Genomic DNA, 72,089 nt, shown 5'->3' with positions numbered 1-72,089 from the left:
TGTAACCTATATTTCCCAGGCTCTTGCCCTTCAGCCTGAGCATCTGCCTGGTGGCGAAGACCTTCCAGAGTTGGACATTCTCTCTGTCCCTTACTGAAGTCTGCCCTGTTAGGTCCACCTTCTGCCAGTAAAGACTGCAGCTCATGATGGTCAACGGGATCCAGATCTCCAATGAGTTCCTAGCCTTCTACTAGCTCTTCTTCAGAGTCTAGTACAACCACACAGGGTTTTACCTCCCTCTCAGCCTCAGCTGGAGGGGGAGTTACTGGTGTAACTTTGGACAACCTAGGGGAAGTCCTTGTTGGCTGCACTGGAGTGCTGGCTGTGAGGTTCTTTTTAGAAGTCTTAGGTTTCCCTTTTTCTTCTATTTTCTTAGAGACAGCAGCTGACATCCCCAGTGGAACAGGAGTGATCTCTTTCTTCATCATCTCCTTGGGAGTACCTCTCATGGTTCTCTCCCTTGCAGGTCTGCTGAGCTCCTGTAACCTTTTACTAGGAGGTCTGGGGGTATGTGACACTACTCCAAGAGTTTTCAAGTCATTATCCAGCAGAACCCTTCCTGGCACCTCACTGTGTATGCTGACAGGTATCTTCACAGTCATGTCATTACACTGGATGAGAACTGGTAATTGGGGAAGCATCTGTGCAGGCCTTCCAGCTAACTTGGTGAGGCATTTGGGTGCCTTAGCAACATCCTCATCCTGAAAAAAAACGATTTGTCCACCACAGTTATGCTGGCCCCAATGTCCCTAATGGCAGGAGTCTCCTGCCCATTCACCTGGACACTGTCCTTATAATACTCTTTAGTATTATCTGGGATAGAATTATAGACATCTAAGTTCTGTTGTTCCCACAGACCCAGAGACACTAAAGAAACACTAGCTGAGACTCCAATGGGTTCATCAGACAGCAATAGAAAGTTTCCATTTGGACTCCCTCCTCTGGAACGAAGGCTAAGGAGACAAGCTGGACCCCTGAAGGTTTACCCTTACATCTGGGATCTCCTTTCACATGGTCAGTAAAGCCACAAACAAAACATTTACCAAATGCTTTCTGGAATGGTGGCTTGTTCTGACCTCCTTCTGGTTTGGCACCAGGAGGTACACTAGCCTGATTTGGTTTCCCTGGTGGCTTACCCTTTTGGTTCTGTTTGGGGCCCTCTTTGGAATTGGAATTATTAAAATTCTCTTTGGAGTCCTTTTTTGGCTGTTTTCCCTCATCCTTTTTCTGAGTAGCCCCAGAATCCTTGTGAGTGGCCCTGTTGGCAACCCACAATTCAGCAGCCTTAGCTAACTTCCTGGAATCTAATTCCTTTGAATCAGCCAAGTGCTGTCTGAGCTCAGGAGAGCAGGCATCATAAATTGACTCCAACATTACAAGATTTGTCATTCCTTCATAAGTGTTAACTCTGTAACCCTTAATCCATCCCTTTAAGTTTTTCAAACTTTCACTCACCCAGGTAGCCCAAGGGGTACCATCATGCTTTTTGAGGGTCCTAAACCTCTTAAGGTACTGGGAAGGGGTCTTCCCAAATCTGGCTATCAAAGCTAGCTTCACACATTCATAATCCTTCTTATCCACTCCCCCAACTCCATTACCACATCAGTTGTAACAGGGGGAAGCCTAGAGAACAACCAGGGAAGTAACTCATTCCCTGTGATGTACTGGAGCCCATGATTATACTCAAACATTTTCAACCAATCCAACACATCCAATCTAGGTTCATACATACCCACTAATTCTTTAGGCATCCGGGGACTTTTGGGACTGGAACTCCTAGAAGAACCTGAGGAGAGAGAAGCATTTTCCACAGACAACTTTTTAATTTCTAATTCATGGTTAAGCTCTATTTCTCTGAGTCTTAACTCAGTTTGCTTCTGCTCGGCCTGGGCATTCATTCTTATGAACTCTAGCTCTTGGTTTCTTTCAGATTGAGCTAAAAAACGTTTGTACTCTAATTCAAGCTTCATTTTTTTGAAGTTCAAAATAAGCAGGGTTAAATGTGGGACCTGGTATATGCCCAGTAGGTACACTAGGTAAGGCAGGCAGAGGCTCAGAGTGGCTAACTTAATTAGGTTCACTTTCCTCTTCTGACTCATTCTCAAGACTTTGATTCAGATCAATACCATCACTGTTTTCTACATTTGCTGGGGGGTGAGGGGGGTAGATTCCTCTGTACCACCCAGACTTTGGTTTTCTGACAATCTTTCTATAAGTTCCATGTTCTTGCCCTTCTCAGAGAGATTCTTATGTCTAGACAATACTTTTAAGCAATCAGCAGTTTTGGCAGACAATGGGGGTCATTCCGAGGTTGGAGGTAAGGAATTACCGACACTGGTAAGGGTGCCAATGCCGGTAATCCCTTACCTCCGTATTCCGAGGTCCCTTTGCGGGTCCTTCCTTACCTCCTGCTTTTAACAGGAGTTAAGTACGGGACCCGCAAAGGTACTTCGGAGGTAATTACGGTACCGTAATTTACGGTGCTGTAATTACCTCCTTCCCCATTCCCATTGAGCCCTATGGGGCAGAAATGGGGAAGGGTAAAAGGTGAATGGGGAATTACCGGTCCCTCCAACCCTGGAATGGACCGGTAATTACTCCATTTACCATGCCGGATTTGGGACGGTTTCGGAGGCAACCATGGAGCTTATTACTCCATGGTTAGCTCCAAACCTGCAATGAGGACCAATGATTCTAGGGTATAACTCTCCATAGCAGACATAGTTAGAAAATCAGCTTTTTAGTACTAAGCTCTGTGGTTAGTTGTCCTAAAGTGTTCAACAAGCACTCTAAAGTGTATACTCAATACAAATCCCTCCGCTGTACACCAGTGTTAGGCAGAAACCTGTGCAGTTCCCTCTGGGACCACTGCAAAAGATTTAGGACTACAGGTGTTTGGCAGTAAACCTACTTGGTAGCAGTCTGTAAAACAAAGATTCACTTGGTAGCTGTGGCTGAGCAGTCAGACTTCCCTCAAGAAGAGTTAGGCAGTATACAGAGTATTCACAGTAGGTCAAGAGAACACAATAGAACAAGTAAACACTGACCAGGGCTTGGTGTAAAAGAGATATAATTATTTATTTAAAACCACATCTAGAAAAACACACAGGCACTAATAGTAAGCAATTCAAAAACACGGTCACTAAAAGATATACACTCCCTTAAAAGAATATTAGACAAGTCTTAAGTAAAGCCCCACTTATTTTCAGACAGCAGTGAGCACTTAACGTAGATGGCACTCTAATAGATCGTTTTAAAATGGAAAGAAAAGCAGAGAACACGTTGAAACAGATCCCAACACTGTTACAAGAACATTACAAGAGAGGAAGGCAAGGTAAAACCGTGAATTCAGAGTCAGTAGGCTGGATCCGCTTTAAGGGGATCGAAACGAAATGTGTCCAAGGTCACATGGTTGCAGTGCACAAAAGTCTTGTAATGGTTCAAAAAGGAGTTGGATCAAAGAAAGGGACCAGTTAGAGGGTCAAGGCGGCCAGCCCACTCCAGAAGTTTAAGGAGTTATTATTAACTTGTAGCAATCTTTAGAAAGGGAGGCCTTGTGGACACAGTACCTTAAGGTGGTGAGAACACTCCAGCGGGGGCAGTTGTTACTGGCAGCGGATGCAAGTCGGTGCTTCGTCCGGGAGAAGAGAGGATCTCGTCGTGGAGGAAGACAGGAGTCCGTTGCACTGCCAGGGAAGAGACCAGCCGCGGAGTTTCTCAGGTACAAGGAGCGGTCCGTTGATTCGCGATTCATTGGTGAGTGGCTATCCGGCCGCCGGGGTGCTTGGCACCGGCAGTTCGACCACAAACCAGTCTGGGGTGCGAAGAAAAGAAGGTAAACTGGTTGTGCACACCAGTCAGGGGAAGAAGCCTCTCCAGCCGGCAGATCTTCTCTGTCATCGGGAAGTGGTGAGTCGGTTCTGCAGGGCTCCACCGGTGGTGTCATCATGGTAGGTTGGCCTAGCTTCTCCCTCATCGGATTCTCAGGTCCTGTGGTGACTTCTGAAGTTCCAGTCCCCAAAGCCCTGCTTTTATGCAGAAAACCCCCATTCACTCAGCCTAGCTGTCACTCAAACATGCTAAGTGGTGAGCCGGCCGGCTCACCACTTGGGCCAATCACACAAGAGTGTGACTTGAGTTACCAAGGTAACTCAGTCCAGGGTGCCTAAATCCCCTCCAACACCCCCTGTGTTACCCAGACAGAGTGACGCCACTTTTGGAGGCTTCTGTGGAGAAGCCCAGCAAAAAGTGGAACAAAGGGCTCGACGTGGGGTGGAGTCACAGAAGAGAACACAAACGCCATTTTGGAATCGAGTCTTGGCAAAAAATACCAACCGGAGAATTAATATTAATTAAATAAACCAGCAGTATGTTTGAGGCTATGAGAATTAAATAATTAAAGTAGGTAGCCTCGAACAATGAGAAAATCCCATAGGAAAATACTCGTGGTTTAATATAAAAAGTAGTTTCCACTGCCACCAGCCAAAACTAGATCAGGGGGGACGGAGACGTGCCCCCTCGACTAACAGACCACGGGGCAATCGAATTGCCCCGACCAGTATGTCCACAATATGATGGTTTGTACTGGCTTCTGTTAATAATTTGGGACTAGTAAAGCCAATGGTGACTTTACATGCCCTGAGAGACAGTAGTCAGTCCCAGGGTATGGAGTCTATGGTGGGGTGTCGCTATGACACCTCTGTGTTACTGCACGGAGGGTGCTGTGTAACACACATAGTAAAACACATGAGACCCTATGGAGTAAAGGACCCCATAGCCCATAATACACATAAGCAGTCAAAGGAACACCATAAATCATGTCCATGTGTGGGAGAAAAAGAGTCTCACTCTTGGCAGGAGGAAAAAAAACAAACTCCAGAAATCCAGCAAAGCTGCTGGGGGACTCACTAGGTTAGGAAATTCAGCCTAAAGAGAGAATTCTCCCTAACAGTTTGGACCATTAACTGATTCACTTGTACATGACCAATTAGTACGTTGTACAAATAACATGAAGATACAGGAAATATTGCTGACTAAAGATGTGTCTTAAGAGGTGGCAGTGCAGACTGCCAGAGGCATGGAGCAGACTCACAAGTACATGTCCACCATGAAGGGCAATAGACAAGAAGGTGAAGTGGCAGCAGTAAGGGGATTAAAAAAATTAATGTAAATAAAGAGGTTAAATGCTTTAAATATGGTAGCAATCGCCATATTTCCACAAGTGTATTTTGTCCTTTAAGGAACATTTTTTGTTTGAAATGCAAGAAAAAGGGGCATTTTGCAAGGGTGTGTAGAGAATCAGGCCAACTACAAAGTATTGAGTCTGGAGCAAGAATTCCAGAACAAGAAGAGAGCTCAGTAGTTGTCCAGGGTCCTCAGAACAAGCATGTACTGGAAATATCAGAGATATCCAACAAGGGAAGTGCGCCAACCGATGTGTTTTTGATGAATGGCAAGGTCGTGATATTAAAGGTAGACAGTGGTTCGCCCTGGACTCTGATGTCAAGGAGAACATATGAAGGCTGTTTGCAAGGCGAACGCGGCGAATTGAAGGAGCACACAATAGAACTGTATTCATATGGCAATGTAAGGATCAAGATATTAGGGAAATTTCAATCTGCTATCAAATACAAAGGTAGGAGTTATGATTCAGAAGTATATGTGACACAAGAAGGCTCATCCCTTTTGGGGTGGGGTGAACAAGCAAACTAGGAATTAGGATACAATCAAATGCGGAAGAACCAGTCTCAGTTGCAGAGATTAAAGACAAATGGGAGAAATAATTTCCGATGGTGTTTCAAGGAGACTTGGGGATGCTTAAAGGTTTTGAACATGAGATTGGTTTGAAAGCAGGGGCAATTCCAAAGGTGCATAAACTGAGACCAATACCTCATGACTTGAGGCGAAGCAAAAACAGAAATTGAAACATTGTGCAGAAAGGGACCATAGAAGAAAGTGAGAGCTCTGAATGGTTGTTGCCAGTAGTGGTGGCAGAAAAACCAAATGGAGACATAAGTCTTTGTGTGGACATGAGGGACATCAATAGGAACATCCTCGTAGACAGACATCCCTTGCCGATAATTGGTGACAAGTTGTCAACGCTTAAGGATGCCAAGGTGTTCTCCCTAATTGACCTTTCTCAAGCCTATTACCAGATTCCGTTGAAGGAGGATTGCCAGCATCTCACAGCATTTATAACATCTTTTGGTACTTTTAAGGATTGTAGAATGCCGTTCGGCCTTGCCTCGGCGGCGGCTGTTTTCCAGAGGGTGATGGACACTGTTATGGAGGGAGTGGAAAATATTGTGGTATTCCAAGATGACTTGCTTATTTATGCGAGTTCTTTAGCTGAACATGATGTGATTTTGACCCAAGTGTTGAGCAGCTTGTCTGAGGCTGGATTGACAGTCAGAAGAGATGAATGTAAGATTGCGGTTGGATGAGTGGAGTATTTGGGACATTGTGGTGTGAGACCAAAGAGGAGTTTAGTGGAGGCAGTAAACGATGCAACAGTACCGACAGATAAAGACCAAGTGAGGTCTTTCTTGGGTCTTGCCGAATACTACCATAGATTTGTAAAAGACTTTGCTATAGTGTCCTCTCCTATACGAATGATGCTCAAAAAAGGGTCCAAGTTTGAGTGGACTCCGGAGTGTGGTGTGGATTTTGAAAGTATTAAAGAAGCTATAAGTAAAGCGCCCTCTATTGGAAGATTTGATCCCATGGATAAAACAGTTTTGGTAGTGGATGCTAGCATGTTGGGACTGGGAGCAGCCTTAATGCAATATGACAAAGAGAACAAGGACAGAATTATTGCATTTGCTTTAAGGGCTCTAAGAGGGGCGGAGTCTAAGTACTCAGTTATTGAGAGGGAAACCTTAGCCATGTTCTGGACCACAATGAACTTTGAGTATTTTTTGTGGGGCAGGTGTTTTGTTATTCGCTCAGATCATAAACACCTATTGCAGTTGTTTGAGAGCGGGAGATGGGCCTTGTGCTCACCTAGGATAAGTCGGTGGTGTCTAGGCCTTCAAGGATATAACTTTGATTTGATTTTTCTGCCTGGAAAAAGAATGTAGTGGCAGATTGCCTTTCTAGGATGCCTATCAGTGAAACTGTGAACGTCAAGGGTATGGAAGTGGATGAATCAGTAGTAGTGGAAGTGGAAGGTGCTTTGAGTCAGGAGAAGTGGTTGCAAGAAGAAGGTGCTGACAAAGAACTAAAGTTAATAAAAAAATGGACAGTGAAGGGATGGCCCCAAAAGAAGAACTTGGATAGAAAGTTTGATATATGGTGGGAAGTCAAGGAGGATTTAAACATATACAAGGACGGAGTGAGGAGGGGGTGGTGTGTAATTCCTCCAGAGTCAATCAGACCATGTTTAATTGAACTGGCCAATTAGGGACAACAAGGGGAAGGGGCAATGAAAAGAAAACTTTGTCAGTGCTATTGGTGGCCATGCATTGACAAGATGGCTGAGAGAAGGGTGAAAGACTGCATGGTTTGTCAAACAAGTGACAAAACAAAAGTAGTACGAGAGACCCCTTTAGTTCCCAATGTAGTTCCAGATCAGTCATAGTCCAAAGTTGCAGGGGACATCATGGGTTCTATTATGGGTTCGGGAAGTGGTTTGAGATTTCTATTTGTGCTGGTTGATTTCCATTCAAAATGGATTGAATGGGAAGCGGTCAAGAAAGTCACAGCTAGAGAACTAATTGCATTTTTGGAAAAATATTACTTTGAGAAGGCGAGCCCACTGAGTTTGTCTCGGATAATGGGGTTCAATTTGTTTCAGAAGCAATGAGGAGGTTTCTTAGCAGTTATGGTATAACATATCAAAACGGCGTTGTGTCACCCTAGGGCCAATGGCCTTGTGAAGAGGGTCAACCGATGTTTGAAAGAGGGTTTGCAATTGGCTATGAGAGTGAAGCAGCAATGGAGAGAGATATTAAACATGTTGACCTGGTATTACGTCACTACCCCGCATTCGGTGACCAGAGTTCACATCCCTGAAGGGAAGGGAATCTGGGACCAAATTGTGTTTGAAATTGTATTCCAACGACAAGGAAGATGCTGTTTGCTTGTAGCAGGTCATTCAGAACACTCCAATATGATTGTCCGTCCAGTATCCATGGTTACATCAACATTCATAATTCTCACGTTTCAGGAGGCACCAAGGTCCTTTGTGCGGTGATTAAAAAGTATTGAAGCCCGCTGTGAGGCCCTGTTGAGGCGCCGGGCTTGCGTCTCATGTATAAGACTCTGCGCATCCTAATGCTGGTTCTGTAAATCTCCTTGTGAGGCGCCACTCAATGTCAGTTCCTGCTGTGCACAGCTTGATGCCAGTTAGTACTGCCATTTGCAGGGTTGCCTCGTGTGCTGGCACCAGCTTAGCATCAGTTCCTACTGCCAATTTCCAGCAAATTAGACCCGCACACACTCTAGAAATCTTCCTTCCGGATCAGTGTGAGTGAGACAATACACAGCGCTGGTCCCGGCTAACACTATGGGAGTGCTCTCACTTCTGCGCTGTCCCTGGTGCTCTATAAGCCATTCCTCACCTGATGTTTTTTTGGACGACAAGGATGACCCTCTGTGAACACGGACACAGACCACAGGCACGGCTGACAACTCTCTCTCTTCTGCTTTGTTCCTGAATGGGTTGTGGTCAGCTTTGTTTCTACATTGGTTCAATGCACTGCTGCCTATTTCTACTGCAACCCATGCGGAAGTTCAGCTCATCACCAAATGTATGTAGCACAACACCAGATTCAGGCAAGTGAACACTGTTTATTCAGATCAATATAAGAAGGCTGCAGCCACCCTCATCCTTGAACAGCTTCCAACTGAGACTGTTCTTCACATACCATTCCATACCATCATAGGGTTCTCTGGTGTCACCAGCTGCTGCATGATTACACTAATACCAAAGATGCAACTATGTACATTATGGGACCTTTAACTATATACACTATAAAACACAATGATGTTCTTGCTATACAAAATATTGTTTTGTGGAAAGACATGCAAAAGCACTAAATAGACCAGCACCATAATACTGCTATTTTTGTTTACCGAAGTAGTACTTTTTTCAGGTATGTTGTTTAGTAGCACAGTAAGTGATCCTATAAACAGCAATTATACACCAAAATATAAACCCCAGCTCACAAACACAGATATTTGAAACAAGTGCTTAACTCACAGAGCTATCTTCTTCATTATGATGGAAGCAAAACGTATCACTATTAATTACCACTTTATTTATTGCGTTTTATTAATATATTCCCTAATGCAAGATGGAATTTCCACAAAGGTTGTGCTGTAATGAATGCACAGACTGGGCATTTGATCTGATATGAACTTGTTGCAATACCTCATCAGCACACTATGTATTGTCGTGATGTGTTTACATCTTTAAACAAAGTGTAACAAATCCCACAGGGCAACACCTCTGTGAACGCAGACAAATAAATAACACTTGTCCTGCACGTTATCACTCTCCTTTTGTTGTTTGTGGATGCCATCCTTGCACCAAAGATGCACTGTAACAGCCGTGCTTCAAAGTACATGCTTGCAGTGAAGTATGCATGTCAGTTTGTTTTATTATTTTCAAATTGATTGCCAACATTAAGCTTCATGGACTAAGGCGAGATTGCAACCTGTCTAGTTTGTACAGCTCTTCCTATAACGGTTTGACACTCATATCATTGCCAGAGAAAATATTATCAATAAAAGCATTCACGCACCAAAACATATTTACAGGGTAATTCATAGAATTTCGCAGAAAAGTGTCGCAAGCGGCTGGCGCAGAGTGTCCGCGTGCGATTGTCTGCGCCAGGTTCGTGCGCTAAGCGCGAACAGCGTATTCATGGATTTTAGGCTCCCAAACCAGCCGTGGCGCAGAGTATCGCAGCGAACCTGCAGCAGTGCCAGTAACACCCCCAAGAACGCCCTCGCGCAAGGAAAAGCCATCAAAATCGCTAAATCATCGCAAAGGGCAGCGCTAACCCTGGACCAGTCCACAGGGCTGCCAATCAAGGAACGCAAAGCGGGTAACGTGCATATCAGGGGTACGCGTGAAGTTATACACGCGATTAGCCAGGGTACATGTATTACAGGGGTACGCGTGAAGTTTTACACGCGATTAGCCAGGGCATGTGTATCACAGGGGTACGCAGGAATTATCACACGCGATTTGGCTGGGTACGTGTATTACAGGGGTGCACGGGAATTATCACACGCGATTTGGCTTGGTAGGTGTATTACAGGGGTACACGGGAAGTTCTACACGCGATTCGGCTGGGTACGTGTATTACAGGGGTGCGCGGGAATTCTCACATGCGATTTGGCCAGGTACGTGTATTACAGGGGTGCGCGGGAATTATCAGATGCGATTTGGCTTGGTACGTGTATTACAGGGGTGCGTGGGAAGTTGTACACGCGATTGGCCAGGGTACGTGTATTACAGGGGTACGTGGGAATTATCACACGCGATTTGGCCAGGTACATGTATTACAGGGGTGTGCGGGAATTATCACATGCAATTAGGCTGGGTGGGTCCTCACAGGTGTTCCCTGTACACCCTCCACGGCCCCTGCAGGCAGCCCACAAAACAGGGGACTACCCTGCACACCTGCTCATGTCCCCCTGCACCCCCACCCCCCAGTAGTGCAGGGGCACCCTCCACCAGGCCCCCACTCATGTCTCCCACCACCCCCACACCCCCAGCAGTGCAGGGGCAGCCTCCACCAGGCCCCCACTCATGTCTCCCACCACCCCCACCCCTCTGCCACCATGGGCAGCCCCCACCAGGCCCCCACTCATGTCTCCCACCACCCCCACCCCCCAGCAGTGCAGGGGCACCCTCCACCAGGCACCCACCCATGTCTCCCACCACCCCCACCCCCAGCAGTGCAGGGGCACCCTCCACCAGGCCCCCACTCATGTCCCCTATCACCCCCACCCCCCAGCAGTGCAGGGGCAGCCTCCACCAGGCCCCCACTCATGTCCCCTATCACCCCCACCCCCCAGCCACCAGGGGCACCCTCCACCAGGCCCCCACTCATGTCTCCCACCACCCCCACACCCCAGCAGTGCAGGGGCACCCTCCACCAGGCCCCCACTCATGTCCCCTATCACCCCCACCCCCCCGCCACCAGGGGCACCCTCCACCAGGCCCCCATCCATGTCTCCCACCACCACCACCCCCCAGCAGTGCAGGGGCAGCCTCCACCAGGCCCCCAGCCATGTCCACTATCACCCCCACCCCCCCGCCACCAGGGGCACCCTCCACCAGGCCCCCATCCATGTCTCCCACCACCCCCACCCCCCAGCAATGCAGGGGCAGCCTCCACTAGGCCCCCACTCATGTCTCCCACCACCCCCACCCCCCAGCCACCATGGTCACCCTCCACCAGGCCCCCACTCATGTCTCCCACCACCCCCACACCCCAGCAGTGCAGGGGCACCCTCCACCAGGCCCCCACTCATGTCTCCCACCACCCCCACACCCCCAGCAGTGCAGGGGCAGCCTCCACCAGGCCCCCACTCATGTCTCCCACCACCCCCACCCCTCTGCCACCACGGGCAGCCCCCACCAGGCCCCCACTCATGTCTCCCACCACCCCCACCCCGCAGCAGTACAGGGGCACCCGCCACCAGGCCCCCACTCATGTCCCCTATCACCCCCACCCCCCCCCGCCACCAGGGGCACCCTCCACCAGGCCCCCATCCATGTCTCCCACCACCACCACCCCCCAGCAGTGCAGGGGCAGCCTCCACCAGGCCCCCACTCATGTCTCCCACCACCCCCACCCCCCAGCAGTGCAGGGGCACCCTCCACCAGGCCCCCACTCATGTCCCCTATCACCCCCACCCCCCCGCCACCAGGGGCACCCTCCACCAGGCCCCCATCCATGTCTCCCACCACCCCCACCCCCCAGCAGTGCAGGGGCAGCCTCCACCAGGTCCCCACTCATGTCTTCCACCACCCCCACCCCCCAGCCACCAGGGTCACCCTCCACCAGGCGCCCACTCATGTCTCCCACCACCCCCACACCCCAGCAGTGCAGAGGCACCCTCCACCAGGCCCCCACTCATGTCTCCCACCACCCCCACACCCCCAGCAGTGCAGGGGCAGCCTCCACCAGGCCCCCACTCATGTCTCCCACCACCCCCACCCCTCTGCCACCATGGGCAGCCCCCACCAGGCCCCCACTCATGTCTCCCACCACCCCCACCCCCCAGCAGTGCAGGGGCACCCTCCACCAGGCACCCACCCATGTCTCCCACCACCCCCACCCCCCAGCAGTGCAGGGGCACCCTCCACCAGGCCCCCACTCATGTCCCCTATCACCCCCACCCCCCAGCAGTGCAGGGGCAGCCTCCACCAGGCCCCCACTCATGTCCCCTATCACCCCCACCCCCCGCCACCAGGGGCACCCTCCACCAGGCCCCCACTCATGTCTCCCACCACCCCCACACCCCAGCAGTGCAGGGGCACCCTCCACCAGGCCCCCACTCATGTCCCCTATCACCCCCACCCCCCCGCCACCAGGGGCACCCTCCACCAGGCCCCCATCCATGTCTCCCACCACCACCACCCCCCAGCAGTGCAGGGGCAGCCTCCACCAGGCCCCCACCCATGTCTCCCACCACCCCCACCCCCCAGCAGTGCAGGGGCAGCCTCCACCAGGCCCCCACTCATGTCTCCCACCACCCCCACCCCCCTGCCACCATGTGCAGCCCCCACCAGGTCCTCACAATCCCCAATCATGTGCGTAATGGTCAGCCTCCACAGCCAAAAAGCCCTACCAAGTAACCCATTCACCCACATGGAAATGAAAACACATGTTACACCCCCAATGTTCATGAAGCAAATGAACCCATGTCCGTCACACACATATTTTCCAATTGAATGGGAAAACACACAACATGACATGCATGAAAGCAATGAGATGAAACCACACAGTGAACAATGGAAAAAAATGTATTGGACAAAAATATGAATGCTAAAGAAAGAAAACTAACTACAATGTAAATGTGAAAAAATAAGCCTCATGTCCGCATAAAAACACAAAAGTAGAAAATCCAATCCAAAGTGAAATGTAAAAACTCTCCATGCAACAAAGAACTATGTACAAAAATAACAAGGGTCCATCATCACAACTGAACTAAGGAAACCTCCTAAAAAACCTACCTAAATATCAACTATATACAAAAAGTGGAGCAGTGTCGGTCGACTCCAAATCATAAGAAAAAACAAAGGAAACCTAAAACTAAAGAACTATATACAAAGGCGGCGGGCAAGTCCAGCGGCTCACTCCGTGGTGTTCCGGGCCAGGGCATCATCGAACTCCTGTTCGATGTCCCGGAGGCGGTCCAGTTCCATGGCCCCGAGGGTCCGCAGGGACGACGCTGTGTCCTCCTCCAACCCCCTGCGGATTGCCTCGAGGCACTCGGCCCGCCTCAGGGCCCTCCGCATGGATTTCTCCGCCCTGACCATTGTGAGCCACGCCTCTTCCGCCCGCCGCCGCTCCGCACCTATGGCGTGGCCCAACCGCTGCCACACGGAAGACACTCTCTGTCCTGGGTCCTCCTGCCCTCCGGCCGATGACTGCCCCTCCGATGTGGAAGGCCCTGAGCCTTCATGGCTCCCACCATGTTGCTGCTGCTGCTCTGCCTCTGCCCGTGCACTGCCTCCTGCTGCCTGCACATCCTCCGCCGGCTGGGGTGCAGTTGTTGATGTAGCCACCCCTGCTGGACGTCCGACTCCCGACTGTGGCAGGGATGCCTCCTCCACCAGCCTGGCCGCACTGTCAGAGGCAGCTCCACAGGGCACCCAGGTGACTGATGGGTGGGAAGATGGCACAGAGGACGACTGGCGTGTAGGGGGTCCAGTTGAGGAGGGGGTCGGAACAAGCCCCATCAGACGGAGGAATCTGGTCTGGGTGACCTGTCCCAGCAGGCTGACGTGGTCAACGAGCCATTCGAGATGACGTGCAGTCTCTCCATGAAAAGACTGCAGGTCACCTCGCATGGCCCGTTGACGCAACGCCACACCAGCCAGGACAGGCTCAACCCTGACCCGGATAGCCACGTCCGCAGGCAGAGGAAGGCCAGTTGACGTCAGCTCATCCCCTGCCTGGAAACGGGTCTGGACGTAGGCATCCCTGCTGGTGCAAGATGATGCAGGGACAGGATCGGGGACAGGATTGCACACAGGCACCTCCGCGGCGGCCTGTGCTGCCTCCTGTCCCTGGTCCTGGACTGCACCACTAGCACCAGTGGGATCCCCACCTCCAGACCACGTCTCTGGTGCTTGCACGGCCTCCTCCTCCACCAGACCCCCCACCAACCTGGATGACTCCGTGCCATCTTCCCCTGTTGGGCCCTGTGGGGTCCCAGCTGCCCCTTCTGCTGCCGAGGAGTCCAACTCCAACCTCCGCCTCTTGGACCTCCCCCCGGCAGCTGCGGCCTGGGACGCGGCACTGGACTCCTCACTCCCCGACGAGATGACAACACGGGAGGGGAGCCGGGCCTTGCGTCTCCGGCTGGCGGTCGGATCCCCGCCGCTGTGCTCCACAGCACCTTCTCCGCCCTCTTCATCAGTTGATGCTGCAGACAGGGAGAAACAAAACACAGGCAAAACACAGGCATCAGGGCACTGTACAATGGACACATACACACATGACAGTTGCACATGAGTGGCATTGGAAAACCTCAGACATGTCATCACAATCCCCAACACACATGTCATTGCAACTCGCACACATGAGCCATACCACAGCCATATCGCAACTGCCACCACCATCCATACACATACAACAGCATGAGCAGCCAAAGGTGACCCAGACATCACATGCAACACAGGAAGTGCACCACACATGTACACACACCACCACACTTGCATGCATGTGTACACCTCTGCCAAGTGTCGCACTGTTCAGACGGGCATCCATGTCACATCTGCCAATCAGGCTTACACATACGGCAGTCACATGCATCCATGTTGCATCACTGAAGTAAATCGCGTGTGAAACGACAAGAAGTACAGAATTCACCCACTCGCTCTCCACGAAAAGCACATACAAGGAAAACGTGTTCTACACATACCTTTTATACAGGGCCACACGTCCAGCGTCACTTACGCGGCGTGTACGCGCTAGGGCCATTTCCACCAATTACACGCTTTGTCACTTCTGCGTGTAGGGCCATTTCCACCAATCACACGCGATGAGACTCTGACGTGCAGTCTTTCCACGTGTGCTCTGTCATCACGTGCTGTGTGGGAAACACCCGTGCGGGTCACGTCGCAGATGCGCTTACGCGCTGAGGGCCTTTGGTCCAATAGAATCGCGTATGCGTGCTGACGCGCTTACGCGCTAATGGCCTTTCCTCGATTTTCACGCTGACGTGCAGGATTTTCACGTGCCAAATCACTCCGTACCAAGCTGGCCACGCGTAAGCACACGGAAGACCACGCTCCTGCCCAGAAGTCCGAACTACTGCCCCCCAGAGCCCCGAGCACGCTCCCACCTACCATCTGCTGCTGCCTGACTGCCTGCTGCCCACGTGCACTGCCATTTGCTGCCTGCACATCAGCCAGGGGTGCTGTTGCTGTGACCACCCCTGCTGGAACCGAAGACTCCCGACTGGGATTCCATAGCTCCACAGCCCAGCCCCAGGACCCAGTTGCCCACCCACACCTGCCTCTGGGGTTGCCATGTCGGGCACTTCCACATCTGGCACCAGTGGCAACCCCAGGCCAGAGGGGCAGAGGGGCACCAGCTTCACTGACACCGAAGTTGGTGTCCTGGTGGAGCATGTCCTGGGGCAGTATGATGCCCTCTTTGGATCGTCCCGCGCCAGCAAGGAAGGACGGCAGAGGATCTGGGCCGACTGTGTGGTTGCCATCAACGCGGAGGGGGTGGCAACCCGCGACGTCCTGAAGATCAAGAAGTGCTGGGAGGACTTGAGGTCCAGGACCCTTGTGAAGGCCCGGCGCCTCGTGGAGGGGGGCCGGGGCCGCATGAGTTCCATCCAGATGAGGGTCCTGGAACGCGTACGCCCAGCGCTCCACGCCCAGATCCTTGAGAGGGAGGCCCGTCTGGAGTTGAGCGGTAAGTGTCCAAGCATTACTGTGTGAGACAGGGCATGTTGCGGTGTGCTGGTTCTATGATACTTGCCTGTATGTGTGCCATAGGCCATGTATGCATGTATGTGTGCAGGGACATCATGGTAATGCATGTGCGACCAGTGATGTGTGACCCACATGGTTGTTGCATGTGTTCAAATGCCGCATGGGGAGCCCGATGCAGATTTTGAACATGAGAGCATGTCAGTCTCTGTACCTGGACATGGGTGGGGGTGAGGGATGGGTGCTGATGCCAGGTACATATATGGTAGCCATGTCTGTGTGCATGACCTGCGTGTCTGTGACTTGTGCATGCCATGGATGCACGACACATGTGTGTGACAATGCACAGATTCAGTGAAGCAGCCAAATTACCCTTGTATCCGCTGTGTTTGGTGTGTTTGGGGCCAGATGGATGTGACTGAGGTGAAGTGTGTGCATGTGATAGGCATGAGCCATGATGCATGTGAGTTACATATCATTGAATGTTTCAAGAGTCCATTGGACATGCATGGAAATGTCCATGGCATGCACCATGCCTGTTACTGTGTGTGTTTTGCCTGGACTGACCCATGTGTTGTGGAGGGACATGATGGAAGTGTACTTTGACAGTGGTGCTCATCTGCTATTGCTTCCTGTCTAGCGGACCATTGTACAGTGCCCTGATGCTTGTGTTCTTTGTCTCCCTCTACGCAGCGGCTAGTGAAGAAGAGGGCGGAGACGGCGCTGTGGAGCAAGGCGGCGGGGATGCCCCCACGGCTGCAGCGGAAGGGGTGGGTGAGCCCCCACAGGGGCCTTCTACGGTGGGAGACGGTGAGGAGCCATCCAGGTTGGTGGTTTGCACAGAGGAGGAGGAGGCCGCCACTGGGGCACACATGGGGCCTGGTGGGGGCATCCCTGCTGGTGCAAGTGGTGCAGTCCAGGGCCAGGGGCAGGAGGCAGCACAGGTCACCGTGGAGGGGCCTGTGCATGTCGCTGTCCCTGACCCTGTGAGTGCACCACCATGCACCAGCAGGGATGCCCCGTCCCAGGCCCGTCTGCAGGTAGAGGGGATGTCCATGTCACCTGACTCCCCTCCGCCTGCGGACGTGGGAACCCCTGGCCGTGTGGAGAAGGTCCTGATTGGGGTCTCGATGCGCACGGCTGTGATTCGTGATGCCGTGCGTGCTTCCCGGGAGGACGACGCACGTCATCACGAAGTGCACCGTGCCGACGTGGCCCAATTGGGATCGGCCATGTTCGGGGGTTTTCTGCATGTGTTGTCCAATCTGGCGGCCCTCTCCTCCTCTGTGCAGGCTATACACCAGTCGTTCTCCTTGCCGTCTTCCGTCCCAGATGCCACCAGGGCCCCCTGTGGACCTGCCCCGACCAATGCAGCCAGCTCGGTGGGGATCCCATCCCTGCCACAGTTGGGAGTCAGAGGTCCAGCAGGGGTGGACAACACAGCAACTGGACCCCAGCAGGTGGAAGATGTGACAGCATCATCAGGCAGGGCACGTGCACGATGGTGTCGGTGGTTTCCATCAGCCTGGATGCCGTCGTGCTGGCAGAGGCAGTGGCGTCAGAGGCAGCAGCAGGCTCGATGTGGGAGGCATCATGGCTTGGTGCCTTCAAGATCAGAGGGGCAGGCATCGGCCGGAGGGCAGGGCAACCCTGGGATGGTGGTGTCTTCCGTGTGGGAGCAGTTGGTCCAGCGGATAGGTGCGGAGCGGCAGCGGGCGGAAGAGGAGCGGCTCACCATGGTCAGGGCGGGGTTCTCCATGCGTCGGGCGTTGAGGCGGGCTGAGTGCCTCGAGGAAGCTCGCAGGGAGTTTGAGCTGGACATGGGGTTATCCCTGCGAGACCTCGGGGCCAGGACAGAGTCCCGCCCACAGGACATCGACATGGAGTTCGATGATGCCCTGGCCAGCAACATCACCGAGTGAGCCGCAGGACTTGCCCGCTGCCTTTGTATATAGTTATTTAGTTGTTTAGTGTTAGGTTTCCTTTATTAATTTTTTTTTTTTTTGGACCGCTCGGACAATGGCCACTTTTTTGTATATATTATTTTCATTAGGTAGTAGTAGGTTTCATTTATGGTGTTGGGCTCATGGACCCTGGAATTTACGTGTATATAGTTTGCTTTTTGAAGAAAATTTTTTTTTATTAATTATTGTGTTCACCATGAGGAAATGGTTTTTCATTATTTTACTTCCACATGATTTTGCTTTGGACAACATTTGTTTTTGGATTACTTTGTTTATTTTATTTTTACATTTGTTCTCGGACATGGACCATTTATTTTGTTATCGCCATTGTTGTATGTTTGATTTTTTTACTTATTTTTCATCTTTAATACATGTTCTTTTTAACTTTCACTTGTGGTATTTTCTCATTGGTTTCATACATGTCATGATATGGGTTTTGACATTGACTTGCACCCATTGTGTATGTGTGTGTGACGGACATGTGTTCATTTACAGACTTGCCATTGGGGTTGTATCATGTAATTGCATTCACTATGTGGGTGGATGCAATCCTTGCCTGGGTGTTTGTGCTGGGTATGCTGCCCATTACTGCCATGATTGAGTATCGTCAGGACCTGGGGGCAGGGGGACATGTGTGGGTGCCTGGTGGAGGCTGCCCCTGCACTGCTGGGGTGTGGGGGTGGTGGGAGACATGGGTGGGGGCCTGGTGGAGGGTGCCCCTGGTGGCTGGGGGTGTGGGGGTGGTGGTAGACATGAGTGGGGCCTGGTGGAGGGTGCCGCTACACTGCTGGGGTGTGGGGGTGGTGGGAGACATGAGTGGGGGCCTGGTGGAGGGTGCCCCTGCACTGCTGGGGTGTGGGGGTGGTGGGAGACATGAGTGGGGGCCTGGTGGAGGGTGCCCCTGGTCGCTGGGGGGTGGGGATGGTGGGTGACATGAGTGGGGGCCTGGTGGAGGCTGCCCCTGCACTGCTGGGGTGTGGGGGTGGTGGGAGACATGAGTGGGGGCCTGGTGGAGGGTGCCCCTGGTCGCTGGGGGGTGGGGGTGGTGGGTGACATGAGTGGGGGGCTGGTGGAGGCTGCCCCTGCACTGCTGGGGTGTGGGGGTGGTGGGAGACATGAGTGGGGGCCTGGTGGAGGGTGCCCCTGCACTGCTGGGGTGTGGGGGTGGTGGGAGACATGAGTGGGGGCCTGGTGGAGGGTGCCCCTGGTGGCTGGGGTGTGGGGGTGGTGGGAGACATGAGTGGGGGCCTGGTGGAGGGTGCCCCTGGTGGCTGGGGGGTGGGGGTGGTGGGTGACATGAGTGGGGGCCTGGTGGAGGCTGCCCCTGCACTGCTGGGGTGTGGGGGTGGTGGGAGACATGAGTGGGGGCCTGGTGGAGGGTGACCCTGCACTGTTGGGGTGTGGGGGTGGTGGGAGACATGAGTGGGGGCCTGGTGGAGGGTGCCCCTGCACTGCTGGGGTGTGGGGGTGGTGGGAGACATGAGTGGGGGCCTGGTGGAGGGTGCCCCTGCACTGCTGGGGTGTGGGGGTGGTGGGAGACATGAGTGGGGGCCTGGTGGAGGGTGCCCCTGGTGGCTGGGGTGTAGGATTGGTGGGAGACATGAGTGGGGGCCTGGTGGAGGGTGCCCCTGGTGGCTGGGGGGTGGGGGTGGTGGGTGACATGAGTGGGGGCCTGGTGGAGGCTGCCCTTGCACTGCTGGGGTGTGGGGGTGGTGGGAGACATGAGTGGGGGCCTGGTGGAGGGTGACCCTGCACTGCTGGGGTGTGGGGGTGGTGGGAGACATGAGTGGGGGCCTGGCGGAGGGTGCCCCTGCACTGCTGGGGTGTGGGGGTGGTGGGAGACATGAGTGGGGGCCTGGTGGAGGGTGCCCCTGCACTGCTGGGGTGTGGGGGTGGTGGGAGACATGAGTGGGGGCCTGGTGGAGGGTGCCCCTGGTGGCTGGGGTATGGGGGTGGTGGGAGACATGAGTGGGGGCCTGGTGGAGGGTGCCCCTGGTGGCTGGGGGGTGGGGGTGGTGGGTGACATGAGTGGGGGCCAGGTGGAGGCTGCCCCTGCACTGCTGGGGTGTGGGGGTGGTGGGAGACATGAGTGGGGGCCTGGTGGAGGGTGACCCTGCACTGCTGGGGTGTGGGGGTGGTGGGAGACATGAGTGGGGGCCTGGTGGAGGGTGCCCCTGCACTGCTGGGGTGTGGGGGTGGTGGGAGACATGAGTGGGGGCCTGGTGGAGGGTGCCCCTGCACTGCTGGGGTGTGGGGGTGGTGGGAGACATGAGTGGGGGCCTGGTGGAGGGTGCCCCTGCACTGCTGGGGTGTGGGGGTGGTGGGAGACATGAGTGGGGGCCTGGTGGAGGGTGACCCTGGTGGCTGGGGGGGTGGGGGTGGTGGGTGACATGAGTGGGGGCCTGGTGGAGGGTGCCCCTGGTGGCTGGGGGCGTGGGGGTGGTGGTAGACATGAGTGGGGCCTGGTGGAGGGTGCCCCTGCACTGCTGGGGTGTGGGGGTGGTGGGAGACATGAGTGGGGGCCTGGTGGAGGGTGACCCTGGTGGCTGGGGGTGGGGGTGGTGGGTGACATGAGTGGGGGCCTGGTGGAGGGTGCCCCTGGTGGCTGGGGGGTGGGGGTGATAGGGGACATGGGTGGGGGCCTGGTGGAGGGTGACCCTGGTGGCTGGGGGGTGGGGGTGGTGGGAGACATGAGTTGGACATGGGTGGGGGCCTGCTGGCAGGTGCCCCACAGTGCTGGGGGGTGGAGGTGGTGGGGGACATGAGTTGGACATGGGTGGGGGCCTGCTGGCAGGTGCCCCACAGTGCTGGGGGGTGGGGGTGCAAGGGGACATGAGTTGGTGTTCATTAGTTCAAGGAGACATGTCCCTTTGCTGGGGGGCATGCCCATGTTGGGTGGGCTGCCTGCGGGACATGACCAGGGATGCAGGGTAGTCCCCTGTGGTGTGGGCTGCCTGCAGGGGCCGTGGAGGGTGTACAGGGTACACCTGGGAGGACCCACACTGTCAAATCACATGTGGGACTCCCCGGCACCCCTGAAATACACGTACTGTGCAGAAATCGCGTGTAAAACTTCCCGCGCACCCCTGAAATACAGGCGCCCAGGCTATTCGCGTGTAAAACTTCCCGCGCACCCCTGAAATACACGCGCCCAGGCTATTCGCGTGTGGAACTTCCCGCGCACCCCTGAAATACACGCGCCCAGGCTATTCGCGTGTGGAACTTCCCGCGCACCCCTGAAATACACGCGCCCAGGCTATTCGCGTGTGGAACTTCCCACGCACCCCTGAAATACACGCGCCCAGGCTATTCGCGTGTGGAACTTCCCGCGCACCCCTGAAATACACGCGCCCAGGCTATTCGCGTGTGGAACTCCCCACGCACCCCTGAAATACACGCGCCCAGGCTATTCGCGTGTGGAACTTCCCGCGCACCCCTGAAATACACGCGCCCAGGCTATTCGCGTGTGGAACTTCCCGCGTACCCCTCAAATTCACGCGCCCAGGCTATTCGCGTGTGGAACTTCGCGCGCACCCCTGAAATACACGCTCCCAGGCTATTCGCGTGTGGAACTTCCCGCGCACCCCTCAAATTCACGCGCCCAGGCTATTCGCATGTGGAACTTCCCGCGCACCCCTGTAATACACGTAGCCCGCTCCCCCAGGCCCGATAGCGTGAGGAACTTCACACAAACCCCTGTAATACACGTAGCCCGCTCCACCAGGCCCGATTGCGTATGAAACTTCACGCGAACCCCTGAAATACACGTAGCACGCTCCCCCAGGCCCGATCGCGTGAGGAACTTCACGCAAACCCCTGTAATACACGTAGCCCGCTCCCCCAGGCCCGATCGCGTGAGGAACTTCACGCGAACCCCTGAAATACACGTAGCCCGCTCCCCCAGGCCCGATCGCGTGAGGAACTTCACGCGAACCCCTGAAATACACGTAGCCCGCTCCCCCAGGCCCGATCGCGTGAGGAACTTCACGCGAACCCCTGTAATACACGTCGCCCGCTCCCCCAGGCCCGATCGCGTGAGGAACTTCACGCGAACCCCTGTAATACACATAGCCCGCTCCCCCAGGCCCGATCGCGTGAGGAACTTCACGCGAACCGCTGAAATACACGTAGCCCGCTCCCCCAACCCGATCGCGTGAATAACTTCACCCGAACCCCTGTGATGCACGTACCCTGCAAATCGCGTGTGACACTTCCCGCGCACCCCGGTATACATGCACACGTATTTTTTGTCAGCGGGTGTCCGTGTTTGTGGGTACCCCTTTGCACGTCATTTTTCCTGGAGGGCCACAGTATGGGACATTCATCATGGCAGTATATAGGTGCTATTTGTTGGCGCACCTTTTGGCGCACATTTCTTACAGCCGCAGAGACGCTACCGCCTCCTTTCTTGTGGCGGTCGTGTTTGTGCCTGTGCGCTGGTTTGAGCGTGCGCTTTTTTCCCCTATTCTATTCCATGAATACGTGTTGTAGGCGAGCGTGTGGGCGTTCCGCGCACTTGTGCCCTGTACTTCCCCCGTGACGCCCACGTTTTGGCAAGTTGTTCCCCATTCCGAGTGTTACGCCCGTGTTCCGCCTACTTTTGTTGCGTGCGCCGCGTAATGTGCGAATTTCGCTGTGGCCTGTGCGATTTTCGCTGTGACCTGGCGCACGCTGTTAGATGGCCTGTGCGCCAACGTGCGCCAACGTGCGCCGCGCACTTTTTTATCGCACATCCGCTGGTTTTCTCGCGCACGGCCTTCCATGAATCGACGTGCGCTGCTTTTCGTGCGATTTTCGCACTTGCACTGCGATTTTCGCTATTCCACTGCGATTCGCACGTTTTTGCCCACTTGCACCGCGCTAATTATTCCATGAATTGGCCTCTTATTGTGCAGTGGGTCAACATAATTTCCATTAGTTTTACCTGCCTCTTACTTCTGGGGACACAACCTATCTGTCACCTGCTTTTGTTTTCTCTTGGGGAAGTAGCCTCGAGGGAGGTTAGCCCGGCCAATAATGACAGTTAATCAAATGTGCCATGGCTTAGAAGTGGCCCAGAATCGGACTGCAATAGCATTTTGACGACCTATGTGCAGTACAAGGTGCTATAAAGCAATTAGAAGACAAAGGGCCTAATTACAAGGTAGGAGGTAAGGGATTACCGGCATGGGCAAGGGTGACGGTGCCAGTAATCCCTTACCTACATATTCTGAGGTCCCTTAGTGGGTCCGTTCCTTAATGCCTGGTCTGACCAGGTGTTAAGGATGGGACCTGATAGGGACTTCACAGCTAATAAAGGTACCGCAAAGTGCAGTACCGTTATTAGCTACTTCCCCATTCCCATTGAGCCCTATGGGGGCTCAAATGGGAATGGGGAATGGTTCTCAGAATGGGGACTTACCGGGTCCTCCAAGGTTGGAATGACCCGGTAAGTGCCCATTTCGAGAACGCGGACCCGGTATGCGGTAAGTGGGTAGCCATGGTACTCATAGCACCAAGGCTACCTCCTACCTCGTAATGAGGCCCAAAGACACGATTTTGCTCTTACAGCATGCTGTGTGAAAAATATTTTCAGTTGATTTCAGAATTATTTTCCTCTCGGGCTATGCATCCCTGCTTTCTGAAATCATTCACGTATTTATGGACTCTGGGGATGGAGGCTCTCTCCCCAGAGAGACGAGTGTGGCGAGTGCTTTTCTTCCAAGCATTTTTTGTATCTATGAGTCATGTTGTTTTGGGCACTTTAAACAAACCTGGTGCTTAAGCAATGGATATACTAAACTAATTTGTACTAATTTTATCCACCTGTGAAGTTTAGTTTAGTTTAGTTTATTATTTGTAGTGCGCTCCAGACCCGAGGGTATTCAAGTGCAAGGCAAAAGGATACTCAAAGCTTGGTTACAACATGTAAAATACATTTAGGCGCAGGTGCTGATTGGTTACATGTAGGCACAGTGAAGTGGTGATATATACAGGCAGGTACATTGAAGGCATGCATAGTTTCACAAAGTAGTTGGTGCTGTTGGTGCATGCAGTGTAGAGAGAGGTGCCAGGCAAAGTCAACAAGATACATGCCTAGATGTCAGCATCTTTGGGCCAGATAGTGATGCTCTGGCAGAACTTGTGAAAGGTTTGATCAATTCTTAGAGGGGATGGTAGCGAGTTCCATAGGGGGGCTGCCTTCAGCTGGAAGCTGCTGCCTCCAATTTTGGCAAGTTTGTATCTGGGGACCCAGAGGAAGTTGGTATTGGCAAGTCTGGTTATTCTTGTGGCAGGCTTCAAAGTGAATATGCTGGGGTGTGGGGTGGTGGGAGACATGAGTGGGGGCCTGGTGGAGGGTGCCCCTGGTGGCTGGGGTGTGGGGGTGGTGGGAGACATGAGTGGGGGCCTGGTGGAGGGTGACCCTGCACTGCTGGGGTGTGGGGGTGGTGGGAGACATGAGTGGGGGCCTGGTGGAGGGTACCCCTGCACTGCTGGGGTGTGGGGGTGGTGGGATACATGAGTGGGGGCCTGGTGGAGGGTACCCCTGCACTGCTGGGGTGTGGGGGTGGTGGGAGACATGAGTGGGGGCCTGGTGGAGGGTGACCCTGGTGGCTGGGGGGTGGGGGTGGTGGGTGACATGAGTGGGGGCCTGGTGGAGGGTGCCCCTGGTGGCTGGGGGCGTGGGGGTGGTGGTAGACATGAGTGGGGCCTGGTGAAGGGTGCCCCTGCACTGCTTGGGTGTGGGGGTGGTGGGAGACATGAGTGGGGGCCTGGTGGAGGGTGACCCTGGTGGCTGGGGGGTGGGGGTGGTGGGTGACATGAGTGGGGGCCTGGTGGAGGTTGCCCCTGGTGGCTGGGGGGTGGGGGTGATAGGGGACATGGGTGGGGGCCTGGTGGAGGGTGACCCTGGTGGCTGGGGGGTGGGGGTGGTGGGAGACATGAGTTGGACATGGGTGGGGGCCTGCTGGCAGGTGCCCCACAGTGCTGGGGGGTGGGGGTGGTGGGGGACATGAGTTGGACATGGGTGGGGGCCTGCTGGAAGGTGCCCCACAGTGCTGGGGGTGGGGGTGCAAGGGGACATGAGTTGGTGTTCATTAGTTCAAGGAGACATGTGCCTTTGCTGGGGGGCATGCCCATGTTGGGTGGGCTGCCTGCGGGACATGACCAGGGATGCAGGGTAGTCCCCTGTGGTGTGGGCTGCCTGCAGGGGCCGTGGAGGGTGTACGGGGTACACCTGGGAGGACCCACACTGTCAAATCACATGTGGGACTCCCCGGCACCCCTGAAATACACGTACTGTGCAGAAATCGTGTGTAAAACTTCCCGCGCACCCCTGAAATACACGCGCCCAGGCTATTCGCGTGTAAAATTTCCCGCGCACCCCTGAAATACACGCGCCCAGGCTATTCGCGTGTGGAACTTCCCGCGCACCCCTGAAATACACGCGCCCAGGCTATTCGCGTGTGGAACTTCCCGCGCACCCCTGAAATACACGCGCCCAGGCTATTCGCGTGTCGAACTTCCCGCGCACCCCTGAAATACACGCGCCCAGGCTATTCGCGTGTGGAACTTCCCGCGCACCCCTGAAATACACGCGCCCAGGCTATTCGCGTGTGGAACTCACCGCGCACCCCTGAAATACACGCGCCCAGACTATTCGCGTGTGGAACTTCCCGCGCACCCCTGAAATACACGCGCCCAGGCTATTCGCGTGTGGAACTTCCCGCGCACCCCTCAAATTCACGCGCCCAGGCCCGATCGCGTGAGGAACTTCACGCGAACCCCTGTAATACACGTAGCCCGCTCCCCCAGGCCCGATCGCGTGAGGAACTTCACGCGAACCCCTGAAATACACGTAGCCCGCTCCCCCAGGCCCGATCGCGTGAATAACTTCACCCGAACCCCTGTGATGCACATACCCTGCAAATCGCGTGTGACACTTCCCGTGCACCCCGGTATACATGCACACGTATTTTTTGTCAGCGGGTGTCCGTGTTTGTGGGTACCCCTTTGCACGTCATTTTTCCTGGAGGGCCACAGTATGGGGCATTCATCATGGCAGTATATAGGTGCTATTTGTTGGCGCACCTTTTGGCGCACATTTCTTACAGCCGCAGAGACGCTACCGCCTCCTTTCTTGTGGCGGTCGTGTTTGTGCCTGTGCGCTGGTTTGAGCGTGCGCTTTTTTCCCCTATTCTATTCCATGAATACGTGTTGTAGGCGAGCGTGTAGGCGTTCCGCGCACTTGTGCCCTGTACTTCCCCCGTGACGCCCACGTTTTGGCAAGTTGTTCCCCATTCCGAGTGTTATGCCCGTGTTCCGCCTACTTTTGTTGCGTGCGCCGCGCTATGTGCGAATTTCGCTGTGGCCTGTGCGATTTTCGCTGTGACCTGGCGCACGCTGTTAGATGGCCTGTGCGCCAACGTGCGCCAACGTGCGCCGCGCACTTTTTTATCGCACATCCGCTGGTTTTCTCGCGCACGGCCTTCCATGAATCGACGTGCGCTGCTTTTCGTGCGATTTTCGCACTTGCACTGCGATTTTCGCTATTCCACTGCGATTCGCACGTTTTTGCCCACTTGCGCCGCGCTAATTATTCCATGAATCGGCCTCTTATTGTGCAGTGGGTCAACATAATTTCCATTAGTTTTACCTGCCTCTTACTTCTGGGGACACAACCTATCTGTCACCTGCTTTTGTTTTCTCTTGGGGAAGTAGCCTCGAGGGAGGTTAGCCCGGCCAATAATGACAGTTAATCAAATGTGCCATGGCTTAGAAGTGGCCCAGAATTGGACTGCAATAGCATTTTGACGACCTATGTGCAGTACAAGGTGCTATAAAGCAATTAGAAGACAAAGGGCCTAATTACAAGGTAGGAGGTAAGGGATTACCGGCATGGGCAAGGGTGACGGTGCCAGTAATCCCTTACCTACATATTCTGAGGTCCCTTAGTGGGTCCGTTCCTTAATGCCTGGTCTGACCAGGTGTTAAGGATGGGACCTGCTTAGGGACTTCACAGCTAATAACGGTACCGCAAAGTGCAGTACCGTTATTAGCTACTTCCCCATTCCCATTGAGCCCTATGGGGGCTCAAATGGGAATGGGGAATGGTTCTCAGAATGGGGATTTACCGGGTCCTCCAAGGTTGGAATGACCCGGTAAGTACCCATTTCGAGATCGCGGACCCGGTATGCGGTAAGTGGGTAGCCATGGTACTCATAGCACCATGGCTACCTCCTACCTCGTAATGAGGCCCAAAGACACGATTTTGCTCTTACAGCATGCTGTGTGAAATATATTTTCAGTTGATTTCAGAATTATTTTCCTCTCGGGCTATGCATCCCTGCTTTCTGAAATCATTTACGTATTTATGGACTCTGGGGATGGAGGCTCTCTCCCCAGAGAGACGAGTGTGGAGAGTGCTTTTCTTCCAAGCATTTTTTGTATCTATGAGTCATGTTGTTTTGGGGACTTTAAACAAACCTGGTGCTTAAGCAATGGATATACTAAACTAATTTGTACTAATTTTATCCACCTGTGAAGTTTAGTTTAGTTTAGTTTAGTTTATTATTTGTAGTGCGCTCCAGACCCGAGGGTATTCAAGTGCAAGGCAAAAGGATACTCAAAGCTTGGTTACAACATGTAAAATACATTTAGGTGCAGGTGCCGATTGGTTACATGTAGGCACAGTGAAGTGGTGATATATACAGGCAGGTACATTGAAGGCATGCATAGTTTCACAAAGTAGTTGGTGCTGTTGGTGCATGCAGTGTAGAGAGAGGTGCCAGGCAAAGTCAACAAGATACATGCCTAGATGTCAGCATCTTTGGGCCAGATAGTGATGCTCTGGCAGAACTTGTGAAAGGTTTGATCAATTCTTAGAGGGGATGGTAGCGAGTTCCATAGGAGGGCTGCCTTCAGCTGGAAGCTGCTGCCTCCAATTTTGGCAAGTTTGTATCTGGGGACCCAGAGGAAGTTGGTATTGGCAAGTCTGGTTATTCTTGTGGCAGGCTTCAAAGTGAATATGTCGGATAGGTAGCGGGGTGCTGCATTGTTCAAGCATTTGTGGGTGAGAGAGGCAGTTTTTAGTTTTATTTTATCAAGTGTGGAGAGCCAGTTGTTGGCTCTTCTAGTATTAGAGATATGTTCTCTCTTGGGGATTCCTAGGGCTGCTCTCAGCGCATTATTTTGTAGGAGTTGGATTTTTTGATGGTTTGTTTATTGGCTCTTATGTATAAGGTGTTGCAGTAGTCCAGCCTGGATAGGATGAGGGCTCTTGCTAGGGTAACGCAGCTGTCTTGTGACAGGAAGGCCTTGCCTGCTCTAATCAACTTTCTTGTGTATTCCGTGGCCGAGGCCAAGGCATTGACCTGCTTGTTGATGGAGAGAGTAGAGTCCAAATAGAAGCCCAGAGTTTTAACCTCCTTGGCGACAGTAATAATGTTATTGTCTATGTTGAATGCCGAGTATTCGGGGCTCAGTTTTTTGAGGGTCGAGGGAGTGCCCAGGATGATGATCTCTGTTTTGTCGTCATTCAGGCATAGACCGTGGGTGGCCATCCATGCCTGGATGATGAGATTTATCTTGTTCACCAAGGCCAAATCCTTGTCGTAATCACTGGTAAGCGGCAGGAGAATCTGTGTGTCATCTGCATAGTTAGTGTAGGTGACACCCAGCAGGTCCAGATCATCGAAAAGGGGCTTGGTAAAGATATTGTAGAGGGTGGGTGAAATGCAAGATCCCTGGGGAACTCCACAGGTTATGGGGATGGGGTTGGCTGCTGCCATAGGGGAGAAGACTCTCATAGTCCTGTTGGTTAGGAACAATTGTATCCATGCTATGGCTTATTTAGAGAAGTGAGCTGCAGAGTCCAGATGGCTGCATAGGACCCTGTGGTCGACCAGGTCGAAGGCAGCTGATAGATCCAGGAGAAGAAGGAGGGCTGATTTCCCTTCATCCCGGAGTTTGTCTATCTGTGACTTGAGGTCTATGGTGGCTGTTTCTGTCCCGTGTTGGGGCCGAAAGCCTGATTGCCTAGTTCCTAGTAGAGAGTTGGTTTCCAAGTATTTTTGAATCTGGGAGTATGCCATTTTATCTAAGATCTTCAAGAGAAAAGGCACTGTAGTAATCGGGCAGTAATTGGTGGGTATTAGTGGGCCAAGGGACTGCTTTTTCAGTAGAGGAAGCACGCATGATTCTTTGAGGTTGGATGGGATGGTGTTGGTGGAGAAGGACGAGTTGATACATTTTGCGATAAAGGGGGCCAGGTCTCTGGCTGCATCCTTTATAAGTTGAGCGGGGCATAGGTCGCCTTGGCAGTTGGTGGGTTTGAGAGATAGTATAGTATTTTCTGTTTCTTTTATGGTGACTTTGGAGAACTTAAATCTGGGGTGATTGGTGGAGTTACTTGGTTGCTCAGGGTTGACGCTAATGGGCTTGTTGCCGGAGAGTGTTGCTTTTTTCTTGGCAATTTTTGTTTGACGTGTAGTGACTTTGTTGGCTAGCGCTTGCTGTATGTTGGAGCACCAGAGTTTGTCTTTGATGCAGTTGTCTGGCACAGGGACGGGTGCTTCTAGCTCTTTGAGGATGACAAAGAGTTAAGAGTTGGCTTGTGCAATTCTAGTGTTGTAGGTTTCGCATTTAGCTAGGATGATTTCTTTTTTGTATAGGGCTGTGATGGAGCTAAGGTTGGCTTTGTTTTCGTCAGAAGGTTGTGCTTGCCAGGATGTCTCACAATGCCTTTTTTGTTGCGTAATGATATTAGGTATGGGGTATACCATGAATTGAGATGTGCTTTGGGTTTGCTTTGTCTGAGTTTGAGTGGTGCAATAGAGTCTAGAGATGTGGTCATGATGTGGTTAAATTCCTTAACCATAGATTCGGGGTCCAGGTTTTCCGGGATATCGTTGAGTGTGTGGAGGATGAGGGGTAACAGTTTGTCACAGGTGATTTTTTTTTGTTCCGGGTAGGAATGGAGGGAGCTGGCGGTGTGGGTGCCAGGGAAGGTTTGGCAGTAGTTAGGGTAAAGGTTATAAGGTGGTGATCTGTCCAAATCTGGGGGGATATGGAGGATATCGAGTCGTTGCAGTTGTAGTCTGCTACCCAGTTTAGTGTTCTGCCTTTGTTATGTGATGGGGTGAGCACTCTTTCGGTGAATCCTTGTTCTGCTAGGATATTAGCTACATTGGTTGCATGTGTATCTTTGGGCTAGTTGTAGCCCAAGTTCAAGTCGCCAAGTAGTAGGGCTTGAGAGGAATTTTTTAGATTGTTCGAGATGATATTTGATATGTCATCTTCAAAAGTCCATATGGGGGGCTGAGGGTCTATAGACCAAGTATATCGTGAGAGTCTGGGTGTTGTTTATGTTTAGTTTGGCTGTCATGAGCTCGCATGAGTTGATGACCGGGGAAGGCACTAGTCTGCAAGGTAGGTTGTTTCTTGTTATGAGTGCAATATCTCTGCCCCGAGTATCGGTTCTGTCTGATCGCAATATGGTATATCCGTTTGGAATGGCCAGTGAGAGGTGCAGGTGATGCTGGCTATCCCCTGAGGAGGTGGCTCCTTACCCCTGAACGGAACCCACAGAACAGGCATGAAGAGGAATACAATCGTGCACATAACCGTACCCGCGTGGTAATTGAGCAGACATTTGGCCTTTTGAAGACACGGTTCCGGTGCCTCAGCAGGTCGGGTGGGGCACTCCTGTACGGCCATGAGAAGGTGGCCAAGATCACCATGGCATGTGTCATGCTGTACAATATGTGTATCAGACGGTATGTGCCAATGCCCCCTGACATTGAAGTAAAACCACCTGATGAGGATGATGGTGGGGATGAGGAGGTAGGAGATGGGGCTGCAGGTCATGCAGGAGGCGATGCCCAAGAGGGACACAATGTGCGTCAGCATCTGATCAACCAAATATTCTGAATCGCATGGTCCTACTCTGTTGAATGGATGTGGGTATTTTTCCACTGGGTTCTGTGGTGAAGCGCACACTTGGCCCTGTTCCCCAATAAAGCTCACACACTCAATGATAAGGTCCAAGCCTGTGTTTCAACTTGTCACCAGTGTGTTTAATATATTAAGAGGTGAACAAATGCATGGACCCAACTACGCAAACACCCTTACCCCCCTCCCCCACACACTCCCAAAACACCCTTACGCCTTCCCCAACAACACTTCCAAAACACCCTTTCCCACTTCCCCCACAACACTCCCAATACACCCTTCCCCCCCTCCCCCCACAACACTCCCAAAACACCCTTTCCCCCCTCCTCCCACAACACTCCGAAAACACCCTTTCCCCCCTCCTCCCACAACACTCCCAAAACACCCTTACCCCCTCCCCCCACAACAACCACATGTATGGCTGGTACAACGTTGCTGTCTTGCTGTACATGTGCCAGCTACATCGGGCTGGCCCTAGTTCCCATCCACACCACCACCATTAGGGGGTTGGGAGGGTGTGCGCCGCATGGATCGCAAGGACCGGCGCCGGGTGCTCATCTGCCTTGAGCTGGCAGAGGAGGAGGTGCATGGTTATTCTTGTGGCGGTGGGGGTACTGTCTGTTCATAGCATCAGCTATGTGGGTGAGGACCTGCCTCACTAGTGCCATCTCCTCACAGAGCCTGTTGGTGCAGGCTTCCATGCCCTGTCTTATCTCCCTCGCATTCTCCCTGCACGCCTCCTTCAAACGTGCTGCCTCATCAACATGCTGGCCAACCAGTGCTGTTATGTCCTCCTGCCGCTGCCTGATGATGGCCATGTCATGGCCACAGTGTCCTGCTCGTGGGATGCATGGCGCGCCTTGATCTATGGGTAGGGCATCAGGTGAGGACACCGGTGGGCTCCAGCATCCTGCCATGATTTCATCGCCAGACTGGGCATGGCTGCTGGATTGTGATGTTGGCCGTGGGCTTGGTACTTTCAATTGGTGGGGGCTGGGGTTGTGCTCTTGCATGGCCAAGTCAAAGGTGTTCTCCACATCAGACAGCGGTGCAGTGGCTGCTGCCTCGCCAATTGAACTGTTGGCAGCAGACAGTGGCCCCTCAGTGGGTGGTTCGTGCATTGGGGGGATCACTGGAGTGGGTGCAGCAATTGTTTCAGCCGCAGGTTCACGTCTTGGTGACGTGGGTGGTTTGCTGTGTTTGGCCCTCTGCAGGAGCGCACTCCTCCCTTTGCCCCTCGATGTGCTGGCAGTGTTCCCTGACTCCTTTCCCCTGGCTTTTTTCTTGGCAGGTGAGCCTGTGTCGCAGTGTCCTGCTCATCGCTGTCAGTCTGTGAGCCTGTGGGGGGATAAAGAAGGGGATGGCATTGGTGATGGGTCAACATGCTTCATGCAGATGGTGTAGATCATGCTGTTCTATGCATTGATACTTCATTTGTGGGCATTCAGGTTGTAGGACTGTTGGGTGGGTCATTCTTGCATGGGTCTGGGTGGCATGTGTCAGTGGTGATGCGTCCATGTGTGTATATGGGGATGTGACCCTCACATGGGCAGGGCTGTGTGCATGTATATTTGTGGCAACATCCATGAGCTGATTTAGGGCTCACATTTGGGGGGGGGGGTACCTCTACTTTCACAGTGCAGTGTTTTATGTGGACACTCACCTCCATCTGACGTTGTGGGTGCACCACGCTCCATTTCGCTGACTCCCTCTATGAATTCCACACCTATGGTGCTCGCGCAGGTCTCCTCCCACTCCCTCAGTTTGATAGGTGAATATCCACCACCTCCTGTGGCCAAGGCCAGGTTCCGATTGGCAGCCAGTATGCTGCGGACACGAATACGGAGATCGTCCCACCGCTTCCTGCAATGTTTCACAATGCAGGTGGTGGTGCCCACCGCACTGACTTTCTGGGCCACCTCTGCCCATATGGCCTTTTGTTTGGTTAGGGTCTCATGCCGCATGTCAATTGCGAACACCACATCTGAGTTGGCGGCAAGCGTATCCCTGAGCATGATGAGCTCCTCATTGGTGAATTTCTCCTTCCGCTGCCGATCCGCTCCTTTTTTTATTGCCTTGGGCATTGTCAGGGGGTCTTGGATGGTTTTGTATGGCACTGGTGTGGATGCAGTTCCTGGGGGCAGAGGATGGCAATGGATTGTGTTTTCAAAGATGGCCACCGTGCTCTTTCCCGTTCCTGTGCAATGACACTATTGCCGGTCCTCAAATTTAGGGTCACCGCTAATTCCGTGTTGCAGGAGGTCGGAAGTGATAGCAGCACTTTCATCGGTGCCGCTAAGGGTCTTTACAGGGTCTTAAGCGGGATGGCGGTAGGGACATTACCGGCATGGCACTATGCTCGTGTCCGCGTACTCGTAATGGTAATCAATTAGCAGCCTCTTGCCTATGCAGACACGTTAATAGCGCCATGCCGGTAAGGACGGTATCTTATACGTACCGTGTAATGAGGCCCACAGTGTATATATATATATATATATATATATATATATATATATATATATATATGCACTCAAAAAAAAACTTTGTTAGAGGGATGCTATACTTAAGTTGCACTACTAAAAAACCTGTGAAATTCACTAAAAAAACTTTTTAAACGTGACATTTTGGTTCAAAGTACAATCGAAAAAACCCTGAAATTCGACAGTTATGGTAGGCTGAGCAACTATAACTGCCCGCACCACTGTAAACTGCTAACACTACCACCAAGGACATCAAAGATGACATCACAAATGCCATTGATGACATCACTGATGACATCACATGTGCATTTACTTTTCAGACGCGGGATTGTGAATGTAATTTTAGCAAAAAATATCAGGGATTATCTGGACATGTGTAATAAAGTACATAATTCATCATGCAATGTAGTGTTCTAAAGAAAATACCATTGCAGTCTTCTTCCCAGTACAGGAACCTACTCATACAGAAATGTAGTTATTGGCTGCAGCATACACCACAGAGGTGCTAACTTTATACTTTCCAAAGTTGTATAATAAAAAGGTGAATGTTTCTGTATCATACTTTTCTAGTCTGTGAAACATGTACTTGCTAATGTAGTTGCTAATAATGCATCACTTACTACATATTTCTAGTAATACACACAAAACATAAATAGACTACAATGTATACAAAGATGGGGGTTATATGTGGAGAGTAAAGTAAGCATACAAGAGGCAGTATCATTAGCAACTGTGTATAATCTACATGATTGGATTCATGAACAAAAGTGAGTGCTGTGTTTCAGGCCTGCTTCTTCCGCAATATATACACAACAAATGATGTGATTAAATTCTAAGGAAAGTAGTGTAAGAACATGTGAGAATAGCAACATTTATAAATGTAATACCTTTTGAAAGTTAAGTTTCTGATTGTTAGTAAATAAACCCACCTGGCCTAGATATGGCAGTGAACAAAAATGAAGGGGCTACACATGTGATGTCATCAGTGATGTCATCAATGAAATTTGTGTTGTCATCTTTGATGTCCTGGGTGTTAGTGTTAGCAGTGCACAGTGGTGTGGGCAGTTATGGTTGCTTAACCTACTGTAACTGTCAAATTTCAGGGGTTTTCGTTTTTATTAGTGCAACCTAACCATAATGTCCCTCTAACAAATTTTGTTTTTAGTGAATTTCACAGGTTTTTAGTAGGCCAACTTAACTATAACGTGCCTTTAACAAAGTTTTTTTTTTAACTCAATTTTACAGGTTTTCAGTAGAGCAACTTAACCATACCGTCCCTTTTGCAAAGTATTTTTGCTAAAGATGATCGGTTTATAGTAGTGCCATGTAACCATAATATAAAGCAACTTCTGACTTATTTAAACACCTTGCAGAGAATACCACTTGACACTATGATGTTTGTCTTGTGGACAATGTGGAAACAGATTTTATATTTATGTAGGGACGCCCACCTGCAACATTTGCCTTGCACAGCGTCAACACATATTGATAGTCAGCCAGTAACAATGTAGTACACTTTACATACTTTTAGCAAAAGTTTTAGTTATCTGAAAATGACATCAGCTAAGGCAATCCCTCCTCCCCAAGAAACAGCAGCACTACAGTAATGAAGGAGCATGACAAACACTGCCCCAACCTTAGAAATACCAAACGCACAATATTTTTGCACCGGCCACCCACTCCCCATATCACTGTGATACGTCTTTCCTCATTTCCGTTCGCAAATGGCCTTATTAGCTGTCCAACCAAAAAGGATGCCATCCGTTAACAAACTAAATGTTTCGTTAAGAACCACCTTTCACAGTGTAAATATATATATTTTTTTTAAAATGTGCATACACACCATGTATTTTATATTTCTCAGTAAAGGACATGCACGCAATAAGATTTGTCAATAATAGTATGGATGTGCAAAGCATTAACGTGTGCTACGGAAAAATAGGATTTGTGGTTATAATCCGGCCACCATCGAAAGGAAAGGCGGTTGTTACATACATGGCCCCTCTTCGCTTTCCATGGCAGCAAGCAAAAAGCAAAAGTACGAGCTGAGACACAGAACCTGTACATAAACATACATCAATTACAAAACAAAATCCTTTTTCAAGATGGCCACCATAGAAAGGGAAAGTGGTTGTTACATACATTGCCCCTCTTTGCTTTCCATGACAGCCTCCAAAAAGCAACAGTACGTACCGTGACGCATAACCTGTACATAAACATACAGCGATTTATAACGTGGTACCTTACATTTCGAAATGATACACAGGATTTAAAAAAACAGTAACATTTTAGAATTTGTAAAGTACTTTTATTTAACAAACAACTGTCAGAGACCAACGGACTAATTCCATTTCCAAATAAATTGTAGCAATGGTTCTAAAGCCGACATTGAAAATGTTCATGGTGAGACACACGCAGTTTTTTATCGCATACACAAAGTATACGTTTCTGTTAAAGCACCCGCTTTGTTTGCACATGTATCTCGAAGACGGCGCCATGGCCGTTGCCTTACACCACCATAAATGATGTTACGTCACTTCTAAAAGCTACTTCAGCATAGGGACAGAGGGGCCAGTCATCCCATAACATTATAATGGACAGGCAGCCGATCACAAGCAGTTGCCTCTGGCGTTGAAAGAAGCTGTCACTCGGCATATGGAAACCATGACATGCACTGTACGGCAAAATGTAGCTAGGCAGAAAACATAAGAGAAAATCTTTGTCAATACCCAACCTTTAGGAAAAAATTCCAAAACAGACACAAAGATTGTCGAAAGTAGTACACAAATGGAAGAGGGCAAACATGACATTTTAAAGAAATATTAGCGTTGAACATGGGTACATATAATGACACCCTACAAACACTGAGAAACAGCAGTCGCGTAAGGGTTAAAAAAAGGACAACTACACAGTAAAATGGGAATTCAGTTATGAAGGCAGCATGAATGGACATGCAAGAAAATATTACATGTCTTAATGTTACACAAGACCAAAAGTACGTGCAAACTGATACACAAAGCTATGTGGACAAGCATAGCTTGAAAGAAGAAAAAATCACGGTCAATAACGGTGACTCTAGTCGTAGTCTGCAAACGCGAACAATGTACACTCTCTGTTATTGGAGGAAAATTACAATTGCGCAAAAAGATAATACTTCAGTTACATTGTCACAGTTAGTGTTTGGTAATATAAAATTAAAATGCGTGTCGGTGTAGATTCGTCAACATTAAACTTACATCTTCTTGACAGCCTCCATTATTTTTGCCAAAGTCAGACAGCAGTGTTCGCATCAAAGAATCTTCGTGAACTGATATTTCAAGCTCCTGACAAACGTTTTTAAAACATAACCTTATCAAATGGTATATTTATTTTCCAAGCTTTCATTCCTTGTGTAGCTTTTGAAGTTTCCCTTTCGCTCAAGGTCAAAAAACAATACCCCCTTATGGATTAATTGGATGCGTGGGCCTACTGAGCTTGCAACCAAAAAAGCAAATCAACTGACCTTCACTCAGAAGGCAAATACATTCACACTTTGCAACAACATATGAGCATCCCATCATGAGAACCGCTACTCCCATACGCCTCGAAACCCACTGTTTCCATCTAACATTCCAGGTGGCCACCTCAGATTTCAAAACACAGGACGCCAGTCCGACTTCAATATTAATCTGAAAACACTGTAACACAGACACAGGCATTGGTCGCTGTACATTGAGGACCAATTTCCACTTTACCGTATGAATTTGGTGGCAATAAAACACCACTTTTTGAGTTTGCGTGGCCACCTTCCATTCCAACCTAAGTAAAGCTCACCTTCAAAAACAGTATTTCATAATTATAACAAGTGCATTGGTGTCTTGTTTTGTATGTGTTACCGGCGATGTCCGTGTACACAAGAACATGAAGAAAAGATGGCGGAGGCCGCGAAGAAATCTGACGCACTTCAAGCTGTTCCACAACCAATCAGTGAAAGTGCCACATGTCCACGGACATGATGCTACGGATTAGCCAATCGATTTCTTGTCCACGGAGTGAACAGGGAAGTGTGACCGCGGAGCGGACATAGATTTCACTAATTTTTCCATGCCTACTTTTTGATCATTTTAAAGAAAACTACTGGACAGATTTTGGCCAAATTTACAAAAGCATGCTTTTGGGACCAAGCCACTGCTCCTGCCGCAAATTTGGTGAAAATCCGTCCAGTGGTTTGGGCTGTAGGCATGCGCAAAGTTTTTCCCCCCATTCAGTCTATGGGGAAAAAAGACGTTTTGGGAGCCCCCCTATAACTTTTCCCCCATTGACCAAATATCACCAAACTTTGCAAAGCAAAAATCAGGGTGGCCCACATACCTTATTTGCAACGTTTGGTGAGGATTCGTCCATGGGGAGCAAAGTTATAAGCCGCCCAAAATTTACTCTTCCTATGGAAACAGCAAGTTAACCATAACTAACTGCACAACCACTACCGCGGATGTATAATATATTTATATATATATATATATATATATATACATATATATTCAGTGACTAAACATTTAAGGGTTAGTGGGTTAGTTAAGGAGAATAAGTTAAGTGCAACGACATTAAGGTTCTGATTTGATGCAACAAAATACCTGTAGTTTGGCAGGTTCGGGAAGCTACACTTCATTAACTATGATTCCCTGATTGTCTGGTCTGGCTCCTAAGCATATCAATGACAACGCAAATAACATCACTGAAATCACATATGACATCACTTATAGAATCATGAGCGACATCACTGATACAGCATATCACGTGTGCAAGAAAGAGCTATGCAACATTTAAAAAGTGTGTTTCCGCATATAAGTGTGGATTCAACTTTGCTGGGGTTTGCATTTAAAAATACTCCTCACGTGATATGTCAAAGTAACTGTGTAAAGTGCCCATACATTTACATTTCCCAGTATGTTGCATATATGCATTGACATTGCACTGTGATTGCAGCCATCTGACTTTCATTGATAGGCACAACGTCATGAACAATCATTCTAACATCTACATGTACGTTGACTCCAACCAAGCACTGAATGGATGCCAAGGTGTGTGCACAACTGACAACACTTGCAACAGGTGTGGCCCTACCATTTAACTGTACTCCCTAGTTACTTACGACATGTAAGATGCCATCAGTGATGACATCATATGATAAATCAGACAATATATCACCTGCAACCTCATCAAACACATTATTGGTTAGTACCAGCCATGGAGAAACAGTATTGACTGTATTTGTACATGTAGCACAAATTCAATATTATGTGTCTTTTATGAAGGTCCGACAATGTATCAAGCATGGTAAATAATGGTTGGGGAATTTAAAAAAGTTGTTCATAGCAATTGACAATTTACATGTGTGGTGGAAGGTATGGGAATTGAAAATGTTATGTACTCCCATTGTATATTAGTGCATCATAATATTGAGCAGATACTGCAAACTGGCATGTTTAAACAATTGTTTCTTAATTGTGCGAGTCAAGGCTTTAGATTTTACTGTGCCTGTCTTTGCAAAGAAGGCTCTTTGACTAGCATGTAGGAATGCTAGTCTTCACATCTCTTGTGATTTGTTTCCTTTTGACATATGCAAGCATGTTTTAGGCTCCTATTTACCAAGGAAAATGATCATTAGAAAACGTGAGTAATCATATTACAGGTGTGCTTACCTGCCTCAGAGGGTGTGTGAATCTTTTAGGAGTATATCCACCGTCATTAAATGTATTGTGATATGTTGTCCTCCCTGATAAAACTATCTAACTGGAAAGATCACAGCAGGTATCAAAGGTAAGTATGATGGGGCTTTGTTCTGTATTGATTCACCAGTTCTCATCACTTCTCCCCAGGGGGAACCCTTTCCTATAAGCCTAGGGATGTGAGGCAGCCACCCAATAGTCCCCCTATCGGAGGATATATGCAGCAGAACCTCATAGGGAGGGACCCCCCTCCTTGGGGCAAGGACATCCACCTGGGGAAAAGCCTCCATACAACCTCATCACATAATCCCCTACAATCATGGTCACACGTTTCATCTACCATTGATAGTGGAACCATGTGTTATTGTAAAGCCATTACTGTGACACATGTAGATCATTCTGGGATGAAGAAAAACATGAGAAGCCATATGCAAAACCAGCCTAGTATTGCACCAAGGTGGCTCACTGGAGTCTTGAAGAGTTCCAAATAGACTCTCCAAGATGGCATTGATGTTACATGAGGGTGGAGTCAATAATATAAAGTAGAAATCAAGAACTGACTAGAAAGCTTTAATTGCGGAAGCCAGCAGCACCGGACCTAATCATAGGGGGGGCAGCGCACGTGCAATTGCTTTATTTGTTGTTCCACTTCATTTTGCTTCATTATAAATCATTGGGTGTGTTTGTCATCGTGATCTCTCGTGCTTGCAGGTGCAGGCCATGTCTGTCTGGGCCTGGGAGGGGCCAGCAATAGCAATGAACAACAAGTTACAAACAACAGCCAATGAAAACTGCCATTTTGTTGTTACTATGCAGTATTTGATACATTCTGTGTAGTAACACAGAATGTGCAGTTTTCATTGGCTGTTCTTCTTACATGGTGATGTGTTGTTGTTACAGGAGGCAGCGCGGCCCCACCTTCATTTCACGAGTTACTGTGAAGTGAAGGTGTCTAGGCGTGGCGTGTGAGAGACCGCCTGCCCTGCTGCACTGCATGGTGAGGCCTAGTTGCTTGCTTGGGCCCCCCTCTACCTGCTTTTTCATTTGTGCCAGTGTGCACCCCAAAAGCCTGAGGCCCCGAAAGGAGAGAAGACCAAGTCCCAGTCGGCAAAGCAGGTAAGTCTGGACCGTAAAAACAGCAGCCTGCCCTGAGCCTGTCACAGTGATCAGGCATGGAAGGCCCAGGTCGGAGCCAGGGGGGCAGCACGGCCCACTGGTGGTGTCCTGACTACCGAGGAGTCAGGACCCTACCAGGGCCCCGTCCGCACCCAGGCTTCTGTCTCTGTGACCTCTGTGCTGTTGACTGCAGTGCCAGGCCCAGGCCAATTTCTGTGACCACCAGATAGGGCTGCCGCGGATGACTCTGCTGCGGCGCGGGCCTGTGGATTGTGCCCAAATTAGTACGTTTTTTACTTTTTATTTTTAAAACCTGACCTTCTGTGGGGCCGGTGGCCAAAATCCTTGGCCCAAGTGACGTGCGTTTAGCCCCATTCACAACGCGGTACACCACGAGTCCATGTGCAGGTTTTTACACTTGCATATTTCCTTTTCCATAATTTCAATCCTTCGGGGCCCCGTATGCCCGTTTGACACCATTTTGATTGCAAGCAGGAGCAGCCATGGTCTTGTCACCTATGCCTCTCTCCACTGGAGTAACATACTGCACTGCTTCCTTCACCCCAAAACGCACACCTTGCAGAGTACCTGAAAGGATTCGGGCGATGGAGGGGCTGAGTGTTTCATTTTCATTGAAAAGATAGCACCGGCTCTGACTGGCCTATAGGGCAAAGATAGAATCCGGCTCGGACTGGTCTATAGGGCAATGCACAAACCAAAAACACAAAATGCTACTGTGGGCCAGCTTTTTTGGTCCATGTGGGCCAGTTTGATGAGTTACTTCACCATTCGGCTAGTAGTTTGGGCCAGTGTCACTGAAAAAATACTCTTTAAAATGCACAATTTGCCTCACATTTTATCAAAAAGCCTCCCCCGTGGGTACTACTGAGTCTGTCACAAAAAGAATGAATTGTCATTTGCAACTTTGGCCACTTTTTCATTGGTGCCCGACTCGAGCGAATTGTATGCCCCAACAACACCATGTCATGCTTGAAAGAAGGGTGAGGGGGGGATGCATTTATGAGATATGATGACTGATAAGGGCTTGAGAGTAAATTGATTACACAAAACACCTGAATGTGGTGACTGAAGAACAGGCCGAGTGGAGGGTGCACTTCCTGGAGGTAACCGATTAACAATACTTGGTGTACTTTAACAGACTGTCAGATGGGGCAGAAGGGGTAGAGACAAATACAGCAGTGAAAAGGGACCTTTACTTGATGGGAGTACACAATGCATACCTACCTCCAACCCTGGAAAAGAATGCAAGAACAAGTTCTGAAAAAAGAACGCTCTTGTATGCGCCAGTGAGGACTTTGTCTTCTTTGGCACACATACCCAGAGAGCTAGAGCAATCAGTAAAGAGCAAACCTAAGTGAGTTTATGACACAACTTATTTCATTGTGCATCTTAAAGCGATGAAAATAAAGTGGGAAAAAAAATATTTTGCCTTTTGCATCTTATAGTTTTCCATCCAGGCTGCTATAAGGATTTACATGTTGTCATGAAGCTTTTATGCAATTTGTGTATTTTGCAAGTAAACTATAGGACAGTATTGTAGGTCTTGTTGACAACCAAAACTGAAATATTTGTTCCATGTAAAGCATGGAAGAAGGTGGCTGTTCTGTTCCCAAATTGGGTCCCTGCTTCGCTGTTCAGCATAAGTGTGTGATCCCGGGCAAATAATGTAATCTCACACTGACTTCAACTGCAAAGGGTGTCCCTCTACCCCCTTATTCCCCTCTGCATTTTTTAAGGCAATTGCAAGTCAAACATATGTCTGCGGGTGCTGTGATGGAGGTCAGTAAAATATTGTGCAGTGTGTAACGTCCTGTCATGTTAAGTCCACCTTGCCATAGAAACTTTGCCCTGTTAGTAAAATGTCTCACTTGCAATGCCTACAGATTTGGCTCACTGTGTCCTAGGCTTTCTTTTTCCTACCCTCAAGTTTGACTTTATACAAACCACTGAGTGGGGAGTGTAAGCGTGTGCAGCTCAGAGCAGAATAACCTGATGATGTATTAGCAACTAACAAGTAAGGAAGCACCTGTAAAATACCTCTTGATAATAAAGCAACTGCGGCCTGTACATCCACAACCCGAGTCTGTGTATTATTTCTGGGGGGCTGTTGAAGGAGGTTATGGGAAAAGGGAAATGTGTAGAGGGCCGCAGGTTAAACCAAGGTGAATTTTTAACCTGGTAAATCAAATGCAGGGCCCGTGGAAGGCCGGTGTGGGGTGTTGCGGCTAAGCAGGGTGATGCGCCGAGCGCAAGGAGGAATGTAGCAGACACCCTCATAGCTGCTACATGCAGCCGGACACACTCGGGCCCATGTACCCCATCCCCCTCCAACACCTCCAACACCAGGATGGGATGATCAGGGGTGGGGGGACCTCCTCAGACTGGATGGCACAAGGAGACAGGAGAAGGGAGGGAGCAAGGAGATGCAAAAGGGGCATTGGGGGAGCGGCCATCCCCTATCTCAGTCTTAAAGGCACAGGGAGGTGAGGGAAACAGCATCATTCTTCGACAACCAAGAAGTGTTTTCCAAATTTAAAGCATTATACTTTCTCAAACCATGTGTGCTCTTCCCCATCCATCCCACTACTAGCCTGTGCCAGCAGTTGCTGCAGCACCAAACATGTGACATGGAGCAGCAGCAGTGTGATGGGCTGGTGGTGGGCCGATCTAGGTCTAGCACTGAACTGGCGCGGGCCGGGCAGCACCCCGCGCAGCATTATGGGGCCAATATTTATTGGGCACTAGCACTTATTTTTTTACAAATTAAGCACTGCTGGGAGGACCAGAGACGTGGAGAAGTTGTTCTTCAAGATTGAATCAAAAAGAACTGGTTGCTGCTACACTAGCTGGAGCCTGCAGCAGAGCTGCTCAGGTGTCAGAAATCACAGTGGAAGAAACCCGTGAACCTGGGAAGAACCAGAGCCATTTCCCAACAGAGAGCATGGTAACATGAATGGCAAAAACACTGGGAGGGGTCTGGGAAGCCAAAAAAAGAAACCAGGTTTTATCTCCCTCGTCACAGTGATGACAACCAGAACCATACCATTGAGCCAGAGAGCATCAGTAGGTATCTCCCTCGTCACAGTGGTGACAACCCAAACCATACCATTGAGCCAGTGCAGCAGTAGTTATCTCCCTAATTGCCGTGGTCAGCCAAATCCCTCTGCTCAAGCAGAGTGCATTGGGAATCATCTCCCTCGTTGCAGTGGCCAGCCAAACACCACTGCCCAAGTAGAGTTTTTCGGGCATCATTTCCCCCATTACAGTGGTCAGCCAAACACCATTGCCCAAGCAGATATCATCAGGAGTCAACTCCCTCATTTCAGTGGTATGCACAATACTGCTACTCAAATAAAGAGAACAGATCTAGCTTCCTCATCAGAGTGGTAAATATAAGATAAATAAGGCTATGAGTTGTTCTACTTTCTGTAAGGAGTTAAAGAGACTAATCCATAATTTTTTTTAATTTTTTTTATTTGATTTAATTGTATAATACAATTTTTACAAAAACAAGATACAGTCCCCCCATTAACTGTTTGAGTTCCCCACAAACAGAGCGGCACAGAGTCTTTCTTTGTCCTATGTTGCAATCCACACGTAGTTCCCTATCTGATTCAGCGCCGGGATCAAGAACAGGGTCCACGTCCCCCACAGAAGAGGCAGGGTAATGACACCCAGCTGGCTATCCTGCCTATCCATCTTTGCGGTCAGGTAAGCAGGTCGATCTCACGAAAAAAGCCTACCACCGCGATCACCCAAGTGGACCATGATTTCTGTAAGAGTGCTTAGAGACCACTGTGGAGAGTTTTTACATAAGTACACGGAGCATGTAGTAATTTGCATAGCCTCTTTTGATGAGACATTGAAAGAGTACCTTCAACTACAAGACTGAGGCAAGACACCTGAAGCAGGGAGTCATTTTCCTAGTGTAGGAAACACACACTTCACTTACGGTGAAGATTTATAGTTTGAACAATAGATTAGTGGATTTCTGAGGGAGGAAAGAGAACATTTCATTTTTATGTACAATCTGACAACTCAGCAATGTTTCCCTAGGCCCTAAGCAGAAGGGGAAGATAGGTGTTTTATTGATTAAATAAATGTTTGAAGCCCACAATATGACCCCTCCATGTCAGTCTCCATGTTCTACACCCTCACAGTTCCCTGCTAGCAACATTGTTTCAGTGTGATTCATTGCCCTGCCTGGACCTCCCCTCCCATTGAAATGCATGTGTTCCTTTGGGTATAAGAAAATGGTGCAAGGTGGGAGGGTGTTAATATGTGCGCAAACGTCTCGTACTGTTGTTTGTTTCTTTTGTCCTGTTACTGTATTTTTACTAATAACTTGTTCATTAATCCCCCGGAATTGTGAGTGCTCATTTATTCCACTATATCTTTGGTGCCTTATACGTTGGATTGCCTGCTGATCTGCGGCTAGGTTGAAGGGCCAATGGGCGCACATCCCGGTGATCGCCATTTTCCCAGGAGAGGTGATTTTGTCAGAGGGGAGAGATGGCTGGAGCACCCAGAGATTAAAGGATGGCGGGAAGAGCAGTTTCAGCAGAAAGATCCAACTGAAAATCGGGGATTGGTGAACACAGTTAATTGTGTCATTGTATTGTGTTTTGTATTGTGTTGTCTGAAACAAATTGGGGTAAATGTTTGTCTCTGAAATCTAAAATCTGAATTCTGAAGTCTGAAATTTGTTGTGATTATCCAAGGATAGGGAATGACAAGTACCCTGCCAAAGAACTGTTTATCCGAATAAGGGAAAGTAAAAATGGTTGACAGCGTCAGTTTAAAAGCAGTGCATCCATGCTCTTGAAAGATTCAAGAGAACATGAGACTTCTTTGCCGATCAGAGTAGTGTAGTATCGATTTAGGATTAGGAAGAATGTGTTTTGTATAAGTGTGAATAATTTGTTTTGCGTGAAACCTCAATTATTGTCTTGTTTTAACAGATACCTTGATACTTGAAATCCTAAATGTGCAACTAAGTTGCAATACCGCTTTATTTTTCACACTTTCTACTAGTCTTGTATGGGAGCTGTAACAGGTTTTGTTTCTACTCATTATGTATCTTATCTTTGGCCCTTACTTAGGTAGGGATGGAAATTAGTCTATCCCATTCCCCTAGCTGCTTTAAGGTGAGGCGAATCCCATATGAAGTTGTGCAGTGTGCAAGGAGGACCGTGATACAATACTCGGCACAGATATAATAATGCAGGTACGATTGATGCATAGACCCAGTGTGCGCATGGAAAGGAACGGCATTTTTTAGTTAGATGCACAGTCTTGCATGGCCACATGGCATAACTTTAGCTCAAGTGATGAACATGACTGGGCCCAGATCATTCAGACGGGATGAGCCTGCATGGCCAGATCTCACTGACGCTTCCCCTCGTACCTCCATTGTTGCAATTACTCAGTATCATTCGGAGGAATGCGCCCTGCAAGGCCGTCAACATCACCAGGCTGTCGCAGTGCCCATTAATTACAGCTGAACTGCAAGCACACAACTAACCCCTACCCAGCCTACCCAGAGCCATTGCCCACACCACTGATCCAATCTCCACCCCCTGCATTCTAGGATAGCAAGTGATTCCAACCCCAATCATAAACCAAATAGTCATAAAAGATCTAAGCATGTGTGACTGTTTCACCCCTCCACATAAATACATCCTTTGTAACTTGCGATACAGGGAAGGATACATTATAGTTCAAAATGAGGGTGGAGGCCTTGGGTGCCCGGGGTGCAATATCAACAAAGGACAGAATGTGTGGGTCAACGTGACTGTATTTCTTCCTCACTTCCCCTGGTACCAGTCCCTGAGCCTCCCAGGTGCATGCCTTCGTGAAATAGTAGTACTATTAGTGTATCATAGAAGTTTTGATATAGTAATTTACGAGAGATCTGGCCTTCACTGCTCGGGGAGATGAGCTAAGCAGAACCTAGTGTGAACTGACAGACGGCAGAAATGTGAACCAATTGTAGACTTGCATCCCCTATGGAACAGGCCCTGTGTTTACTGTATGTTAGTTATGCCACACAGCCTTTTAAGCCCTTGCCTGTCCCATTGTATTCTGTACAATTAAACCGTGTTATCCTTGCAAGGTATCGCTTGGCCTTTTTCCCTAAAAGGTTGTATTCATTCTGGCGTGAGCATAAACACGGACTAGCCTTCATTGGTATGATATGATATGGCATTTATGTTTATGTTTATGTTTATTGTGTTTATGTATCACTTTACGCCAAATCGCTTATAAGGCACCTATACACAAGTGTATCAAGGCGCGTTCAAGGTGACCCTAATGATGTGATAGCATCATTCCCTATGCCTTCAGAGGTATCCAAGCGACCTCTCGTGAAGGGTCGCACCCACCTACAGGTACCAGTCCTAAAATGCATACCCCTAAGAGGCCTTGTGGAAGACGTCTTTGCAGAATTCGGACTACTCTTTGGAGTGGATTGTGGCCCGAAGGAGAAGTGCAGGCCAGTGTTAGTACCCTGTGAACAAAGGAGTTCGGGTAAACGCCCGCACGTGAGTATTGCCTGCAAGGGATATCAAAGTAGAGGTGGATGTGTAGAATGGTATAAACAGTGTGAACACGAAGTGATTGAAATTGAGAATGTGGCATATTTATTGTGAGTATTGATTTTTTGGGTTTCATTTTTATTTTTTATTTTTTTAAGGATATTGAGGAAAAGGAAAGTGGAAGGAAGGGTGCCACCGAGTAAGGGGGGAAGGTGTCAACACATGCACTGTTTTGACCATGCAGAAACAAATATAAGGATAAATATAGGAGCTCTGTCTAATTAGAGAGCTTTGGGATAGTAGTCGTTGTTGTTATAGCTTTTTATTTTAGTTTGATTTTGTTGGTGTATTTTCTGGTGTAAGGAGGTGGCCCAGGAGGGGCACGGACATGGGTGTGTTGTGTGTTGTGTGTGGGCGTGAAAGGAGAGTATGAGATTTACGTCTAAAAATCTCTAATGGGGGATAACAGGATGGTGGAATTGTACTGATGATTATCTTGGGGCTTATGGATGACATTAAGTTACTTTTTTGACAAAAACTGAAGTGCATATTCCTTGAACAATTTGCTGTATAACTGTGGCACAGTAGCATAGGTGTAGCCCCACTACCAGACACATGGGAGACATGACTATGGGGGTATGAACACCCCTAAACCACATATGAAAGGCCCTGCCCCTGTATTGTGATAAGATTAAGAAGTATCACAAACAGTGGGTGACCAATACTAGAGGAGGGGGGCTGCCCCACTCCTGGCCAGATCAGGGATATTTTCACAAAGGCGTGCTGGAACATATGTCTACCTTCCTGACAGAAAAATAAAAGGGAAGACTGTTGCAGAATAGAAGGGAAGTATTGAACCTCTGGAAAATGCTTGAGGACACAGTGGATCCAAAGGAGGAATGGGCAACACAATAGTAAAGAGAGAAAATGGAAAGAACATACAGATGAAAAAATGGATATTACCTTGAGCAACTCGCCCAGCGGAAGGGTACACCCATCCAACTAATGTGTTGGCGGGCATGATGGCAGCAGCACCAGCTACGGTGCCACCTCCCCCTTATATCTCACTGACAGAGGTCAATGCCCACACTGGGTGAGCCCATGAAACTTAAATGTAGCACTGGCATTCACACGGACAGAGTTAGCCAGGCTAAGGGCAGCATGTGATGTAACTAAGGCAGATACCCTATGCCATCTATGGGGGCACCGGTGCAACCAACAGGAGACAAGTGGAAATCAGGGGATTTCTTATTCAGAATAGACAACGCACCCATAAGAACCGTTCACATAGAGCGTGACAGAGAAACAGACAGCTTGGGCTATAAGAATGTAGGGTCACAAAGAGGAGATGAGGAATACTGGAGTGATTTTGACGAGACTGAGGATGATGGAGAAGAGGATGCAGAGCAAGTGTCCCAGCACACACCAAGGTTAGAACGTTTGTGGGACGAAAAAATAAGGGAGAGATTTGGCAGGATAGCAATAGCTAAGAAAAAGGGAAGTGTGACTAAAGGTGGAAAAGGCAAAATGAAAATGCAAATGCCACTGATACATAAGGAAGTAGGGAGGCCTCACTATGTGCCCTGGGCACAGATGGAAAAGAATAACCTCCTTAAGTAATCCCCACCACTAACGGCGGGGGTGGGGAAGTGGATATATGCTGTTAGTGGCCACAGTTGGGGACCAAGCTGAACATGTGTGGGTGAAAGCGGGATACCGCAGAGTAATGCTGAGCAATGATGTCCATAATGGTGCCTTATTTAACAAGGTTAGGACTAGAGTGTGGGATAGATTATGGAGGACATTCTCAGACAATTCAAATCTACAATCCATCATGCAGTGTACAAGGGATCATGCAGGACGGAAGAGGGAGGGTAGGCCCCTAATGTAGCAAATGCAAGATTAGCAGCAGTGTGTGCTGAAGGAAGACACGAACAGTGGGGTGTAAACCCACAATTCTCGGGGCCACAGTAGCAAGGAGGACAGCAACAAGGATGAGGTGGGTTTCGAGGGTCGAGATGAGGTGAGTTTGGAGGTCCGGGACCAAAAGGTTGGTGACCAGGGCAATGATAGACATGCAGGAGGTAGGGGCATTTTTCAAGAGGCAAGTTATGGGCACAACTACAACCAGCAGAATTATGGTGCTCCACCCCCGGGAATCACCAAGGGCCACCTCCCAGAATGACATCAATACCCTATGAGATCCACCAAGAATACACACAGCTACGCCCACAAGTTCCTAGCCCATGCCAGTCGCAACACCCACAGCAAATAGTTCAGCACACCAACCACATACACATATACATATACAGTGTGTAGAAAACAGCTATGCCTTTGGCAGCACCCCTTATGGTACAGTGGTCCCATTTCAAGGCAACACAGTATTGGGGGGAAAACCTTTTTTGTTCCTGGGGACAGAAATATATCCCAACTAGGACAGCCCACAGAGAGCACTTGCATGTCCTGTCCTGTCAATTACCCTAAATCCAGAAGAGGAACCGTTGGTGGGGCAGAGATAGGGAACAAACAATTCTTCTTTATGGTGGACTCAGGAGCCGAGAAGTTGTGCATTAGCGAAGGTGACTGCCTGCTATCATGAAAAACTCTTGACACACAGGGATTTTCTGGGCCTGTTTTAATGGTCCCATAAACACAAAAGACTTAGATGCAAAGTTGGGAAGATTGCAAGGCCCCCTCCTCTTATACTCTGAGAGCTCTACTGTTAACTTGCTCGGTAGGGATCTGCTAAGCAAGCTGACCATGACAATCTCGTTCTCAGACAGTGGTTTCATCTGCGCCACACCTGGCATGTGTTCAATAAGGGCAATTCTCATGACACATGTCATGGCACGTGATGTAGCAGTACGAGGCATCCCTGTCAACCCTGACATGTTCATTTACGGCATTACAGCCATCCACCAGATTATCAGATTACTAGTATCACCAGAACTTGCTGGAGAGTACCCACTGATTTCATTATTCAACCCATGGTGTCCCCAGAGTTAGTTGCAGCCACAATACTCTGCTTGGGCAGTCAGTGGCGCACCATTTTATGTATCAACTCTACTGTGCCTCTTAGATAATTAACCGATGCTGAACTCTTTGAGGATGGCAACAAAGAGGGTGAAATCATACTTGAAATTTGCATACCCTGTTAGATTATGGTCCAGTACTGAAGAGCACAAAGCCCCCTGAGAGGCTGTTGTCACACCACCAAAACATTTTTGCTGAAAAAAGCATCACATTTTCGTATATTTTTTAGGGGGTCCCCCCACCCCTCTACCCTATTATTCACAACCTACCCTACTCTATATGCCCTGCTTCACCACCCAATATGTTTTGTGATGTTTTTTCAGCAAAAGAATTTCATGAAAAAGTGCCACAAACAGAAAACAGGGAAGAATGAACGTTGTACTGTCTAAACAAGCCCTTGCCTTCACTTACCCATGTCTCAAAAAAGCAGAATATTGTTCTGCATTGTGGGTAGCGTAATGGGTGATATAGGCTGTGAACAAGAATTCATCTGAGTCTGACCAATGGCTTCAGGTGTTTGTGAAATGTCTGTACTGGGGGAGGATCAGAGGTCAGTTGCTTATACCAGAGCCTCAGAATAGACGTGGCAGAGTGGTTAGCTAATTAGCCGTACCTACGCTGCAAACCACAGGACTTAATAGCGTCCTGATGCAGACAGCATTAGGAATGGACCTGGATCCATAATAAGTCATACGTTGTCTTATCCCCAGGGAATTTTAGACTAGTACCACTTCCTCGTAAAGGAAGTCCAGCACACTTTATGTTCACTCACAATTTGTTCAAAAGATGTAAGTACAGGGATAAATGTCACTAATATACACAGAGTGTGCCATCTAGACACTTCCCGCAGGAAGGCACATTTGACTTAGACAGGATAATGAATGTATGTAAGGCGCTAGAGAAGAAAAGTGCACATGCACACCAACACCAATGGGACAGTTATCTAGATTGGTATACTGAAGCTACTAAGAGACAGACTAAATTCAAGACTTGGGCACTAAAACACACATCTCCAGGAGCAAGTTAAATCCCTGAAAACTGAGTACTCCAACCTTCAGGTTTACGGCCCATAAAGCCGAGTACAAATCATTATATCCTGTAATCCAAGCGGAGCCCCCATTAAAGGAAATTCCCAAAGATATTTTAGACACTTATAAACATGCCATTTAAAAAGCTGCATCTGATCAACAACCGGCTAGCCCAGACTCTACCCAACTGGCAACTTATCATCAGTCCACTCCAATACACTCTAAGGTTGACCCATTTACTCCCAAAATGCAGTCTGGTTTCTAGACTTTTCAACCACCAAAGGCATGGTTGAAAGGAGGAGGCGATACACTAGCTACTGTACATGCCCCATGGAGCGCTACTGATTTGTTTGATATTGTTCACAGATTTCCAAAGGTATAAGAAGATCCTGTTAAGTTCCAGGAGGAAATACAGGTCATCATAAATGGACGAAGTTCCGGCGGAATATCCTGAGTGTTTGAAACAATGCTTTGAACAATATTCTGGGATTTTTCACACAGCGCTTATAGCTCCTCAAGCCATGGTGGCGCCATTTTTTATGGTTATGCAACCTAAGGAATCTGAAGGAAATGAGGCAGTATTGATAGGATGGGAAGGAAAGCTTTTGGTTGAAGTTGTATTAGTTGCACAACACATCCATGGAAAGGTTGAGAGACAAAGGGAAACTACTGGATCCGAACCTGTGGCATTGCAGATACAAAGTTGACATGGCAAGGGTTTTGCAACGTGCCAGGTGAGTGAGGACGGGGATGAGGGAGCAGAGCACCCCAATCATTTGAGCCAGGGCAAACTGCTGAGAGGCATTATACCAATACATAAAGTGACAAATTCAATTATTGCAAAGAGTTTGGACACCGGTAATACGAGTGACCTTATCATCCTCAGTAAATTGTCTATATAGAAAGCCAACCCCACCATATAGAATGACAAGGTCCTTGCCTTCAACGCCCCCACTACATACAATGGTTATGATTGCAACAGGGTCTCTGAGCTTGTTGCACCACTTATATTGGGCAGGAGGATAGCTCAGCCTTGGAAGCAAGATGAAATGAAGCAGCACATGTTCGATACCTGGGTCTGCACTTAGAAACCTCTGGGTATTTAAGTGTGTTATAAATCCGTAACTAAGAAAAGAAAAGAAAAAAAAAACAAAAAAACAAAAAAACAACTCCTGTAAAAAAGCGGGCTGTGTGAGTGCTTTAAAAATGCAAAAAAAAATATCAATTGATCTGATTGTCCCAGTATGTTTGTTGTGTTGTTTCTGGTGAAACAATTTTGTGTTTGGTTGACACTGGAGCATCCTTCTCCACACAAAACCCTGTTGGTTTCCACAAATGATGTATTCTGATAATGTTGTAAATGCTATAGGTATAGGGTATACCCCAATACCTCATCCTGTGCCCACACTGTCTACGGTCATGATAGCTTCAATTTCTGACCAACATGCATTCTTGCTGAGAACGTGTTCACCTTTGAATTTTTTTGGATTAGATGTACTGTAAAAATTGAGATGCTCTATTGTTCAACTGATGATGTATTCCTTGATAATTGTTTTTTTTTATTATTTAGTTTATTACAAACTTTTTACAATAAGAAATTGAACAAATCCCAATGTCCCCATGACACATTGTAAATCCATACATCATCGCATGAATTCCTCCACAATTATATCACAATCTTGACATACTTAATACATTTATTTACACTATAAATCTAGAATTTCTGTCAAGAATTTCATTGCCGTTAAGCTCATTGCATTATTTTCACCCGCAATGAATATTTTCCACCATTCCTCAATGGTCAATGATTTAGATCTTGAGAGGACCTACCTCACGTATTTCATTCTCACATTCGTCAGTTCCTCACTTTCTATCAGTCCAAACGTCGTAGCTGGATTTTTACCCTGTCCGGATTGGATACAAGCACTTCTTTTTCTAAATCAATTATGGTCAGCCAATCAATGCATTTTTGCTTCCATGACTCCAATATTTTATCATCTCTCCCCTCATTACTTTTTTCTCTTGCTTTGAGTATATCAAACGGTAAAGGGTTACAGTCCTCAATACATTTCCTTTATAAGCTCTACAATTTCCACCTTAACATTGAGACTAGAGATCGTAGGCCTAGTTCAAACCTCACTAGAGAAATTGGGATGGATTTTGGAAGATACAGAACCTGGTTCCAAAAAAGACCCTGCAGAAGTTCCCACCTTTCAGGCGGGAAGTTAAAAGCCATTTCTGCTCTGTAAAGGAGTATCAGGGTTACCTTTTGCTTGTAAAAGTTAATTATTTGGACCGGGGTGTATTTACCAAATCAACTCTGCAGAGCCAAGGCCTGTGCCGCAAGTCTTCTACATTTTAATCTCAACACATCCATCCACAACTTCTCTTTTATATTGCAATTTATCGAGACAATGTTATTGAGTCAACAATCCCTCTTTTCTCAGAACCGACCACCCAGTTGAATTTGGGATTCTTTTCCGAAGGGCATTGGAAAGGAACAGAATTGTTGTTTTCTTTTCATTTATTTTAAGTTCATTAAGTGGAAGTATGTTTGAAGCTGAGTCAATCTCCTCTGGAGGCCGAAAGGGGTGAGATCAAAAACCACCAGTTCATCAGCATACATCATACAGGGTATGTCATGATCGTTCATCTTCAGGGGAAATGCTTTTACCCCTTCTTGGCTCAGCCCCATATCCGACAGATAGAGATCAAATATAGTAGCTGACAGAGGGCATCCTTGTTTTAACCCTCTAAAAATTGGTATTGGGTGAGTAAGTAAGCCCTTTGCTGTCATTCTTACTAGAATTGAGGTTTCAGAGTACAAAGCCTTTATTGCTTCTACTAGATCATGAGGACAGGCCCAATTCGATAGTTTCTTCCACAGTCAATTCCTACTGATACTATTGAAGGCTTGATCCAGGTCTATAAAGGCAAGGTATACCTTGTAGTTGTTTTTAACAGCCCTTGTCTTGAGTATATGTAGCAGGAGTGATTTTAAGATGGTCCCTACAGCTGGCACAAAGCCTGCTTGGCTTGCATCGAGATGCCCTGAATCTTGTACCCATTTATTTAGTTGTTTAAGAAGACCTTGATATTCCTGCTCACAAAGCACAAGGTGCTGGCAGTATTGCAGGAAATTAGCCATTAAAATCCTTGGGACCCGGCAGACACTCCCTGTCCAGGGAAGGAACTGTTGGACTGAATCCCAGTCAAATTATGGTCAATCCATGCAAATTATACTGGCAATAACAATAATGCAGAGCCAGTCTAAATTGCTCAAAATCCTGCAAAACCACTGCTATGTGTCCCTCAGTATCCTATTTCCAGTCAGAATTAAGAACATATTTGCCCTGTAATAGAATCTATTCTCCAACAAGGTATTATTGTACAACCTGCAGTCCCTGCAACATTCATATCTTTCCCACCAAGAAAGCAGTTAAAGAGGGTTATTATGTTATTCAGAATATGTGTGCAGTAAATTCTGCAGTGTTGCCGGCTTTTCCGGTTGTCCACAATACAGCTACCCTTTCGGGATGTAGTCCTTAGTCAGCCCAGTACTCCATTGTTATACATTTCTGTACAGATTTTATCTCTATAGACATACCTCCTGACACCCAGAACCTGTTTACCCATAAATCAACTCAATATACATTTGCTAGACTTCCAATTAGATAGAAAGTCCTAACTTGTTCTCCCAAATTTTAAAGAAAGCTCTTGATTCGGTTCAGTTTCCAGGAGTGTCAATGCTGATGCGGTATGTAGATGATCTTCTCCTGACCTCCTCCTTGTAAGTGTGTGCGGAAGACTCACTTATTCTGTTGAAAGCTGAAAACGGTCACAAGGCATCTCAGTTGTGTCTGCCCCATGTGTGATAACTGGGCAATGAGATGTCTGCTGGAGAAAGACAGCTGTCCCACAATCGAATTACAGCAATCTCATAGATATATTTTCCGAAGGAGTTATACATAATTCTGTGGTAGCTTATTATGTTGGTAAATAGTGGTATGTATTGTAGCATAGCACCTCTTGTGATAATCCCCTTTTATAATGTTGGTACTCTCCTCAGAATATATTCTGACAAATGTCCTCTTTGAACCCTAGTCTTTTGCAATATCAGATACTGGATTTATTACACTTAGCTTGGGCAGTAAATTTACCATTCAACAATTTATCTACAATGCAGAAAAATGCCCTGATGGCAGCTCTGCACAGCTATAAACATGCAGAACGAAACAATGCACACTCGCTCACTTTCGAACTATAGATTTCACAATAGATAATTCCCATGGAAGCATTTATCATTGCACACTTGTCAGTGTGTGCAGATTAAATAGAATGATCACATGCCACAAAATGCATCAGAACACAAAGTAATTTTTATAATGTGTCTTTATCATGACAAATCAACTTACAAATTACACACGGCAACAGTTATACAATGCACACATTTGTTAGTGTGAATGTAAATATTTTTTTTTGTAAAATGCAAATATCAAGAATGGCATGAACTGTAATCAGCCCTGGTAACCCCACCTTGAAGTAAACGATTTGGCAGGAGTTAAGCTTTATGAATATCCAAGTATAAAAAATGTGTACATTCAGAACCACATGCACTTTTAACATTGAGACATTACACATGAAAGGACCCCTCCTGACTGACTATCAGACAGGCAAATCCAGCACTGCTTCACCTAAAGCCATAATTACCTAAAAATTGAGGAGATTCCTTGCACTGCTAACCTTGGAAATATCCTCTCTCTTGGCTCTCCACTGATAAGGAAATGTCATGATCCTAGCAGCTGTCAGCACTGCCTCAGCCCAGCTCTCTCTCTCTCCCAATGACTCCTGCGTCTGAAATTACACTCTCTCACAGCTTCTTTATAAACTTCCTACTGTCACTCAATAAGAATCCTTTCCCTTGACTAGATCATCCCACTGTCCCACGTGGTATTTCTGTAGAACAGCAATAAGAAACATTTGTCTTTCTTTAGCTTCCTGACTTAACAATGGTGTTTTTCAAAAGGGCACATTCCATCTTCGCACTCATGCCATGCTGCACTTTTAAGAGTGAAACCACACAGCCGATAACTGCCTGCACATGTAAAACTCCATTGCAGAAGAGCATTCTCCCAAAATAATTTTCAGGTTATTTCATCTGGACCCATTTGCACTAATTTGTTAATGACATGTTATAGGTTATTGAAAGGGATTGTTAGTTTATATTAGTACTTATATATAGTGCAAGCCAGATCGATGAAATGTTTCCCTGAACTATAACATTGTTAAAAAACATGTGCTCACTGCAAGGATATGTGCATTTCCATTTATGATGCACGCCAGCCATTTATGATGTTTGTTTTTCTACATAAACCCCCTATCACTACATATGCATGAACCCCTGTACCTCACAGCCCCCAGTTATCCCTACAAATCCAGAAGGTTCCTAAGCCCCTGACTGAGAAACAAATGAGGGGGTTACTCGGGATGGTATGTTACTCTAGGGAATAGGTCCTGGGGTATGTATCCATAGTTAAGCCCCTTCAGAAACTCAGACATGATTTGACCCCCAAGCACCTGCCATGGTCCCAGAAAGCAGATGATGTCTGTGTCACTATTAAGCAAGCTCTCTCAATGGCTCCTGCTTTATGTCTGCTGGATTACAGTAAGCATTTGTACTGTTATGCGATGAGCGTGATGCGTTTGCTTAAGGTGTGTAGACTAAGTTACACACAGGTAAGCACTAGCCCGTATCATGCTACAGAATAGCTTTAGATCCAGTAGCCATGATACTCCCCGCCCCTCCAAGAGCCAGCACCGCTGCTGTCCTATAGACACAGAAAACGGACTCCCGTGTACAAAGGCATCATGTTACAACTGTGGTTCCCCGTACAGTATTGTCATTATTGGAATCACACCATGTGTCAAATTCCTTCCTCACTCAATATGAAAAGTTGCTTATTTCTGCTTTCAATGTAACTGTGAGTCGCTGTTGAGTCCTGAATCCTGCCTATACCAACCCCCGAGGACGAGGAGCCACATGAATGTCAGGTTGTCGTAATGAAACTCTTGTCACCCCTTGTTCATTTGTCTGATGTACCTTTTGTTGAATCCTGATTTTATTCCTTTTGTTGACAGATCTTATACTTGTGTTCCAGAAACGGGGAATAGCTTCATGGGTATTCTGTATGTACACACCATGCTGTTCTAGAAGCATATTAATTACCTATTTCAAAATCAGCACAGGTCGCTGAACTTGTGGCTATCACCCGTGCATGTGCTCTGGCTTCAGGTAAATCATGCAACAATCTATACTGGCTCCAGGTATGCCCACAGGGTAATCCATGACTTCAGAATACTTTGGAAGCGACTTCAGAATACTTTGGAAGCAGCATGGCTGTGTAACTTCCACGGGCAACCCAATATTAAATGGAAAACATGTATCAGCTTTATTGAATGCATCGTTACATCTCACAGCCGTAGCATTGGTAAAATGTAAGGGACATGATCCCTCACAGTCAAAGCATATGCTTTACCTGGTGGTGCAGCACACTCAGCAGCCTTAAAAAGGTCTTGGCTCCTAATGAATTTCTTGTTTGTGTTACAGTTAAACAGTCACCTATCCCTTCCCTTTCTAGTCTGGCAATCCTCCAAGATCAAGCTCCAGAAGCTGTAAAAGTGTCTGGGACTCAACGTGAGTGTACACTGGGAGTAGACTCCATGAGGCATTCTTCAGACGGCCACCAGGTGGCACCTAAGGTAGCACCTAAGGTACTTCTCTCCTATCTGGTCTGTGAAACTCAGGGCTTGGCCCATTTAGGTAAAATGCTAAGATCACTTTTTTTGTGAGGGTGAGATATCTTATACTAGACCTTGGAATTAAGATAGAGGCCACGTGACCCAATTGTCGCAATTAGTGCAGGATATTGAAGCGGCTTCTGCATCTTTATTGACTTTTATTATCCAGAGAACAAGTAGCCATCCGAATTTTGGTGCTTCAAAATCGCATGGCTCTAGACATTGTTCTAGCCTCACAAGGATGTGTCTGCGCAATTGTGAAGAATGAGTTCTGTACTTTCATACCAAAATACTCAAGCAATATTACTTTAATTGTGACTCACATTTGTTACACTGTAAGCACCCGTCACACTAGTCAGAAGGCTTCCTGAACACAGAAACTTGATTTGTAGGTCTTTTGGGAACCCTTGGTACATTTATTGGACAGAATTTACTTATAGCGCTACTCATAATTCTAAGTCTGTGCAGTATGTCGATAATTTGTAAGTATGCCTATTAAACCGGTATTCTGAAGTTTTTTACACTTTAAGCTACTGATGAAATAATTTGCTACAATATGCTTGGATGTCATTTTTTTTCCCACCTAGAGATGTTTGTAATGAGACTGGAGTGAAGGTCACATTGGAGAGGACTTTGGGGGAAAGTTTGGGAATTGAAAATGTTATGTACTCGGTTGCATATTAATGCATTATATTATTGAGCACATACTGCAAATTGGCAAGTTTAAAAAATGGTTTCTTGCTTGTGCAAGGCATAGCTATAGATTTTACTTTGCATGATTTGCAACAATGGTTCTTCGCCTAGCATGTAAGAATGCTTGCATTCACATCTCTCGCTTCTGACGTGTTTCAATTTTTGCATATGCAAACATGTGTTAGGCTCCCACTTTCCTAGAAAAGCTGAAGTAATCAGATGCAAGGCATCATATTACAAGCGTGTTTGCTTCCCTTAGAGAGTATATGAATCTTTGAGGAGTATATTCACCATCACTAAATGTACCACAATATGCTTTGCTCCCTGATAACACTGAATGACATTAAAGAACACAGCTTGTATCAAAGCCATATATAGTGAGGCTTTATGTTCTACTACTACTACTGATCCTCCCCTTCCATTGACATGCATGTGTTCCTTTTTGTATGAGAGGACAGTGCACCGAGTTCACCAATCCACCGGAATCATGAGTGGTCATTTATTCCACCACAAATACCACATAGAAGTATGCACACTTTGGAATTCCATAGGCGTTACATTACAACTTCCACTAGCCCTACCGGGTTCCATGTCTTAAATTTGCAGAAAAAATGGCTGTGTATACAAAATATCATGGCAAAAATGCTGTGGTTTTGCCGCCACAATCATGTGAAGGATGCGGAGACAACGATCGCAACCCCTAGACCATTATACTTAAATGGTATAATGGGGTATACCTTTACTGGGTCAAACCACGGCATTTTTGCCACAATTTTATTACTTGATACTCCCTACTGGGCTTAGGCAATGGTGAGGATACTTGTGAGTCATAGTCCACAATGGGTAGTGGAATCCTGGCTTCAAAACCGGGCACTAAAATGATTACAACTTGTGTCCATTCTGGTCCTGATTACTATGTGTGGTCACAGCATGAACATGATTTATAAGAACAAAAACTGTGTCAAAGAAGACTGGAGACCCAAACGCTTGTACACCAATTACTTGAAGAAAAGGCAGCAGGTGAGTGTATGGCATGGGTATATTGCATTATTTACCACAGTATAATAACCAAATAGATACAGATACATCACACTGCACACGTATCAATATGTTCCATGCATCATTGCATGTAATGTATTGAACTGAAGGTCAGCCTAATATGTTTTTCGAGCCACTGCTCTTCTTCTGAGGCTTATGTGCTCTTCTCTCCTGGAATATGAACTCAGTTGGCGTTTGCCGTTCTGGTAGTACTTATTTGTTCAATCACTATATAACTTTGCAAATGCGGCAGAATTCTTATCTGGAGATAATTCCTCCGAATTACATGCAATGATGCATGGAACATATTGATATGTGTGCAGTGTGAATGTATCTGTTGCTATATGTTTTTTTTAAGATTGTTGACCTTGCAGGATACCTTCCTATTTTACATGGACAAGGCCCACCAGGTGATTTTTTTTATAATGACAGCAGGTTTTCTGCCAGCAGTTGATACATTCACTTGCAAAACTGCCCCTTTTCACGTATGTCTTATTCTTTGGTGGACAGGTGTAAAGTCATAATTGGAGTACTCAAATGCCTTCTTTGCATACAGGACTGTTTTTAGAAATGAGTAATACAATCTATATTTGGTACCCACACAGCTCTCTCACTCGTAACAGTATTTTATTAGATCACAAATGTATTATAGAAACAAAACATACTTTCTCACTACATATGAATTACATCCACATTTTTAATATAGCATCTTTCCATTAGTCACTCATCTTCAATCACAAGTACATGAGTTTCATATATTGTTTAGATGTTATCTGTTTGAGTATTGTGATTGAGAATTGACAAAAAAATTAGATGTGAAGACACTCTGTGAATCAAAAACAGATAAAATAATGTTTTTAGGATTTACCTTGCTTCTACCCCCCACCCAAAGAAAATCGAGATTTTATAAATTATCAATTATTCTGATGATAAGGAAACATTGAAGAGTAGATTGAGCAACAATGGTACAAAATCTCAAATCAAAATGCTCTACCACTCTTGTAGTTTGAGCACCACGTATAGACCCAATGAAAAATAAAACCTGCCCCCTAATCTTCCAATAACTTTATTTGATATTACAGTAGAATTTAAACACTAAAATAAACATAGATAATTGCACTCTACATTGGTAAAAAATAAAATGGAGGAAAAAACAAACATTTTTGTTTAACTCTGCAAATCAAACCGCAATGTAGACAGCACTCAAATTTGACGTGCGATTCTCAAATCGAGATTCTTTAAAATATTCATATAATGAAAAAGCATAAATATAACATTTGTAGAAATAAGTACTTGCCACCTCTAATCAAATCAACAACCAAATAGTCACTTATTAAAAAATCCATAATATAAAAACAATGAAAACATTTCTTTTGGTATCACGAATCACGCATACAAAAAATCTGTAACTGGTTTGGACTAGGGGAACGTGCATGGTATGAAATCTAACCGTTGATTGGTTCAAAGAACACAGATAGCTAATCATATATGTATATATATATATATATATATATATATATATATATATATATATATATATTACAAAAAAAACTTTGTTGAGGGGACATTATGGTTAAGTTGCCCTAACAACAACCTGTACACTTCACTTAAAAAAAAAGAATTCTTCCTCCACTTTATGCTTCAAATTAAAACCGAAAAACACCTGAAATTCACCAGGTAATAGTATAGTAAGCCCCCAACCCTGCCACCACCCCTGTGCACTGCTAACACTAAGGGCCTCATTACACGGATGGCGGTAAGGGTTAACGGGCACCGTTAATGGTAACGGTGACTATTAACTCTTACCGCCGTACTACGAGGTCCCTTTGCGGGTTGGGGAATTTAACGCCTGCTTTTTGCAGGCGTTAAAACCCAACCCGCAAAGGGACCTTGGTGCTAATTACGGCACCGCAAATTTGCGGTACCGTAATTAGCACCTTCCCCATTCCCATTATGCCCTATGGGGCAAAAATGGGAATGGGGAAGGGCAATGGTGGAAGGGGGAATTACCGCCCCACCAACCTTGGAGTAGGGCGGTAATTCCCCTTTCCGCTAAGGCGGTGCCGGTAATTTACCGGCATGGACCAAGGTGCTAATAGCACCTTGGTCCACCGCATACCGTTTAATGAGGCCCTAACACCCAGACCATGAAAGATGGCATCTCAAATGTGAATGCTGACATCAATGATGACATTACTTGTTTAGCCCCTTTCTTTTCCTTCAATGCCATACATATATATGTGTATTCAGTAAAGGAAATTCACTAAAGGAATGCTATACTTCACAGTGCAACCAAACACCACTGCACATTCCCCCATTATAGTAAGATAAGCAACCATAACTCGCACCATCTACGTGCATTGCTAAGACTAACACCCAGGACATCAAAGATGACATCACGTGAACAAAAATAATTTCTTGCATGTTTGTGGTGGTGAATGGAGTCACACAACAACCACAGAGCCATATTTTAATGAACAAGCATACAAATACTGCTTAGAAAACTATCTCCTGAAAACTCAGAATTACATCTCGATTCAGCAGAACCACACCATCCAGTATACAAATGGCATGCACATCAATGTGTGCCATTCCAAACAAAGCTTTCAAATATTTACATCAGTTCCTCAATCAATGTGTAAAAGGGAAAGACAAAAGTAAAATGAAAGTGCTGCAAAATATGGATATTTGTGCAGTGCGGAAAGACACAGGACTAAAAGGACATTCATTAGCCTCCATTTCTGGGCCTATTTGCAAAAGTACCTTCCATGATATCAAAAGAATATCAGTACATCATTCCAATGTAAGAAATTTAGTGTATAAAATATACTATGCAAAAAGTCCAGCTTCGGAATTAGGCAAATTAAATACCACTCTTCTGCATGGTACACCGAAATACTTACAAGAAGAAATGGACCGTATTCAGAAAAAGTATTTTGGAAGTGAGAGCCACATAGAAAATGCAACAGATTTAGAACATAGTAGCGACAATTCTGCACATAGCAACCTTCTATTACACAAATACAAAAAAGAAATAGTAAAAATTAAAAGGTCATTGGCTGAAGTACCAAACCATGTGTGTGTCTGTTGCCGCAGAACGTTTTACAAAAGGAACACAAAAAATGTGGACATAGCATACAAAATAGAAAACAATGAAGACTCTAAATGGTTTAAATCAGCTTTGTATCTTTTAGCTGAAAACAAATATGAAATAACTGAACGCCTAATATGTTGCAGTTACTGTACTGCATAATTAGACAACAACCACACTCCTTCACGTGCTATTACAAGTAATTTGGAATTGTTTCCATTCCCAAAAATTCTGAAACAGCTCAATTTGTATGAGAGCATAACAATTCAAACAGTTCACCCATTTCAGCAATTATACGCCTTCATCCAAAAACAGTAAAATTACCTTCCTCTGAATTGGTGAAAGGCATTCGTGGCAAAGTAGTTTACTTGCCATTAGATCTAACGGAAAATGTACACATTCTAAGAGTGGAATGTTCAATAGAGCATTCTTTAATAGCCTTGGTAAATGGAGTGCCAACAAAGAACAAACAAATTTGGCAACAACTTACACAAAGTTAGACAAGCATTGCAATATCTAAAAGACAATAATGAGTACAAACAACTGAAATAATTCAAGAGCCATCAGAAACTGGACAATTCAAACTTCTGTATCCAGCTACAGTATCTACTCTTTTGGACCATTACACAATTCATCCATTGCATTCCAATGAAAGCATAGATGATGCACTAGAAATGTACCAAATGCAACAAACCAAAGGGTCACCAATTAGTATTTGGGAAAAAAGTATAGAAGCACATGCTTTTGCACTGCTATTTCCTACTGGCAAAGGTGGAAGATACGGTGATAGACCCACTCAGATTGGGGCATCCGAATACCGCTAATTACGAATGTATTCGCAAGATCCCAGATTTAGACAAAATGTGGACTACATATTCCACCTACTCTATGAAAGAGAGTTGTGAGCACTATGTTATGGCGTTACACACATTCTTAAATCTGGAACGCACATTCAAAATATGTTAGCTACGCAGTTAATACAAAAAGGACAAGAAAAAGATGAGGTTTTACAATCAAGTATAACAAATTTGTTTGCAAACATGCGTGGTACAAAGGAATACTGGTTCAGATGGCACGGAGACGTGTGTTGCATGATCAGAAACCTTGGACCACCAACTTGGTTTGTTACGCTAAATTGTGCAGAATATGCATGGGAAGATTTACATGAGTTCCTACGCATAGCAAACGGAAACAAAACAACATAGATATATTAACACCTGGAGAACTTTGCTCTCTAGATCAAGTTAATGTCTCAAGATATTTCCATCATGGTTTCATTGCAATGCTACACTTTATTTGTAATAAAACTGTTCCTCCCCTTGGAGAAGTGCACCACTTCTTTTGGAGAAAAGAATATCAAGCGAGTGGAGCACCACATATTCACATGCTGTTACATGCTGTTATGGATCAAAGGTGCACCGAAATTTGGGCACGACAGTGATAGCACTGTTTTGCAGTTTATCCAAAAATATGTCACATGTGAAATCCCTTCACAACAGACACATAGTGAGCTGCATGGGCATATTTTACAATTTCAAAGACACAAATGTGGCAAATATTGTTGCCGCAAATACAAAAACAAAGATAAATACTACACCAAATGCTGCTTTGGTTTCCCTAGACCAGTTACAGAAACAGGTGAGGTAAACAACTTCATGTCTTCAGTTCGACATAGTGTTAAAGGTAAATCACCTAAAAACATGTATTACATAAAAAGAAGGGACGAATCAAAATATATCAATGATTACAATACAATCATTGCCCTATTATGGAATGCAAACATAGATGTGCAGTACATTGCAGACAATTCAACTGCTGTTGCATGATATGTTACAGCCTACTTAACAAAAGCAGAAAAAAACAGAGCTTCAAGACCTCTGGAATGACCTAGCATCAGACAAAACATTATCACAGAAATTGTACAGCCTAGGCATAAAAATTCTCTCTCATAGAGAATGTGGGGCATACGAAGCAGCAGATCGTTTAACCGGCACTGCTTTGCATGGAAAATCAGACAACATAGTATGGCTTAGTCTTGGTCCTGCAAAATCTACAAAAAGAGTGCTAAAATCATATGAGGACATAGAAACAATTGCCAGAAATAATCCCAACAGCCAAGTCATTCTAAAAAACAATTTACTGGGCACATACTATCTGAACAGGAGTACCACTCTTGAAAGCATTTGTCTATACCACATAGCTCAAAACGTTGCCCATTATCGTTTTTGGAGATCTTCTACAATTGACACTAGTTAAAGGTGAACCGATTTTTAAAACCTTAGGCCACAAACTCTGCCGGAAAACTGTTCGTAGCATAGGTAATGTTAACCTTTGGCAACATTTCCTATACAGAGAATGAACTGAGAACATGCAGCAATCTTCAGATCTCACTTATGCCAACATCTTAAAAAGTATTAGAGTTGTAGTTTTATCGCAAGAAGCACAAGCTGTATTGAAAAACCGGCATATACATGCACTTTATGGCGATAATGCATGTGCAACTGATGTTATGGAACAAATAGCGCACAAAAATGTCAATTGTATGGCATTAATGCCAACTCTTGCAAGCTGTTTCAAATTCAATGAAACAATGTTAAAGAAAGAAATGCAAGCAATAATAGAAATTAGCGCCACAGACAAACGAGATGCACATGGTATGACAGTACCCGTGTGTGAGTAAGCCACGACAAGACTAAATAGTTTAGAAAATTCAATCTCCAAAACAGCTGTGATGGAAAAAATATTGAAATTATCATTAAATTGTAGAGTAATGCTTAAACGTAACCTTGATGTAGAGCAAGGGCTAGTTAATGGAGCACTGGGCACAGTTGTTGGCTTTCAAACATTCCCACGTGATAGCAACATTCAGTTTGTAAATATTCGCATTGATAAAGTTTCAGAAGTGAAAAGGATAGGACGGTCAATTGCTCGATTCCTTCTCTTCAAAGACATGTATGTACGTAGAGGGCAATTTGCATATTCAGTTACCATTCATAAATCCCAAGGTCTTACCCTAGAAAAAGCATTGATAGATATAGGAAACCCAGTGTTTAAGGAAGGCATGAGCTATGTAGCATTATCACGCTTACGTACACTTGACGGTCTATTGCTAATAAACTTTGATTCAAGTAAAGTCAAAGCTGATATTACTTGCATTCTAGAATACAATAGATTGTGTTCACTGTACACCCCTCATCTGAAACAATACCCTGTTCCAGATAAAGTGAAACGTGGTAAAAGAAAAGTAAATGAAACAGAAATACAACTTAATGCAACAGCAAATTCCACAAAGAAAAGAAAAGAAGCTAAAGTTTCATCAATTGCCGCAAACATAGAAGAACCTATTAGGGAATGTAAACCAGGCACGTCGGCAAAGAAGCAACAGAAAAACAGAAAAATGCACGCAGATACAGAACTTGCAGGCCCATTGAAATTTACAAATGAAAGTGGGGTAAGTTGCTATGCAAATGTAGCAATGAATATTCTATTTCAATTGCAACCAATTGATAACAATATTTACCTGCACAGTTCAGACCAATTGTGTTTGCAAATGTTAGTGCTGCATAGAAATGCAACAAGCAATTCTGACAACACATACAGTGTTCATGGAGTAAGGCAAGAATTGGACGACTGTGCTGGAATGGTGAGATTCACTATGAACTCACAAGAAGATCCACAAGAATTTCTAATGTACATACTATTAGTATTGGAAAATAAAAGCATATCTGTAAATGAAATCTTCAAAATTTCGTACATGTGGAAACATGCATGCACTCTCTGTAGCAAAGTGATACAGGAAGAAATCCCAAATGAGCGATTTGTGTATGTTTCCATACCAAATAGTGAGAGCATTCCATTTCGCTCCACCTTACTGATACAATCACATAGTGCCTACATAATACTTATGCTTCTACGTTATAATGCAGATGGCACCAAAAACAACTGCAAACTGACTGGATTCACACACGGTCAAGTGTCACTTGGAAAGAAAACCTTTAAAACAGTAGGAATAATCTACCATGCAGGAGCTACAACGAATGAAGGTCACTACACTGCATACATTAAAAAGAATTCTGGATGGTTTGAATGTAATAATAGCACCATTACTCTAAAGCTGAGGTTGCCAGCTAACCTAACAAATGTGTATTTAATGTTCTTGAAGCCAAAATTTCCGAAATAATGTGTACTTCAAGATCATCAACAAAGTATGTGAAAGACTACAAACAGTTAGAAAACGCCCACATGTATCTAACTACCCAACAGGATGGAGGAATGACACAAATAAATGATTATCACAGATTGTTGGAAACAAATGCACAGGTAGAATAGGCCTATAGGTATCTAACTGTTGTTAAAAATGGACAGGAAGGCAACACACATAACATTGATCAGAAAGATGAAGAAAACACTGAAAAGAAAAAATGAAGTAGTTAGCACCATAGGAAATGAAGGTTTGTTTTAATCCAACAAGGATTTTTTTCCCTAGACCCAAAGATTAGAAAAGTAAACACAGAAACTGAGTGCAATGCACAGTACACTGGTTTGTAAACCAAATATGAGGGTAAAAAAAAAAGTTAACTGTCTATTATGCAATGTAGTAAATAAAAAAAAATGCAAACACTAACACACCTTTTTCTTTCATCACAGAAATGGAAAAACTGGTACTTCCACCAAGTACAATAGCCAATTAAAAAAAAGTATGTGGATTCTGAACAAAGTAAGGAGTAAGTATATTGGCAGGAATTTTCTACACATGGGAATCTACACATCTAATCTATGGTACTAATTTGCTGAAGTGCCTGTAGGCTGCCCTTCTATCTTCGGTGAGTAACCTACCACCTACGACTTACAACCAAGGTACAAGGAGTATAGTTCCTATGCACAACCATCGCTGCATGTAGAAACCATGGCCTTGTAAATTAGCTGCTTATAAATTTACTTTTGGGACCATCGTCTGCAGCCATGAAGTTAAGACACTAGGGCATCAACACAACTAGCACATTCCACCACACCCATATTGACTTGTAACTCCACTGCTTATGACTTCAGTCTTGTGTGCATGGGCTTTAGCCATGCACCCAACACTGCACGCAATCCCCACAACTTGCCAATCAAAATATAACACTATGGGTGCATGCATGGGTGGCACATGCGGAGGTGGTTGTGGCCAGGGCCTACAGTCTTGGAAGTAAGGCCTTCGGCCTTCAGCCGACAGCCATGCATCCAAGACTCTAGGTCCTGGCCACAACCACCGTAGCATGTGCCACCCGTGACGGCGTACTAATGAATATAATAATAGCCATTGGAAAAAATAATGCATTCACAACATGTTGTCAATTTCAATGTTCCCTAACACCACACATGTCCTTACAAATGTAACAACTCCCCTATGCAGTGCACGGGCTGAAATACTGGCCTTATTGGACCCCTCATTTTCTGTGCGTACAAGAAAGCCATAGACATACGTCATTAAGTAGGTATAACTGTGCGTACATGATGTCCATAGAAATTACATCATGACGACCGACCCCCAGAACAAATGCATTGATCATCCATATCTTAAGACTCTAGCCCCTGGCCACAACCACCGTAGCATGTGCCACCCATGGCGGTGTACTAATGCATATAATAATAGCCATTGGAAAAAAGAATGCATTCACGGCATGTTGTCAATTTCAATGTTGCCTACCAATACGTGTGTGCTTTCAACAGTTACAAATTTCCTGTCAACTACATGGACTGAAGTGTTACAAATTTCCTGCCCACTACATGGACTGAAGTGCTATTGTTATTGCACCCCACATTTACTGTGCGTACAAGGTGTCCATAGAAATTACCTCATGACGACCGAAGAACAAATGCATTGATCACCCATGTCTTACTGTCTGAACCTTTCCCAATGCTCTGTTGTCAGTCTAGAAAAATGGATACCTCTACTTTGTGACCGCAAACATATTTTGGTGGCCGTGAGCCAACCGTCTCATGCACGATATGACAGAATATAGGTTTTCGAGTTTGCCAATCAACGGCCATTTTGATGTAACAAGAATTGCCATTTTGTTTTCTAACCATTGCTCATTGCTTTCTGTTTCTATTGCTTTGCATTATATTTTCCGCTTACACTGCTCGACTGTAAAACATTGTTGTCTGTATGTGAAAAGGACAAGGCCGCAGGGCCGTGAGGATAACAAGAGTTCGTTGAAACACAAACGTAGGCAGCGCCAGGAAGAATGCCCGGCTCCCTCCCGAATGTAGCATTGAAGCAGAGCTGCAGGGCATTTAATCATTTCGCAGCTGCCAGCCAGTCTGGTTATGTGGTAGAATATGTTAGAATAATACCGCTAATGGCTTGAATTATGCTTTTCTTACGGCCCCCCTTTGCTGAGCACGCTAGAGCGTGACGGCTCCCAGGACACGAATAGCACCTAATAGATAGCAAGGTCCGGAATGCAACTCTTCCCCCTGTATGAAGCTCGCTTCCAAGGACAGAAGCGCTGTGTTCTATTCAACAACTGAAAGATGCCTTCGCACTCACAAATTGCAAATTGTTACTAGAATAGATGTTTGAAGGTGTCATAGTTGTCGGAGATGTCCATCATCACATCAAGTTCAAAGAAACCCAATAAAGGGGGGGTGTTAAACATGTCATAGCTGATTGTTTGATATGTATTTTGTATATATGTAACTGATGTACGTAATTCACTCTCTTGCGTCCCTCGAGGTCTAGAGATACACGTCGCGGGGCGTGAGACCGAGTTGGCCAACTGAGACTTTTGCTTTGCAATAAACCCTAGCTTTGGCAATACAACCTCGTGTCTGGTGTATCTATCGTGTGTGGTGACTCGCCTTGTTTCTATAGACGTCAGGGTCCCCTAGGGGCCCCTTTCAAGATGGTGCCCGAATAGGGACCCTGCCCCGCTTGTTCCATCGCATAACCTTGTAATTGAGTAAGGCAGAGAATGGCGAGGACGGGACAATCGAGCCGGGATCAAGAGGTGTTCGGGGCGCCCTGTAAAAGTGATGAGAGACTCCTTTGCAGGTCTGCACACATCTGATCCCTGATCAACGTGCCTGGCTAGAGAACAAGGAGGCTAGGGTCCCGAAATTAGGCGGAAGCCAAGAAACACAGACACAACGTCCTTTGGTGCGTCAGTATACAGACGACTTGATTTATAAGGTTGAGTCACTCCCCGATTCAAAGTAATCCTGATATTGGTTGAGAGTTGACTTTGCAAAATCAAACGCCCTAGGTAAGGGTGATTAACCAGGGGGAAGGTTGAAATATGCATGGGTTATTGTCCACCTTTGCTGGGTTTTTCCGCTGTGGTCTTTGGAAGATGGCCAAATTGTACCACCTGGGGGAACGACGGCATATGAGATGTATGTGAAGTATGGAGTGGGTGCGATAATATTCTGTGAGACTTGGCATAGGCAAACCAGAAAGCAACAAGACCATCAGTGGCCGATTAATGGTAGCTTTGAGATAGCGAGGATAGACAACCTGGAAAGGGTGTTGATAAGAAAGAAAGTGCGTCCTGCAGCATTTGAGACTATTAAAGACTGGAGAAAGGAAGCAATTCCCCGATTTAAAAGCAGAGCGAAGCATGCACGCAGGCATAAATCGAAAGGTGAAATAGCGGATGAGAAAGAGCAGGAGGAGTGGACTGAGAGTCTAAGAAGGGAAAGTAGGCGTGACCAGTTGAATATAGAAAAGATATATCCACAAAGGGAATTACATATAGCAGATGAATTAATAGAAAATACATTGACCCATACAAAACAATGCCCAAGATCAGAAGTAAGACCAGACACATCAGTAGCTATTGCCCAGAACCCGCCCGTAGCTCGAGCTCCCCCTCCGGTCGCTCAAGCCCTCCCACAGCCATAGGCTCAGACCACGCATGTAACACTTCCTATTAGCCAACCAGGCCCACAACAGACACTCCCTGTTCCCATTGTCCCATCCGCACCTCCCGCCTCAGACACAGACTCGGTACCATCTGTTCCTCCTGGGGTTGAAATTGAAACCACAGGGGCAAGAGGTGGGACTGACCAACGGGGATGCAGCGCAATCAGCAAAGAAAGAAAGGTGGAATTGCAGCAACAGGCAGAGATGTATATAGACGGGAATGATGGGACGGCAGCATTGGCTTCGATGTATGACTTCTGAAGGAGCAACGAGAGGCAGGTACTGTTGGAATGCATGGGTGAATATTTGGTGAAGAAATGGAAACAGTTAATTGGGAAATTACCAGCGCAGCGATTGTTAGATTTGAATGCATTAGCACGCTGTAGGGAGAGGGATGAAGTGAGAGAACATGTATATGGGCTTTTTGAACTTAAAGATGAATTAGATAATGATTATGTCGAAATGTTTACTACACCAGTCAAAATGTTTACTACACCTGCGTAGAGGAGTAGGGATATCAGGAGACATGGGAAGGGGAAAAAGGGGCTGCATAATAAACGGCAGCAGTTACCATCACCGGGGCAGAAGGAGATGGTGAACTAATTATCATTGCTAAAACAGGTGGGGGCAGACTTGAAAGAATGTCTACTGAGAACACAGGTACTATTGCAGCAAGTAACAGGACATAATGTAGGGCGAGGGAACGCACAAGGAAGGAGTAATTCGAATATGCATGCGGGAACAGTGGGACCGAATCAGTGTGCGTATTGTAAGGAGGAAGGACATTGGCGAGCGCAATGTCCGCATCTACAGAATAGAAATGGGTCTGGTCAGAGGAAACAGCATAGAGGACACCCAGGAGTGAATGGACCAAATAGGAATAGTATGCAGCAGCATCACAATAACGGAGGTAATCAAAACCAAGGCCAAAACCAAAATGCCCCAAACCAGAGTCAGGGACAGCAACATCAACAATATGGAAACCAGAGTGGGGGAAATAGAGGAAAGAGTGGGAATGTTTTCGATACACAGCCAAACACGTATTACAGTAATAGTAATAATTACACATCGGACAATGTGTTATTTCCCCAATAGGACAGCCCAGGACAGGGGTCGGAACTAGTGTCTATTGCCGTGAATCAGAGAGGACCCTACGTAGAAATAAGAGTCGGGAATGAGGAGCACTGCTTTCTTGTAGATACAGGAGTGCAAAAGTGTTCAATAGACCATCACTTGGTTCCGGATATACCACTGTCAGGGCAGAAGAATGTTTCCGTAGGGTTCGCAGGTACACCAGTCATAAACCCAGTGTCCCAACCAGTCCCAGTTACTATAGGACCATTCATTGAACATTGTCCTTTCCTTTTAACAGACAATTGTGGGGAGAATTTGTTGGGATTAAATTTGTTGAAAAAACTAGGTTCCGTTATACATTGCACGGAGTGTTTCTAACGATTTGGCCACACGATGCCCCTGTGTCAGAATTCATGTCTGAAGCGTTTCCAGGGGAACTAAGTAAAGTACCAACCTGTATATGGGCAATGCATGACAATGATGTAGAATGCTTGAAAATAGAGCCAGTAAAGATCATCTTGAAAGAAGGTGT

The sequence above is a fragment of the Ambystoma mexicanum genome, chromosome 2p (assembly GCF_040938575.1).
Source record: "Ambystoma mexicanum isolate Mex_15411 chromosome 2p, UKY_AmexF1_1, whole genome shotgun sequence".
Taxonomy (NCBI): domain Eukaryota; kingdom Metazoa; phylum Chordata; class Amphibia; order Caudata; family Ambystomatidae; genus Ambystoma; species Ambystoma mexicanum.
This window is presented reverse-complemented; position numbering follows the sequence as displayed.